This window comes from Panthera uncia, chromosome E1 (assembly GCF_023721935.1).
Source record: "Panthera uncia isolate 11264 chromosome E1, Puncia_PCG_1.0, whole genome shotgun sequence".
NCBI classification, from domain to species: Eukaryota; Metazoa; Chordata; class Mammalia; order Carnivora; family Felidae; genus Panthera; species Panthera uncia.
The window spans coordinates 9896590-9961414 of NC_064814.1; the positions used below are offsets into that span (position 1 = coordinate 9896590).

Below are 64825 nucleotides of genomic sequence, written 5' to 3' on the forward strand. Positions count from 1 at the left end.
GCCCCGCCCCCGTGGGCACCAGCTGGCACCCTGGCAGAGCAGTCTTGAGCTTGAGTGGGCCCCCGGGATCTGCTTTATTTCCAGGAGGTAGTCAGGACCTGGGCACAGGGAGGGGTCTGGCTGCTTTGCAGGACCATTGACTCAGGGAGACAGCGGGTTGTGCCTCCGGATTGTGCCCAAGCCAGAGGATGCCAGAAGAGGGAACACTAAAGTAGAGACTGCAGGCCTGCCCTGAACTGGGGTCCCCAGGACCAGGGTCTCCAGTCTGGTACTGTGCACCTTCCAACCTGCCATCAGCAAGCCCCTGGGTGGGGCAAAGCCCAAAGGGGATCAGTGCTCTAGTGGGGCCAATAATAATAGCAACTAACAATGCTATTTATTGCTATTAATTAATTCATCCAACATTTATTGAGATGGAGAACTTTCTGAGAGCTCTAGAGGTCTCACAACCACCTAGTGACATAGGCTCTTTTACAGTGCCCATTTTATGGATGGAGAAATAGGGGCACAGGAAGGTTAAATGACCTGTCCAACGTCACTCAGTGGTGAGTAGTGGAGTGGGATTTGAATCCAGACAGTCCAACTCTGGCATCTGGGTTCTTTCCACCATACTCTGCCTTCTCTCTCTCTCTCTCTCTCTACTGCCATGTCCTCGGCACCTGCTGAGAGCCAGGCCCTGTGCTGAGAACTCCATGTGCAATGTCATATCTAACTCTCACAACCACCTAGGAGGTAGGTTCTGGGATGTTCCCCATTCTACAGCTGGGGAATCGTGGCTCAGAGAGGTTGACTAAGTTGCTCTGGCCACACAGGGAGGTTGTAGCAAGGCCAGGCTCACACCCAGCTTGTGTGACAGCAGTTGAGCAGGCTCTCTGGGCCTCCCCACTCTGCTGCTGGGAGTGAGGCCAGAAAGGGTCCTGGCAGCCCCTGCTGAGTAGAGAACATGAGAAGTAATGGAAGGGATTTCAGTTAGGCCTTGGGAAGGACTTTCTTCTGAGAGGTGGGGGCTCCAGAGCTGGATGGAGGCTGTTCCTTCTTTCCCAAAAAGCAGGTTGGGGAAGGGCCATGGCTACTGCAGGAGTCAGGAGGAAGAGGAGGGTAGAGATGGGAGAAGAATAGAATGAGAAAGTCCAGCCAGAACCATATTACTCAGGAATCCTTGTTGTTTTTTCCTAAATTTGGCCCCAGCACTCCTACCTGCCATTTCCTCTGGGAATCTCCTGGACATCTCCACTCCCAGATTTGCGACGTGAGGGATCCAAGAAATCCAGTCTCTGCTCTTTCCAGCAGGGGGATGAAAAAATAATACTGTCACTCTGTAAACACCTACTATGTGCCAGGCACTTTATGTGCATCAACTGGTTTAATTTTCACAATTCTATAATTAGTATTCCTATTTTACTGGTGGAGACAGGGAAGAAGAAAAGAGAGGTTGAGTTATTTGCTCAAGGTCACACAGCTAGTAAGCAGGAGAGTGGGATTTGAACTCCTGACCTCGTGTGCTTTACCGCCCTGCTCCGCCCTTCCCTACTGAGCTCCACACTCCTTGTGGCTACAGGGGCATAGCCAGATTGACCCCCTTGCCCAGTGGAGTCAGGTCTCACAGTAGCAGCAGGCCTTTGGGTGGATGACTCTGCAACTGGCAGAGGCGAAGAAAACATGGCCTCACCCCTGTCATCCACATGGCCCCCACCCCACGTGTATTTTCGTGATGCCCTTTACATGCTAGTGGAAGTTGGGTAAAATGAGTGTTTGGGAGGCCCCAATCCCTCCTCTCATTATCCTGGGGATGGGCATTCCCCCCCTCCCCCAGAGTGGGATGCTATCCCAGCCCACACTTGATGGTACCGCAGGGTCAGGGAGTCAGCTGCTGTCAGTGGGACCACCCTGATACAGGGAATTGAGATTCCAGTGCTCTTAGGGATGAGCCTAGGGTCATTTTACCTCCCAGTGTCTCAGGGGAACTCCTCTAGGGAATTTGGACACCCTCACTCCCCAGCCCTAAGAAGACCTTTGACACCTGCCTTCTGAGCCCTGAGGATCCTGGGGGAGGGGGTGTGCAGGGCACTGGGAGGGATAGCCTTTAGGCTGAAGCCCACTAGGAAAGAAAATCCATCCTTACCTCTCTACTCCACCAAAGCCCAGAGAAGATGGGCTCATCAGGGTTTCCCCCACACACACTCAGTTCCTAGGAGAATGGGGGGCAAGTTGGGGAGTTGAGGGAAGGAGGCAGGAGGGGCAGGCTGGCGGCTCCGAGCTTCTCCATGCAGCCCTCAGGGCCGGGTGCCTGGGCAGGAGGAGGGGGCAGAGCAGCTGCTGGCGATTTATTAAGCAGTCACGGAAAAATTGGTTTATAAATTAACAGCTGTTTTAACTTTAGGGCCTCTTCTTCAGGGAATGGAAGCAGCCGACTGGACCGGGATCGGAGTATGTGTGAGGGCTGGTGGAGGGGGTAGGAGGCGGCCGGCTCCGGCAGCTGGCATTCTTCGGGGGCAGCCTCAGCTGGCACCTGGGGGGGCACCAGGCAGTGGCCAGAGCAGGGGGTCTCCAGGTGCCCGGGGCTGAGGCTGCCCCCACTGTGGGCTGCCTGCTTGCTCACTCTTCTCAGCAGCATCCTACCTGGGGGCGCCAGAGGGCAGAGACTCCGCTGTACTCATATCTGCCACCAGAGGGCAGCCTCCACACATTGATCTCAGCTCCCCCACCCTCGCCCGCCTCTCCTGCGTGCCTCCCAAACTGGGCTGGAGAGAAACCCGGTCCAATGCTGAGCAAGAGAGAAGCCGGGGCCAGTGCATGCAAACAATCTTCTACTCGCCCATCCTGAATGTATTAAAGGCAGCAGTAAAGAGTGAGAGCTCTGGAGTCACACTGCCTCTGTGGAACCCAGGCTCTGGGTAAAAGTTCTAGGCCTCATTTGCCTCATCTGTAAAATGGAATGGCATTAATGAGGATTAAATAAGATAATACATATAAAAGGCCTAGCTCAGTGACCGATGCAGAGTAAGTGCTCCATATATGTCAGCCGTTGACGATTTCTATGACTTGTGTATTCATCCGTTCATTTGTTCCTCAGTCGTCCCCTCTACAGCATGCAGTGCCTCCTATATTCTGGGCACTATGGCAGGCAGGGGACCATGCAAAGAGATGGTGGGAAGGGCACTTCTCAAAATACTGTGTTAAGAGTTATGATAGGGGCGCCTGGGTAGCTCAGTTGGTTAAGCCTCCCTCTCTTGGTTCAGGCTTAGATCATGATCTCACAGTTCGTGAGTTCAAGCCTGCATTGGACTCTGTGCTGACAATGTAGAACCTGCTTGGGATTCTCTCTCTCTCCTCTCTCTCTGCCCTTCCCCTACTCGTGCTCTCTCTCTCCCTCTCCCTAAGTAAATTAAAAAAATTTTTTTTTTAATTTTTAAAAAAACAAAGAGTTATGATACACCCAGTGAAAAAGGAGGGAAGGTTGCCTTGGATGCGCAAAATAAAACATTTTGGGGTGATGAAAATGTCCTAAATCTGTGTTGTGATAGTGGTCATATGTCGTTTAAAATTCTCAAAAACAATCGTTTCTTGGCCTTTTGGCTAAGATCAAGTGTAAAATTCTCAAAAACGCATAGAAGTGTATACTTTAGGATTTAAAAAAAAGTTTATTTATTTTTGAAAGAGATCACATGAGGGAGGGGCAGAGAGAGAAAGAGAGGGAGACAGAGAATCCAAAGTGGGCTCTGAGCTGACAGCAGACAGCCAGATGTGGGGCTCAAACCCACATGAGATCATGACCTGAGCCAAAGCTGGCTGCTTAACCGACTGAGCCACCCAGGCACCCCAGAAATACAAACTCAAATTCAATAAAGTTGATCTTTTATAAAGCACTCAGTGTGAATTTATTCAGTGGGCAAAGGGATGGGTGATGGATGAATGGATGAATAAATGAATGTGTGAATGAATGTCTCAGATGATTGCCCATCTGTCCTGATACCACTATTGTCCTGGCTGAGAGTGCTCTTGCCCTCTCCTCTTGGTGACCACAGGCCTCTCCAGAGGTGTGTTTCCCCTTCCCTCCTCCCTCTCCCGCTTCCCCACCACCAGTCTCCTCAGGGAAAGTTGTCTCAGTATGCCCAGCTCGCGTTCCCCGGCTTCTCTAAGGTTGCCTCCCAGGGCTTCCGGGGCCTCCCTTCCAGCTGCCATATGCCATCCCGGCCAGCTCTGCTCAGCTTCGTGGTGCCAAGGTCACGGGTGTGATGCCCAACTACAGACCCGCAGTGCCAGCAGCTTAGCCGCCCAAACCCTGGCCGACTCCGCCACCTGCTGGCCCTTTTGGGAACTGCACCTCTGAACTCCAGGGAAGCTGGAATGGACTGAAGACCTACCGGGAGCGCTGCCCTGGGCTGTGGGCTTTACTCGTATCTTATTGAAACGTCAGGGCTACCATGTGAAGTGGGCTTTGAAACACGAGGAGACTGAGGCTCAGAGGGGCTAAGAATTTCATCTAAGGTAACACAGCAAGTCATAGATCTAAGATTCCTACCCAGGTCTGTGCAAGTGCCCAGTGTATGTTCTGTCCACCTGACTATATCTTGCTTGGGGGAAGGGGGGGAATATCCACGATTGTCCACTCTCCCCAACTCCCAAAAGGAAGGCAAAGGCCTTATACCTCTCTTGCAAATTCATCTTCCAGAGAAGGTGAATGTAATGCCTCCTGTCTGCCAGGCACTGTGGCAGCACTAGGCAATGATGTGAAGAGAGAGTGTGAGGAGGACATGGCTCAAAATAGTGTGTTCAGACCCATGACACATTAATAGACACACTACGCTACACTTATTTTTGTCTGTCCAAGCGGAAAGACCCATAGTTCAATCAGAGTTAAGTCAAACAAGGTCTTGATTTTGTTTCTTGGACCCAACCGCCTGTGCTTCTAACTCAAGAATAATAACCGAGGAGTGGCACATTATTTTTACATCTCATTTGCATATGATTAATTCTAAGTCAAAGAGAATGGAAATGGAGGTCACCCTGGCCCCTTGCTTCTCAGCTGCCCACCATGTGCCTGACCCTGGCTATGTCTCCCATTCCCCGCTGTGGTCCCCCATCCTTCCTAGTCCTACCCCACTCCTTGCCCCTGACCACATCCCCCCAGCTCCCAGAAGTCCTGTTCCTTTCCTCCTCTGTCACCCACACAGCCCCCGCCACCTGGCCGCCCACCTGAAAAACTTTTCCCCAAGTTCTTGAGAAGTCGCGTAGGATCCAGGAGAGAAGAATCAAAGTAATAAAACCTCATTTAATTCCTAACGGAGGGCAGAGCTGTGAGCTGCAATTATCTTAATGCTGAGCTATTTTTACTCTCTTTCCTTCTCTGTCTCCTGCCTCTCTCCATGGTGAGGCTTTCTTTCTCCCTTTGTCTCTCCATCTCTCACATGTGTTTTCTCTGTCTCTTTTCACTTTTTCCTGACTCCCCACCTTCTCTCACCTTCTGTCTCTGTCATCTTTCTTTCTGTCTGTCCCTTGTGCCTGTTCCTCTGTCAGCCAGCCTTCCCCACCCCTCTTGGCCCAGGTTCAAGAGCTGCAGGGGCCTGGGCAAAGGCTGGGGGAAAAGGGTAAAGACCCTCCCCTCCACCGCAAAGACCCCATCTTCCAAGCCTAGCCGAGAGGGAGAGGGGAGTCTACCTTCCCAGCTGCCCCAGCCTGGGTCAGGGGAATATTTCCCTCGTGGCCTTCCAGAGTGCCAGTCTTGTTTGCAGAACCTCCATAAATGAGTCCTCCCTCCATCAAAGGAGCCTCAGCCACTGTGCTCCCCAAGGCCTTCTCACTCTGATGGGCTCTGAGGTGTGACTGGTGGTGATGTCTCCCTGACCCTGTCCTCCTGTCACCCACCCAGCGCTCCTCTGTCCCCTTCATCCTGCTCCAGGATTTTCCCACATTTTTAGCACTGGAAGCCACAGGCCCCTCACCTTCACCTTGGCCCAGTGACCATTCAAGTAAACTGCCTGGGCCGTGCCTTTCCTGTGCCCCTTCTGACTTTCAGAACCTCCTTATTCACCCTCTTAAGGAATTGCCAAACTGGTCTTTGCCACTCCCCAGCACATCCCACCTGGAAGAGGGCCCTAGGCCAAACCATGGGCTGCCAGAGATGCCCACACCCCTGGCCCACAACCTGGCATCTGATTGTTTCCCCGACAAGCATGTAAGCCAACAAACATAGCAGGATTTGAACCAGGCCTGAGGTTGCGGGGGTGGAGCTGAATGGCCAGGACCTCCAGCTCCCATAAGCAAAACTCTGCTCTCCTGCCACCTTCTGGGTGACTCTGGGGTACAGACCCCCTTTCATAAGACTCCTCTGGTCTCTTGCACCCTTCTGCCAAGGACCCAGCATGCTGGGGCTGGGAGTGGAAAAGTTGCTGGAGGAGGCGGGGCGTGGGGGGTTGGGGAGTGCTCCTGACTGTTCCAGGTCTGAGTGTGACCAGGAGAGAAGACAGCCAACACAAACAGAGCCCGAAGGAAGACACACTCTTATGTACACATCTACACATGCACCCTCTCAGTGCTACAGAGAAGCTTTCAGACCCTCACCCATAGACCTGTAGAGATACCCAGGGCCTGGACAGATAAACAGGGACACTCCAACCCAGTGGGCCCGCCCCTCCCTTTTCCCCTCCAGAGACGCACACAAACACCTCTGCAAAGAGAGAGGCTCACACCTCAGAAATGAGCACACACACCTCTCCCCCCAGCTCTGTTCCTGAATGCACCGAGCTCACACACGTGATGGCACGTGTACTGGTACAGGCAGCCCCCCAACTCTGTCCCCCTGGGCTGGCTCAGTCTCCCCCGCTTCAGATCTGGGGAGAAAGGAGGAGACACGTGAACCCAGGGTGCATCAGGGCAGGGACACATCCCCCCGCCCCCCATCACAACTTCATCTCCTTCTTCTGCACGGGCTAGAGCTGTGGATACAGTCCCCCCACCCTCTGCAAGCTGCCACACGCCAGCCCATCACCTTGACAGTCTCTGACATCCTCCCCCACACCCACACCCTCCCCCAGCACACAGTCTTCCCACACCCTGCCACTCACACCCGCATCTTTGACACTCTGACACACTTACTCACACAGACTCACACACACTCATGCACACCGACCCCCCCCCCCCCCCCACACCCCCCCCCCCCCTACAGGCCCAACAGGGCCCCTGGCACTCACACACACTCCCTGCCATGATGACTGACACGTGTCCTCCCACGCACACCAGCTCTTTCACACTCGCTGGCTCTCTAGGACACCCCCATTCACAGCGTGACATGCTGGTGGTAGTTTCTCCAGGACCTCGCAGTCCTCCCCGTGAAACTCCAAGGACCCAGGCCACGAAGGGGTTAAAGTCAGAGTCCCGTCTCCCTGCTGCCCCTCTCCCTGCTCCCCCCCCCCCCAGCCCCGCCGGCCTCCCCCCATTATGCTCCCTGCTGGACTCCATCAATAATGCAGCTTCAAGTTCTCGGGAGACGGCAGGGGGCCCCCAGCCCGCTCCCCGGTCCTGGCTCACACTCCGCACCCTCCTCCCGCCCCGGGGAGAACACAGTTCTCGGTGCTCATTGGCCACTTCCCCCTGAGCCCTCCCACCAAGCCCCCGGGCGCCAGTCCCAGGCCGAGGGGACGGGCCGGGGACCCCGAGGCTGGGGCCAGAGGGTGAGACCTGGAGGGACGGGGAAAGGCACAGACAGACAGAGGCGCGAGGAGAGGAAGGGAGGGAGAGAGAGGGAGGCGGAGACACCCACAGAGACCCTCCGAGAGAGCGAGGAAAGGAGGGAGACGCGAGACTCAGGGAAAGACACCGATCCCGAGCCGGCGAGCCCGAAGCCGAGGCCGCAAGCGCCGGAGGACCCGCGCAGCGGGCGCGGCGGGCGAGCGCGAGAGCCGGGAGCCGAGAGCCGGGGGCGCTCCGAGCCAGCGCGACCCCCTCCCGCTCGCGCGCCCTCCCGTCTCCGCGCGCGGTATTTTTATCTGAGCGTGAGCCGCTCGCCTCCCCCTCGCCGCGCACAGCCAGCGGTCGCCGCCGCGCCCCGAGCAGCGCCGGGAAGCCGAGCCGGGACCGCAGCCCGGGACCCCGAGACGCGCGCCACCCACCCCCCCCCCCCGGCCCCGCCGGCCACCCCGCCCGCCATGGACCCCAAGGACCGCAAGAAGATCCAGTTCTCGGTGCCCGCGCCCCCCAGCCAGCTCGACCCCCGCCAGGTGGAGATGGTAAGGGGGCCGCGCACCACCCCCGGCAGCTCCTCCCGCGGCGGGGCGCTGCCGGGGCCGGACCGGCCCGGGGCGGGGGTGGGTGGGGGGGGCGACCTAGAGTCTCGGGCCGCCTCGGACACGCGGGGGCGCGGGGCAGCGCGTGAAGTTCGCTGCAGACTCGGGCAACTTTTTTCCCGTTCAGGCGGCGAGCGTCCGGGGCAGGACCGTTGGGAGCGGCCGCGGGCGGGGAGACTGTGCTCTGGACCCTGCTCGGTGTCCTCCTTCTCTAGGCTCCCGCCCGGACCGCTGCGCCCTGGCCCCAGCCGGAGCCGGTCGGAAGTGAGAAACGCGGGGCACTGACCCATTGTACAGAACAGGCCTCCGCCTCGCGGCCCCAGGCTCTGCCCCTCTCTGGTGCCACCGTGTATGCCTGGGCCCGGCCACCAGAGCCTTGTGCTGACCTCCTTCCCTGCCAGGCCCTACACAGAGCCACAACATGGGGGTGGGGGGCGACGGGTGGTCCCAGAAGTCAGACCTCTTCACAGAGTACTGAGTCCTTTGGAGAGCCTTGGCGGGGGGCCGGGGGGGGGGGGGGGGGGGGGGGGGGGGGTCCAGAGGTCTCCAAAGGTGGTAGAGGTGGACGGAGGGAGAGGAGAAGAGGGCTCCGCCCCCCACAAAGTAGCGTGTTCACTTGTTGCTGAGCTGCAGCTGGCACCCAGCAGAGCAGTGAGAGTGGGCCAAGACTTTTTGGGGGGAGGTAGGGGAGGCATGGGGGGAGGGGGAGGTCCTGGGCCTAAGCAGCTTTGGGTCTGGAGGGCAGTTTGGAGAGCTTGGCAGGGGGAGGTGGCAGTTTCAGCTTAATTCACCTGGTTCTCTTTGTGCATTTCCCTGGAGCTCAGAGGGGACCTAATTAACTGACAGTTGGTCTGATTGAGAGCTGGGGGGGGGGGGGGGGGGGAGCAGTGACTGGGAGTGCCCAGTGCCCGCCCCCCCCCTCACTGTTTAGCTTGGCTCACATACCAAGGAGGACAACTTTTTGTTTTTTTATGAGCACTGGGCCAAGAGTTACAGCCTGAGAGAGACTGCTAGAGGGACCCAGGCACAGGCCTCCAGGGACACCTCCAGGACCCTGTGGGTCTGGGGCTCAGGCCCACCCCTGAGTCTCAGTGTGGGGTTGCAGGTGTCTGCAGTGCCCTGGCTCAGCCTCCCTCTGCAGCTAGATCCAGTTTCTTTGAAGCCCTTGAGCTGACCTTAAGTGGGCAGGGCCACGTGGGTGCCGTGGCCCATGGGGCATCTTCCAGAGCCAGCTTCGGCTCTGGAGGTCTGGTATCTGCAAAAGCTGGAGAGGATGGGCTTCCTGGATAAGGAAAGGTGGAAAGGGAGATGCCCATTCTGGAGGAGCCACGGAGTGGGGTGGGCGTGGGCTAGAAGTCAGTGGTGGGATTTTCTCCTCCTTTCTCTGCCATGGTGAGCTGTAGCCTTGAGCTCTGTGCTGAACTTCCTTGAGCCCTGGGTTTTCACCTCAGTAAAATGAGGGGGTTGGATGAGCTATAGAGTTCCTTTCAGCTCTGACAGTCTTTGATTCAAAGGTTCCCTGGGGATTTCAAAGCACTGTTTGTTCTCTGCTGCCTTGGGGGGGGGGGCAGGGGTCTATCCCGCAAAACCCCCCCCCCCCCCACTTCTTTCTCCATCTCCTTAGATCCGGCGCAGGAGACCAACCCCTGCCATGCTGTTCCGGCTCTCAGAGCACTCCTCGCCAGGTGGGCCCCTTCCCTGCTGCCCCAGCCCTGTCCCCACCCTAACTCTGATGCCTTCTTGTGGCCCTTCCTTAAGTCCCATGAGTAGGAAACTGAGCAGAAAATGGGGCAGAGTGGGTAAGGTCTGGGAGTCAAACTCTTTTGGGTTTATCTGTTGACCAGGCACTTCCAAATACCCGGAAGGAAAGGGCACACATTCCCTTTCCCCAGAGATTGAGCCTTTGGGGAAAGTAATTCTCTCTTTCTCTCTTCTCTTTTCTCCCCCTCTTCTCTCTCCTTCCCTCCATTTCCCTTGGTTCATTGGTGGACACCCTCAGAGGAGGAGGCCTCCCCTCACCAGGTGAGTTTCTAGGGGCAGCTGGAAGGAGGAATGCGGGGGGGCCCCTTTGCAGTGGGCTGGACAGGATCATTCCTGACTAATACAGGATGCCACTTGAAGGACACATGAGCGTATCAATTGGCACCTAGGTAAGAGTGCCCGGTGCCAGGGTTCTACCAGCACATACTCCTCTGCCCTTGTCTTTCCTCTGCTCAGACTTGGGCTGGGGTTCTACCTTGAGCCAGGCTATGGCGTATGGAGACCCTTCCAAAGCCTAAGTCCTAGCAGGACCCAGAGGGGCAGCGGCACCTGGACCCATCCGCAGAGGCTAGGGCAGTTGGCCTGGGTTGCCAAGGGTGGGGTGGAATGGGGGAAGGGTGGAGGGAAGGGGCCTCGGTGAGTCTATTTAACCTGGTGCTTACCCTGGCAGAGAGCCTCAGGAGAGGGGCATCACCTCAAATCGAAGAGACCCAACCCATGTGCCTACACACCCCCCTCGCTGAAAGGTACTGTTCCACCTCACCGCTCCCCACCCCCCCCCCCCCACGTGTTAGTCTGGCTGTCCCCTCGGCCCCTGGAGCAGGGCTGACACTGGGGGAGGGAGGTGAAATGTTGAGCTTTTGTCAAAGGGGAGGGATTGTCTTGTGTACCCCAACCACTACTTAGGGACCAGATCTTTCTTAATTTGGCCTTGTAATGAAGGGGCCCAGGGGCTGAAAGAGGTGGCTGTGGGCCTTAAAATAAGGTGGTGGGATTGGAAGAAAAGAGATAGCTGGCCTAAAATGACAAGTATCATCAACATAAAGTGATTCAGTACTGTACCCCCTCTTTGCAAGTGTGTCCCAGGCCACCTTTTGGTCCCCTGCTCTCCAACGAGCACCTTTTTCAGGTGCAGCCTTTACTCCCCTCTCCCAGTGGCATAACATTTGCAGAGGTCAGCAAACTGGATGCTTCTTGGTCCTGCTTCTCCTTTCTGTATTAAAACACAAATCACTCTTTTTTTTAAATTTGTTTATTAAAAATTTTTAATGTCTATTTTTTAATTTTTAAAAATGTTTTATTATTTATTTTTGAGAGAGAGAGAGAGAGAGCATGGGAGGGACAGAGAGAGGGAGACACAAAATCTGAAGCAGGCTCCAGGCTCTGAGCTGTCGGCACAGAGCCTGACACGGGGCTTGAACTCCTGAACAGTGAGATCAAGACCAGAGCCAAAGTCGAATGCTTAACCTACAGAGCCACCCAAGTGCTCCAAACACAAGTCATTCTTATAGTACACACTTATAGAGCACCTAATGTATGCCAGGCCTCACTGGTGGCATTGGGCAAAATCAGGGGAGTAAGATTTGGCTCCTGCCCTCTTGGGGCCTTTGGCCTCAAAGGGTCATGGGCGAGCTACCGAGGAGAGGATGGTTAAGCCTGGATTTGAAGGATAAGTAGGAATTCAACAGGCACACAAGGCATGGAAGGGCATTCTAGGATGAGGAAAGGAAATGTACATGGGGGAGGTGTGAAATCAGAGAGAGCCTCTAGAGTCAGCCTGGAGACTTGGCTATCTGCAGGGAAGCTGGGGGAGATACACCTGGAGGAGAAGGTGTGGAGATGGGGAGGGACTCTTCCTAACTGAGCTAAAGAATGCCTTCCCACCCCCCACTGCAGCTCCAGGCCTGAGGCTCTTCCTGCCTGGCCAGCCCCCTCCTCCCGTGGAGGGAGGACCGGATGGCTGGATGGGTGTGCTGAGAGCTCCCTCTGGGGTGGGTTTAATGAGTTCCCAGCACTGGCCAAGGTCAACAGGCACACCTGTCACCTACCTGTCAGCCTGCCTGCCAGGGTTGGGAGCAGAGAGGAGAGGCTGGGAAGAGAGGAGAGAAGGGCAAGGGCATTTTCTCCCCCCCCCACCCCAGGATAGAAAGAGGAAGGGATAGCATGTGGGCAGTGGGTTCAGCACCTGGAAGGACTTCCCACCTGTAGGGATATGGAGGAAGGCCAAGCCCCTGCAGTAGAAATGGGGGGGGGGGGGTGGCATCTTCTCAAGAGAGAACACGGGACCTCTCTCCTTCCTACTCTGGGCTGGGGAGGGCTGAATGGACGTGAGGGACAAGAACCGTCCCTTGGATTCTTGGTTATGAGCATGGGGAAGAAGGCAGGGGTGAGGAGAATAGGGCCCAAGTGCTTCCGGGCATCCTGCAATGGCTAGAAATGTGGTCCCACCGCCACTGTCCCTTTGGGCTGCACCTTAGGAGGGTCTAAGTTGGGAGAGGCAGGGCAGTCTGGGGGCTGTGCTGGGGACCTTTCAAAAGGGAGACTTGGGTTGGGGGGGGGTGGTCCAGGGTCCCAGACATGAGGACAGATAGAGAAGAAGACAGCTGAGAGGGCTGGTGGGGGGAACCTCAGGGAGCCCCGAGAGGCACAAGGGGAGGCGCGTGCGCAGGAGGCTCCCGGGGCGCCGGCACAGGCACTGCACACCTATCGGCACTTCAGCTCAGGAGCTGAACTGTACTCCCCCGACTAGGGGAGAGGGTGGTTGCTCAAGCAGCCACCTCCTTCCTCTCCTCCCTTCCCCCTAACCCTCAGAGGACCCTTCTGTACCTGGAGGGCACTGTGTCGCAGGCTTCAGCCCCTTTCTGGCCAAGGGAGCGCACCTGGCGGGGTCGGGGGTTTGTAGGGGGAGAAGCCAGGGACCTCCGGGGGAGGGTGGACAACACTGAGTTTTGGCTTGAAGCGGACTCCCCAAGGCCAAGCTCTCACACTTGGCTCAAGGTGAAGTGCTGCTGCGTCCCCAAGGCCAGGGCAGGGCGATTTATTGCATTTTTATTGTCTGAGTAGCTTGCCCAGAGCCAGCAGGAGGCACCGGGCTGGGAACTCGGGGCAGGGCGGGGTAGTGGGCACACACAATGCACCCTCTGTGCCAGTCCCGAGTTGGCAGGAGCGTGGTGCCCTGTTCACTGCACCGGAGGTTTCCAGCCTGGATCTACCCCTCTGGGCTTTCTAAGGGGAGGGGCTGCCTGCCACGGAGAAGGAGCTGGAGAACCCCAGCACCTAGCTTGTCAGCATCTTCTCTGTGAGCTGTGAGTTCAGTGACTCCAGTGCTCTAAACTTCCACCAGCTCCTGGTCTCCCTGCTGCCTCTGCCCCAGCCACACCTCACAGCCTCCCCTCAACCCCTGCCACTGCCCCAGAATCCCCCAGCCCTGGCCCCTTTCTCCTAACCCCCAGTTCTTTCCATCTTTTGGAAACTTCTCCTCAGCTGCCCACACTGTTCCTTTCCTAGGCCCTATCCCAGCAGGCCTTGGTGGTGTTGGGGGGGTGGGTGGTGTTTGCTGCTTTCTAGGTCACCACAGAGGGAGCTGGAAGCTTGGGGATGTGGGTCAAGATTGTGGGGGCTGCGTCTGAGCACTCCACATCCCCAGGCACAGGCTTCACTGGCTGTAGACTATTATATCCTCAGTCTCCAAACTGTTCCTACCCCAGGACCCGGAGCAGAGATGTGTGGAGTGGCATTTATGACGTGGGCAGTGCCAGGGAGTGGGGACCAAGCCCAGAATTGGAGGGGGTGTGTGCAGGATTGGGGTAAGCAATGGGCCCTAGGCAGTCTGGGCACTCTGAGAGAAACTAAAAGGGACAGATCCCCCAGGCCCTGGCCCATGGGTCCTATGCCTTCTGTCCAGGGCTATAACTGGTGGACACTGTCTCCAGTACTGGGTCCTTGGAGAAACAAGTTCCCTAGCCACGGAATGTTAAGCTGCTGCTGTACCTGCCTGGTCTTGTCTAGCTTGACACCCTATAGTTTGGGGGAGCTGCCCAGTGCCAGCCTTGGTGGGGGGCTGCATCTTTGGACAGCTTAGGAGTCACACATGATCAAGGATCTAATGCCTGCTGCTTTTGCCCTTGTCTGGCCCCCCAGCAAACTGATCTGGGACCTTTAGCTTTTGAACTATACCCCTGAGGGGGTTAGCCACGGGAAGGAGACTGGAGGCTGGGCCACATGCCTCTCCAGCTTCTTGGGCTGCTTCTTGGTCTGGCTGACCCTTGCCTTCCTGCCTCCCTGCCTCCCCCATGCCAGCTGTGCAGCGCATTGCCGAGTCGCATCTCCAGTCCATCAGCAACCTGAGCGAGAACCAGGCCTCAGAGGAGGAGGATGAGCTGGGGGAGCTGCGGGAGCTGGGCTACCCTAGAGAGGAAGACGAGGAAGACGAGGAGGAAGAGGAAGAGGAAGAGGAGGAGGAGGACAGCCAGGCTGAAGTTCTGAAGGGCAGGAGGGGGCCTGGTAAGCTGACGGGGCCAAGATGCCTGGGTTCCACGAGTATGGGTTAGGTGGGTTCCTCCCTGAGAGTCCTGGGATTTTTTTGACACACATAAGCTGCGGTCATACAGCGAGGGCTTGCCCGTCCTCCCACCCGTATGTGCCTTGCTGGGCTTACTGGGGCTGCTCTCATCCTGACCCTGTCCCTCTCCCAATCAGGTTGTCCCTGATAATTCCTCTCTTCCACTTGAGGTTTGAGGCTAGACCCAAGAAAAGACTTCCTCGCCATGGCAGTGAAGGGGTACAAGGAAACACAGGGATAGACAACTAAGAGGGCCCAATGCCCCCTTTACCTGCATTTCTGAACATAGGTTGTGGTCTTCAGCTAGGAGGCTGAGAGCTGGTTTCTAAGTCCTCCCCAGGACCCTGTGGCTGTGTCTCCCCTTTTTTTGTTTCCTGGGCTGGAGGTGAGAGGGTGCCCTCTAGTGTCTAAATGGAGAATCTAGGATTCAAGAACCAACCTTGTCCTCAGCACCTCCAACCCCAACTGCCTGGGAAGAGACCTGCCAAGGAGGGGCCTAAGACCGACACAGAAGGCCTCAGAGCTAGAGACCCCAGATCTAGAAATCTCCACAAAAGGACCCAAGGCCCAGAGAATTCCTAGGCAGAAAGATCTCTGTCCCTCCCATGGCTGTTTTTTCCATGCTTAGCTATAGTAGATTGTGCCATATCTATCCCTCCCAGTGCACATTAAACTTTCTGGTCCTTCATTTTATGGGGATGAAAAACAGTTGACCACCCCTGCTTGTAGCGTCCATCCCTCAGATCCAAACAAAATGCCTTGGACCTCTTCTCTGCATCTCTGGAGCAAAAGCTCCTGTTGGAAATTGAGTCCACTCTCACTGAGACCCTTAGGACAGGTAAAGAGGAGGTGAGAGGAGAATGTTTTCTCAGGAGAAGCAGTAGGGCAGAGGGGCAAATGACAAGACTACCAAGGACCAATATCAGTTGCCACCGCTCCTGGAGTGCTGGTGCTGGGCTGGTCAGGGTAGTAACTGTTGTCTTATTTAAGGCAATCTACACAATTTCCCTCTTACTATCCCCTTCAGAGAGGTAATAACTGACTCATCTAAGTCATATAACTATTCACCGGAAGAGCTGTCTTGGGCCAGTGTTCTGTCTATTATACCAGGATGCCCTCAGAAAGCTTAGCCTTAGCTATTACAGAAACTCAGCTCATGCTCCAGGACCACTGAATGGATACCTAAGAGCCTGAGTTTTTATCCCTTCTACCCCATCCCCAGCTGGGGAGAAGATAACTTGTGGCCAGGGTCTGGAGGGACCCTGGGAGCGCCCACCCCCTCTGGATGAGCCCCAGAGAGATGGAAGCTCCAAGGACCAAGTGGAAGATCTGGCACTAAATGGTGAGGCTTGGTGGTGGGGAATGGGGAGGTGGGGAGGTGGGTTGGGATTTCTCATGAGCGTGGCCAAGCCCTGAGTCCCTCTGCTTGCCTTGCAGAGTCTGGGGAGGAGCCACAGCGCCCTGCCCACCCTGAGCCTGGCACATAAGCATCCGGCCTTGCATCTCTCAGAAGGAAGTGGAGGGGGCATTGCTGTTCCCCAGAAACCCACTCTGTCCCCACCCTATTTTGTACCCTTCCCCCTCACTCGCTAGGGCTGTGGCTTCTGACTTCTAGAAGACTTAAGGCTGGTCTGTGTTTGCTTGTTTGCCCACCTTTGGCTGATGCCCAGAGTTCCTGGGTACTTGCTGCCTGATGCCTACCCCTGCCAGTCATTCCCCCATTTACCCAGAGGGAGGCGGGATGTGAGAGACTTTGCATCAGATAATCCAGTAAGGGTGTGTGTGTGGGGGCAAAGGTTTATCCTTCACAATTCCACTCCCCAGACCCTCTCCCCTGGGCACAGGAAACCCACAGGGCAGGACCCTAAGATCTGGGGAAAGAGGGTACTGAGAAATTGTTAGGTACCCTTAGATCCTTCTCCATCCCCTCTCCTATGGGGGATTTCAAGTTACCACCCCTCTCTCTGGCTTCTCCCAGGGCCCAGGATTCAGGCATCCTTCTCCTCAGCTTCAACATTTTGGAAATCTTCCCCTTATCACTCCTGCTCCCCAGCCTGGGTGCCTGGAAGATGGACTAGCAGAGGCTGCTTTGTTGCGTTTTGTTTATGCTTTGATGCCAGGAATGCCGCCTAGTATACGTCCTTGGGGGGGCACACGGTGGGGAAGCCAGGTTCTCCTTGTCCTCCAGCTGCTCTGCCCCCTTCCCCTCTTCCCTGACTCCAGGCCTGAACCACTCCTGTGCCGTAATAAATCTTTGTAAATAACTGTGCTGAGACTCCTCTTTCAGGGGAAAGGAGAGGGAGGAGGGGATAACGGGTTCCCGTATGTGGAAGACCTGGTTGGTGGCCATCTCGATCCTAGTGTCCAGTCCTCTAGTCTGGAAGTCTTTCCTGCAGACAAGCTAGGAGCATTCTTACGAAGGACCACAGAAGTACTAGATCCTGCTAGGGATCGCTGAAAGAGGCAGGGAGAGAAAGAACTTTCAAGAGTAAGTGGATTCCTCCAAAGGACCTGTCCCCTAGCCCCAAAGACCTCCCCTCAGGAAGTTCCCCTTTTTTCCCCACAGCACCAGGCCTCTGGGGCCCAACAATGATGATGCCCCTGGGCTTCTTTCCTATTTCCCCAACCGTTAAGACCTCTTAAGCAGTCCCCGCTTCCGGCTCTCGGGACGAGGCCCAAGGGCTTGGGGGCGGAGACTGAGGCGAAGGGGCGGGGCTGCACGTCTACGCACGTCCCTGTTCGCTCTGTGGGGCGGGCTCAGCGGCGGAAGCGGCGCCGCCGCCGGGAGATCCTGTTCCGCTCGGAGGTCCGGCCCGGGCTGCGGGGTTGGCTGCGGCTGGGGCTGGAGGAGGACGGTCGGTGGCTGACATGGAGCAGGTGGGTCCGGGGGAGGTCACAGGGGTCGGGTGGTACGAGGGCTGTGTCTTGCCAGCGGATTCCACCTCTCTGCCTAGTGTCCGTTGTTGGTTCCGTCCGACCCTTCCCACACCCTCGGCGTCCCAGGTTCCGCCCCCTTCCTCTGCTCGGCCTCGCTCCGCCCCACGCGGGGTTCTGGGGGCTCCGACGCAGACCCTCCTCGGCCCCGCCCACCCGAGAGCGCCCGGGGAGGGCGTCCGCGATTGTCCTCCCGAGCCTCGCTCTCCACTGTGAAGGGAGGGGCGAGGGACGAAATCTGGGTTTTAGGGGGCAGGAGTTGGATGTGGGCAGGGGTCAGGGTCTTTGAAAGAGGAAGAATATATACATTCCAGCAGGTATGCGTCTCGCTGTCATCCGGTCTACCCCAACTTCCTTTGAAAACGGCAGTGTATGACTTCCTGACATCAAAAGGGCCCTTTAAAGAATCTTTCTTGAGTTCTTAGAGGTGCATAACACCAGTGACACTCGTTCCTAATTGATATAATTGACACCCCGCCCCCTTTGGCGTCCTCCGCGTCAGCATCTCCTTATTTTCTTCCTACTGTTCTGACAGTAGAAGTACCGTTTCACATTCTCTTCTCCTGCCCAGCCCCCACTATACACTGAATTTTGATGGTCTAATCCACTCTCATGGCTTCAGCTTTACACCACCTAAAGGCCCAACAGGCGCTCAGATCGACTTCTTTCTTCAGCGCAGCCCCTCCTTGGCGCCCCAGACTTGGCCATCCAGCTACCAGTTGGACAGCTCCACTTCGGCTGGAGCTCACTTCAACTGGTCTCCTTCCCTGCAAGCGCGTTCTTCCTCTGCCATCCCATCCCAGCGAGAAACGGGAAATTATCTTACAGTTCCTCTTCTCCCTCAATTCCCACATCAGTGGGGTGACCCAGTCCGGCCAACTTCCTGAGCATGCTTCAAACCTGATCCTGTGCCTCCATCTCTTCTGTGACCACCTTGATGTGTTTGTCACCAGGATAACCGCAGTGGCTTGCTAGCAACCTCCAGTCGTGGCTGCCTGCAACCCAGACTCCAAACTAACTCTTGTGATCCTTTTAAAACACAAGTCTCATAGTGTTACTTCCTTGCTTAAAACCCTTTGTTGGCTTCTCATTGCTGTGGGGAAAAGGCTGATTCCCTAGCACTATTTACAGAGCTCTCTGGGTTCTGACCTCTTTCCTGCCAGTCTCCTATGTGCACCCTAAAGTCCAATAACATGCAGCTGCCTGCCCACACCTTGCAATTTTGTGTCTCCTTGCCTTTGCATACCAGCCCCTCTGTCTGGGAAGCCCCTTCTCTTCTCTGCCAGGCTACCTTCTACTTGTCCTTCTCAGTGCTGAGCTCAGACAGTGCCACCCCTGGGTAGACTTCCTTCCATCTACCCTGTCCAAGACTTAACACCAACCCCCTGTGTCCCTACAACACCCTGTCCGTAGTAGAACAGTGGTTGAGCAAACAGACTCTCGAATCAGACTTTGTGGGTTCTGACACTATTTTATGACTTAGATGAAGAAAGCGCCCCAGTTTCCTAATTTGTAAAATGGAGATAGCAGTGTGCCTACCTCATAGAGTTACCGTGAGGATTAAATGAAATTATGTGTAGGGCTTAAAATAGCATGTGAATGCTCAATAAATAAACCTTACCCGTTACTGCTTATATAAGAACATTCTAGAGCGGTGGTTATCATTTTTAATTTCTTAAATTGCTTGAGAACAGTTGATGTGGCTTACTTCTCATTCTGTTCCAGAACTCCAAAGCCTGGCTTTTTGTCAATAAATAAAATGCTGGGGTGGAGGGCATTGGGGGCAGGATCTGGATTTATTGAGTGAGGATTCAAGAATGGAAAAAACCCAGACCTGATGTTAGTCTGCTCAGGAAATGACTCGGGAAGTGAATGACTGTTACATGGCAAGCATTAATTCTAGAGAAATGTACACAGAGCTCTGGGAACCCATGGGGAGGAGGGCCAAGAATAGCTTCCCAGACGAGCAGACAATTAGTGAGGGACCTTAGAGCAAGAGGATGAAATTACCAAAGGGAGGTAGAGACCAGGGTGGACTCAGAGAATGGGTACCTGGCTCCCTTTCAGGGGGAGGGCTAAGGTGGGCAAGAGGGCAGAGGCAGCCTCCTCTGCTGAGGCTGGGGATTCCTTTTCTTGCTTGACCACAAGGAAGTGTCTCCTCGATTTAGGACCCCGTGGGGACCATGCCCAGGAGAGGTGTGAAGGCCTGGTGCCTGGTGTTTGGGGCAGGCCCCCTGGGGTAGTCAGCTTGAAAGCCTGTGGGCTGGGCCTATGCTTTAGACCTGAATCTGGGCCTTTGCCTACCTGGAATGCTCATCTTCCTCGCCTGTGGTTGGTAGATGCGGATTCTTCAAGGCCTGGGTCAGATGGCTCCTCTCTTTGTGGCTTTCCCAACCTCACCCACTCCAACCTGGGTCAGATGCTTCTCTGAGAGCCCACAGTCCATTGTTTGTTCCTCACTGAAAGTGCTGATTACAGTATGGCACCGTGTTTTATTTATGTTAGCCTCTCTCACCAGACCCAGAACCCCTAAACATCTCCAGGGACTAGCACAGTATCTGACATGTTATAGGTTCTCAGTTCATATGCTGCATTAGACTGAGCTCTTGCACACCAAACTGGGGAGGAGGTGTGGGTGAGACCAAAAGTCCTGTGTATTTGGCAGCTCATACTTGTTCCATTGAGTGGTAGAGATTGTTGGCTCCATTTAACAGATGAGGAAGCTGAGACTCAGGGGAAGTCACTCAGCAGGAACTTCAAGAACTGTCTCTTGACTCCAGGTCTACAGCTGTCTCTGAGAAGCTGCCTCCAGGTCCCAGCCCCCAAAGGGGCAGCTGCCATGTCTATAGGACAGGGGACAAGCAAGGCATCCCATCTGACCAGTTGTGTATCCCTGTGAACCTTTTCTGGAGAGGGAAAGGCTGACCCTGGCTTTTGTCTGGTCAGAGCTGGTGCTGGGAGGGGTCTGTGCTGAACTCCTTTCTGCCTGTGGGACCTTCCCTTGAGTGGGCTGATAGGACTGAGATCTCTCCTGGAAGATGACTGGCCCTTTCCAGGCTGACCTTGAGAACTTGACCTCATTAGCTCCCAAGTTTTATCCAGTAGCACTAAGGGTGTGGTGGGGCCTGACTCACCAGCCCCTGAGTAGGCCAGGGCATCCCCGACATTCAACAGGGCCTGGCATGTGGACGGGGCAGGACAGCTGAGTAGATCTTAGCCTGCTAAGGTTTTCCAGTAAAGTGTACCATCAGAATGTCCGGGCTGGAGGGGGCACTGTACGGTGATGAATGTAGTTTCTGTTTTGGCTCGACTCTTCCCCTTTCCACTTCCCCAGAAGGAAGGGAGAAATGGAGCCTGGTTTGTGTCCTCCTCTCCTTAAACTCTTCCTTCTCTAGAAGACTTCGCAAACTCTCTAGTGGTGGGACAGAGTGGGGGCCAATAAGCCAACTGTGCCAGGGCTGATGGCACAGGCCACTGAGCCCTGAAGTACAGTAGAGCCTAATATGTGCCATCCTGGGTCAGCTCTCTGCAGCCAGGCTCATCCTTCCGTCCAGCAGCACAGATGGGACCCTCAGTCTGGGCAGAGTGCCGTGTGTACATGCCTGGCCCAGGACACTGCCTCTAACACTGTCTCATGGTTCCTAATAGTAGTAATAGCTGCTGTTAATTAAGCATAGACACTTTGCGTGTGTTATTTCTAATCCTTTCAGTAGCTCTGTGAAGTGGTCTCTATACTATCCCCATTTTATAGATGAGGAAACTGAGGTTTAGAGAGACTGATTTACTCAAGGGCTCACAGCCTAATGAAGAATGGCTTTGGGCTTTTTTTTTTTTTTTTTTTTCCTTGAGAGCATGAGCAAGCAGGGGAGAGGCGCAGAGGAGGTGAGAGAGAGAATCTTTTTTTTTTTCATTTTTAAAAGTTTAATGTTTATTTATTTTTGAGACAGAGAGAGACAGAGCATGAGTGGGGGAGGGGCAGAGAAAGAGGGAGACGCAGAATCCAAAGCAGGCTCCAGGCTCCCAGCTGTCAGCACAGAGCCCAACGCGGGGCTCGAACCTGTCAACTGTAAGATCTTGAGCCGAAGCCAGACGCTCAACTGACTGAGCCACTCAGACGCCCCGAGAGAGAGAAAGAGAGCGAGAGAGAGGGAGGGAGGGAGGGAGGGAGGGAGGGGGGGAGGGAGAGGGAGAGAGAATCTTAAGCAGGCTCCATGCACAGCACAGAGCCCGAGGCAGGACTTGATCTAATGACCCTGGGATCATGACCTGAGCTGAAATCAAGGGTCAGACGCTCAACTGACTGAGCCACTCAGGTGCCCCAAGAATGGCCTTGGGCTTTTTTTTTTTTTTTTAATTTAAAAAAAAATTTTTTTTTTCAACGTTTTTTATTTATTTTTGGGACAGAGAGAGACAGAGCATGAACAGGGGAGGGGCAGAGAGAGAGGGAGACACAGAATCGGAAACATGCTCCAGGCTCCGAGCCATCAGCCCAGAGCCTGACGCGGGGCTCGAACTCACAGACCACGAGATCGTGACCTGGCTGAAGTCGGACGCTTAACCGACTGCGCCACCCAGGCGCCCCTGGCCTTGGGCTTTTGACTCCAGGTCTGATGCTCAGTCCCCAGACTCATGCCCTTTCACCTGTTCCAGGGTGGGCATTACAGACTCACAGATCAGTTAACTTCTTAGACATGTACCATGGCAAAACACTGTGACCCAGGCCTAAAGCATTCAAGAAAAATGACTTTGAGGCTCAAGTCTAGCTGTTTGATAAGGAAAGTACTGAGCCAGAGTCCTGAGAGCTGGGGTTGGGGAAGCCTGGAGGGTGAGGGAGAGCTGGGGTGGGAAAGCCCGGGGGTGAAGTCATTCCAGAATGAGAAAACACGGAAGGGAGACCTGCCGGCCATGGTGTGTCCTGGGAGCAGCCAGTGGTCAGGAAAGTGTCAGGGGAAGGGGACAGGGATCAACCCCCATAGCAAGAGGAGGACTGGAGTCTTTCTAAGGGAGCACATCCTTTCTTCTTGACCTTTACTATCCAAGGAACTTAGCTCACCTCCAGCCTTTTCCCTGAAAGTTGGTGTCCAGGGTGCCAGTTCCCCTTGCCTGCTGGTGGAGAGGGTGCCTGGACTCTTAAGTGGGCTGAGACACCAGCAGAGGGTGGAGTCCAGCTCCAGGAGAAACAGTCTGGACCAGAAGGGGCTGCTCCTTCAGGGCTCGGTGTGACTGTGTACCTGTGCACCTGTGCTCACACCCCTGTAGGGAAAGGTGTAAATAGCCGTTCAGCACATTTCCTGAATGTCTTCTGTGAGCCTGGTGCCATTCTGGGTGCTGGGCACACAGCATTGAGCAAAGTATGGAGTTTCTGCCCTTGTGCAGTTTGTATTCTGGTGGGAGGAGACAGGCAGTGAACCCAGACCAGTAAACCTATAATATGTCTAGGGTGATAAGCGCTGTGAAGAAGAGTAAATTAGGGTAAGAGGATGAAGGGTGGGGGCTGTAGGGGAGGAGCTGCAGACAGGACAGCAGGTGCAAGGATTCTGGGGTGTGAGCATGCTTGAGGTATCCAAGGAACAGAGAGGGGCCAGTGTGGCTGGACCAGAGGGTTCAGGGGAATAGACCAGGGGAAGAGGGAACTTGTAGGCCAGGATGGAGACTTTGGCCTTTACTCAGGGTGAACTGGAAGCCATCGAAGGTTTGGGGCATTGGGGAGGTCTGGTCTGACTTTTACCACGATCCCTCTGGCTGCTGTGTTGAGAACAGACCTGGGATGAGGACAAGGAAGTGGTCAGGAAGCTGTGGCAGATGAGGGGTGATGGTTAGGACAGGGTGACAGTAGTGATAGTGGTGAACAGTGGGCAGATACTGGATGGATTTTGAAGGAAGAGCCAATAGGATTTGCTGATGGTTTGGATGTGGAGGGGAGGGTGCCGGGTTCTCCACAAGCCCTCACTGGTTGGCCATAAAGTTCTTCGGGGTCTTTTGACACCTGGCTTCCCGGCCAGCAGAGACCCCGGGGTCAGCTCTACCCCATCCTGGCTGGGGGACTGTGGGCAGGCCTCTGCAACCTTCTGCCTCCTCCAACTCCTCATCTTTACAGCTCCTGGTGGGGAGTGTGACGAGTAAAGGAGGGGTGGCTGCAGGGTGCCATCACAGGCCAGTGCTAGGCCAGATTTATTTCTTATGTGCTGGCTCATCAGAATGGTCTGCAGTCCTGTTTGATCTGCTATCCTGGCCTCCCTGAACCAGCTCCCTCCCAGGCTGGCCAGTGGCAGGACACAGGCTAGGGCAACTCTCTTCCACACCCAGAGCCTTGGCCTCCTGCCTGTCTATGGATTCTCCACTAACCTGGGCATTACATGGGGAACTTGACCCAGAACAGCCCCAGTTCCGGCTTAAAGCCATCTCATGGAGGCTGTCAGAGCTCAAGACTGTGTCTTCCTCTAAAGAAGAGGCAGGGATGTCATACTAGTTAATCCTTATGCAGTGATCTTTCTGTGTCAGGCACTGTCCTAGGCCATTGCATTGAACAAGTCACGTAATCCTTTTAATGCCTGTAAGAAGTAGGTGCTGTTGTTATCCCCACTTCACATAGGAGAAAACTAAGGCGCAGAGACGTCCGGGGATAGTAAAGCAGGAATCCAGGGTTTGAAACTTCTCTAAGCTTGGAGTCCAGTCCTTTCTCAGCCTTACTGATTCCTCCTGATTTGTATGGAGAAAGGGACTCCACTGGGAAGCCTCCATGGCCAGTGGGGGCTAGTGCTCATATTTCCTGAGGAATATGGGGTGAGGGAGGTGTTGAGAGCCTGTGTCCACTGTCCCATTGGCCTCAAGAGAAGGTTTGGAGAAGCCACACTGCCCAGAAATGTGGGTCATTTCTGGATAGAGATGAGACTTGGTCTTCCTTCCCCGGGGCCACAGAGCATAGCTTTGTGGAATAAGCTCTCACTGGGCCTGGTACAGCTTGGCCAGGCCACTGTTGGAGGTCAGGGCTTGGGAAAGGGCAAGGAAACTCAGATGGCAGTGGTGGCAGTGGCTAACGTCTAATGAGCATTTACTCTGTGGAGCCAGACACCGTTCTGGGCACTTCGTGTGCATCACTGTGTCCTTTGATGCCCCCGATAGCCCAGGGTCAAGACCATTGTCCCCAGTTTCCAGATGTAGCCTCTGAGGCTTGTACAGTGAATAAGTGGCATTGCTCAAATTGAAGACTTGCCTTGGCCAGGAAACGCCAGCCAGGAACTGCAGGCACTCCGGGTTTCGAGCTGCAGAGAGGTGGCTGGAGCTTGTGGTTTGGGCTGTGACTGAGAGCTGGCAAGGACCTCATCTGTGCCTCTGTCCCCTAAGAGCTATGGAAATGGGGATCTGGGGATGACTGAAGGGACGGAGCTTGGAACTGCAGGGGGGACTGGGCACCACTGGCACTTCCTCAGAGAGCCTGTGCAGGGAGCAAGGACAGTCCCCCGCTTCCTGCCCCCGCCCCCAGCCTGGGAGTTCACCTTTGTCTGGAGCTGGAATGACTTGGCCCATTCTATGCACAGGTAGGGGACCCAGACTTTAGGCTTAAGAGAGCTTGCTCTGGGTCACCTTTGAGAGGACTTGTAGAGCTCACATTTGAACCCAGGCCTTTTGGGTGATTTCATTACATGTCGCTGTAGTATATAAGCACCCTCCCCTCCCCCCCGCCCCCTGACTTTTCCTCTTACCCGAATGACCTTGCCAGCTACTTGTTCCGTCTCAGCCACCACTGACCAAGCACCTACCATACTTCTGACACTTCTAGAAATGCCAGCCCTAGGACTAGGGGGTAATTATCGTTGCTTTTTTTTATTGTGGTAAAATATACATAACATAAAATCTACCATTTGAATCATTTTAGGATATAGTTCTAAGGCATTAAATATATTAACATTGCCTTTATTTAACGCAGCTGAAGAAACGGAGTGTCAGGACGGTTACGTTTGCTCCAGGTTGCACAGCTTCTAAAGGCAGACTGAGATTTGAACCCTGACCTCAGGGTCCAGCTTTCTTTCCATGATGTCAGCTGCCTGCCGTTGTCTGTCCTGAGTCTGGGACCCTACCCAAAAGCTCCTCGTTCAGTCTGGCCAATACTGGCATTTCCTAGGGTAAGAGAAGGCCTGGCAGGCCCTGGGGGCCGTGCCTGCCCCTCCCCTTTGCCTCAGGAGCTGCAAGAACTGGAGTAATCCACTGTGCCCAGTGGCCTGCCTCTTCCCCTCACCCCCCCTTCCCTTACCGGGGATAATAAAGCCTCCCATTTCCTTGCCCCGGTGCCCAAGCCTTAGCAGCTCCGCTTCCCCTAAAACACACAATGGGTGAGTGTCAAGTCTGCTCTGTCCGTCCCGGACGGACTTCTTCACGCCATAACGTGCCACTCCACTCCAGACACCTTTGCAGGCACGTGGGCGGGGCGGGGAGCAAGGACAGCAGAGGTGACCGCGGAGGCTGGGCTCGGCAGGGGCTGCTGCTCCCATGGGCCTGGGCGGCAGCCGTGCTGTCTCTGGCCCACGGCACTCATTCCTGCCTCCCCCTCACCAGGACGGTGGGCACGGCGGTGTGGGGGAGGCCAGGCCTCACCGTTCCGCTCGCAGCTGCCACCTTCCACCCGCAGGGCCAGGGGGGCAGAGAACAGTGCTTTGGGGACCGTTAAGGGCAGTTCCAGGCCAAGATGGTTTTCACCTCTTGGACTGGCAGGCAGTCTGACGGAGCTCAAAGATCTTTTGAAGTCATCTGAGTGGGCGGTTTTCAAACTGCGCCCAAGGAGGTGCCTCCAGGGTGACCCAGGAAAGGCTGCCAAGTGAGGCTCTCTGTGGCACCTTCTGTGGCAGGACCTGTAACAGTCTGTTTTTATCTTTCTTGTTTATTAAGGTTCCAAGTAGGGTTTTCTTTTCTTTTTTCTTTTTTTCTTAAGTTTCTCTTACTTGAAGAAGGGGGTTTAAAAAAATCACTGACTTTTTCCCTCAGGTAACGCAGCAGGGGCTTGTGAGGACTTGCTCAGTTACTCGGGGTCAATGGCTGTCCCAAGAGTGGGGCTCAGGTCTTCATTCCCGACTGGTGCTCCTTCTACTCTACTTTGGACTCTGAGCAGCTTTCATAGGGGAGGGTGACGTAGAAGCCCCCTGTCTCTGCCTCTTGGCCGGCTGCCCCCAGCCCTGCTTCAGAGGCCCCGTGCTTGGCTCCCACACTCCCCTGTGTCTGCAGCTCTCCCGGCCTCCCCCAACACCTGTGCTCTCAGCCCCCATCTGTGTCTCTTGCTTCAACAAGGATGTCTGCGTGTGTGAGTGTCGGTGCTGTTGCCGCTCCAGTGGCATCTCACACCACACTGCCACCACCCGAGTCCTGTCCCCAAGGAGGGAGGGAGAGAGCCGGGGGGGGATGCCAGACAGACTCGGGAGCAGCTGGGAATAGGGAAGCCACAGCACCCTGCAGTGACTCAAGAAGAGGGAGAAGAGCAGATAGGGAAGACGAGACACACACACACACACACACACACAGGCGGAAAGGGAGACTTTCAAGGGAGACTGAGGTGATGGTGGTGGAGAGAGACAGACGGGAGAGACTTAGGAAGACCCAGAAAGATAGACATGAAGTGGGAGATGGGGGCTGGCACAGAGACACAAAGACAGAAAAGTAGTTTATGAGAGAGACAGGAAGGAAGGAGGAAGAGAGATGGAGACAGGTCTGGCAGCAGACAAGAGGGCTATTAGACACCAGGAAATGTCACCTGCCCTGGAGCTGCGGCCCTGTCATGGTGAGAGATGCGCTGAGCATTCAGTCTGGCACCAGGTCCGGTGGATGGATGTTGGGGATAGGTGTCATTGCCGGCGGCCTGTCACATCCCTCTCTTACTGCGTCCTGCCAGAGCTAGGCCCAGCTTTCCTTCAGTACCAGATGAGCTGGGCACGGCAACCCCAGTAGTGTGGTATCAGGGGTGGCCTTGGGCCGGGTGCCTCTGCTGAGAACAGTCAGCTCCTGTCCATTGGGGCTTGCACAGAGGCAGAGGGATGGACAAAGTGTTTTGGTCAGAGTCTCCTCCCTGTCGCAAATGGGGAGCTTGTTTGGGACCTGATAGATTGAGGGCCCCGGCCAGTAGTAGACATAACAGAGGTATGAAATGATAACAGATTAGGGGGGAGACTGGTTAGATCTTGCCGTCCCAGGATCAGAGACCAATATCTAGGGTTCCCCTGTCGCTGGCCCCCAAACCTGCCCCCTGGTGCTGGCATGAGAGAAGATTCAGGGAGACTCTGATGGAGCAGCAGAAGTGTAAGGCACCGACCATGCTGTGCGCCCTGCCCAGGCAACAGGACCTCTTCAGGCTCCTTGCCAGCACGTTGGTGGAGTAGAGACCTTGGGTCTGGGGGCCGTGTGGCAGGGAGGGAGTGCTCCGAGGCCCTCTGCCTCTAGCATTCGTAAGGATTTCAGCTCCATGGTCACACAGACAGGTAAGGGGTGGGTCCATTCACCCTTCAGTCTTGGCTGCCTTACCTGTAATGTGGAAGGACCCATCCTGCCCCGTGTGGGCATGAAACACAACCGAGGGCACGGTGTTCTGTAGGCAGTGGAGTTCTGGCCTAGCCTTGGGCAGTGGCTGGTTCTTCCCCTTTTCAGGATTTGCCCCATTTCTCTGCTGCGTAGCATGGAGCTGAGGACCAGGAGACCCCCTGGAGCCCCCATTTGTTCAGCAGCCAGTCTAGCATCCACTAGCGTCCTAGCGATATGACGGTGGAATGTGACTCAGTTTATAAGTGCCAACTGTGCCTAAGTCCCCACCCCATCTTTAAAATTCCCACCCTCCCTTGCAGTATTTAGAGGAATACATTAAATGGATAAACACTTTGGAAAGCATGACTTTATTTTCTTAGTGGGTGTCTTGGGATGGAGGTAGGCGCTTGGATTTGAAGGAACCATAATCCTCTGACAATTTTGACTTAGAAGTGATGGTAGAATGTGTCTATAGATTTTAGGTTTTATTTGCTGTCCCTATATCCAGCATCCACCCAAACTTTCCATTTTTAGTTTGTGCAAATTGAGATTTGATCAGTTTTGTGGTCAAATAATAAAAATACATTTCCAAAAAAAAAAAAAAAAAAAAAAAAGCCTAGCACCTGCCTGGTGCCAGGCATCGTGCTAGGCGCCAGGAGACAGCAATTACCAGTCAGGTGAAAGCCCCGTACCTGTAGGGTTTGTAAAACAATAAGACCATTTTGGGTAGTGAAGCCAAGTTCACGGAGGGAAGAATGTGAAGCCCCGTAACAGGACAAGACACTGTGACTGGGGGCAGGAGGGTGCGGGCTCTGAGGAGAGGTCTTTTGAGCTGCTTCTTGGAAGGACTGGGGAAGGGAGAACTAGGTCCAAGGCCCCAGGCAGGACCAGGCTGCCACATTGAGGGACCTAAAAGAAGGCCAGGGTGGCGCTGGGGGTGAGCCCTGCCTGCCTTGTGCGAGGAGCCATTGGAAGAGCTGGCAGGGCCTGGACTGGAGGGCTCGGGGAATGGCAGGGTGTGATCAGTGTTTGGAAAGCCTTTCTCTGGCTGTGCAAAAAGTGTTGTTACAGGGTGAGAGAGGCAGCCTGGAGACTCGCCCGCTAGGCTAGTTGTAATGGCCAGGCCAGAGGATGGTGGTTGGGCCTGACATGGGGGTGGTGGGGTGGAGCTAGAGAGAAGGGACCAAGATGTCCTTTCTCCATACCCGCTGTCCCAGTGCAGAGCACTCGGAGAGGGAGACACTGCTCTAGGAAGTCCCTCCCAGTTGCCATGGATTAGGGGGTGGGAGGGTAGGGCTGGCTGCTGGGAGGGAATGTGGCTTTGTGCTTGGCAAACAAAGAACAGAGCTTGGGGCCCTCTTCTCCTGGGGGTGGGGGCAGGCCGAGAGGCTGTTGACAGGACCGGAGGCTGAACCACAGGGCTGGGCTTGGCAGGAGCAGGCTGTGCCCTCAAGCAGCGGGGAGGACCCCAGAGCCCTCCAAGGGTGAACCGTGTGGCCGCTGGGCTTTACTGGGGGTTGGTGAGGAGGGCCGAGAGAGAGGGATGCTCAAATCCCTCCAGCCCAGAAGTGGGGCTGCAGGAGAGAATTTGGGCTGGGAGGGCCCCGGGCTGCCAGGGGGTTGAGATGTGAAAGGGGGCAGATGTGTTTGGGAGCAGACGGGGTCCCTGGGGCTGTGCGTGAAGGGATGAAGGAGGTTAATGGGACCTCCACGCCCCTGACACGAGACACGCGTGACCTGACCCAGCTGCCCTGCTTCTCCCCAGCCTTGCAGCTGAGGCCCCGCCTTCCCCACCTTGAGGTGGGGGCCCACCAGGATGAACAGACTGTCTGGGGAGCTGGCCCGTGACTTGGAGCGCAGCCTGCCGGCCGTGGCCTCCCTCAGCTCATCACTGTCCCACTCCCAGGGCCTCTCCTCCCACTTCCTCCCCCCACCTCCAGAGAAGCGCCGAGCCATCTCTGATGTCCGCCGCACCTTCTGTCTCTTTGTCACCTTCGACCTGCTCTTCATCTCCCTGCTCTGGATCATTGAGCTGAACGTGAGTGGGGCCAAGGCTGGGGCGGGGGTCATCCGGGCCGTAGCTGCTGCACCAGCTGTCTGGGAGGGTTGCCTCTCTGGCAGGACAGATTTCCAGGTAAGATGAAGAACAGGAAGATCAGAATAGCTGGGAGCTCAGAGGGCTTGAGTCATTTGTCTAGGCTCTCTCGGCAAGTATGCGAAGGAGGGCAGCATTTGAACCGAGACCCTCAGGCTGCAGAGTTCACACTCTCCTCCTCCGTGCCAACCTGCCCTCTAGTGGAGACTCTTGAGAAAGGAGGAAACAGCCCAGTGGACTCTGGTTGGACTATTGAAACCTTTGTCTTTTTTTTGCCCTATGTTGCTCTCTGGCTCCATTCATTCATTCATTCATTCAACAAACATTTTTCAAAGCCCTGTTGTATCCTAGGCACTGTGCTGAAGGCAGGGGGTACGGTGGGGGAGCAAACCAGTAAAAACTCCCAGTTCTCAATGGTTCCTAGCTCTCCATTTTGGACACTCCTCCGGTGCCCCCCAGTTTGGCCTCTCCAGGCTGGTGAGATGCCACTTAGCAGCCTGGAGATGGAGCTGCCTCTCAGTGCCGGGTCCTTACCCTCCTCCCCCTGGGCAGTGCTTGGCCAGCTTTGTGGGACCTGATCTCCAGGCACCAACAGGGTAGAGCAGGCCCCAACCACAGAGGCAGGAGCTGTGGGAGCAAAGCATCCCAGGCTCAGTCAGTCCTGGCTCCCCCTCTGTATCACTGTGGGACCTCAGCAGGGGACTCCGCCTCTCTGAGCCTTCCCTTGTTTTCCTTCTGCAGAATGGGTCAGAGTTCAGGATGGCAGGTGCCCTTTCTCCAGGTCTCAGGCTCAGTGATAGAAAAAGGATGACTTTGTTGATAGAAGTGAGGAGTTTGGGGAAGGGGCTGGTTTAGAGGTGGAGAGGACAAATTTGATTCTGGGTGTGTGGAGCTGGAGGGCTCTGAGGGTGACTGTCCTTTGTGCACAGAGATGAACTGGCACCTTCAACAAGATTGAGCCCTGGGGGATGTTAAGGACCATCCTGCCAATGAAAAAGCAGAGGCCAGCAAGGTCCAGAGCCATTTGAAGAGCTTCTGAGGTCTTAGGCATTCTTCTTTTTGAAGGTCCCATCCAGCATCAAAGCAAGCACTAAAATTCACCCACAGCCTTCATTCAAAATGTATTTTTTTTCCGGAAACAGCCAAAAAATTTTTTGTAATTTTACTTTTGAAATCACCTAGATGTACTGGCTATAATAGCTCAGCAGTCATTATACATACTTGGGAATTCTTGCAGAACAAGAAAAAAATCTAATCTCAAAATTGTTTTCAAACATAATGAAAAGTTCAGAATGCTGGACTGTAACCATTAGTGGAGTTAGCCATAATGTTTCACTTGGTAGACACTTATTTAAAAATTGGATAATTTTCGGTTTTGTAGTTTTATTTTCCTGGTTTAGAGCATATATATTTTTAGTTTTCTAACAGACTGGGTGTTGCGCGTTGGATGTAAGGACCCCAGGAGGGTTGCAACACCCATGCGAGGTCTCGTAGCCAGAGACTGGCAGGGGCTGGAACTCAGGTCCCCCGAGTCAGGATGCCCTCAGCTTCTGTGCATGCCCAGGCAGAGGGAGAGCTGTGAGGGACGGTGACTGTTAGGGGTCAGAGGGGCTATGGGGCCCAAGAGGGAGCAGTCTGAGGAGGAAGAGGAAGAGGAAGACCAAGCTGTGGTGGGGTTGGGTGGGATGTCTGGTGTGAGGGGTGGTGTGTGAGACTCCATGAGGCTCAGGGTGGTCTTGAGATAGAGGCACATGGTGGAGATGTGCAGGGGCCTTCAAGTGTTATTGAGGCGGCTGCCCAGACTACTGGCTCCTGCTCTAAGCATCAGAGTCACCTGGGAACTGTATGAAAATTCCAGATGCTCAGCTAAGTCTGAGATTCAGTGGCCTGAACATCTGTATCTTTAATAAGCCTCCCTACTTCAATTTGGATCATCTGCCAGAGATTAGGAACTCCAGTCTAGGTGGTCATGAAGGGTCTTCACCTTCCAGGCTCTTGGGTTCCACTCCCCGGAGTCCCCTTCTGTCCTCCGTCCTCCAGGGGGCTGGCACTCCATTCCTCCTGAGAAGTCGGGCTGTGGTCTGGCTCTCAGTGTCCATCCACATCCTCTCCCTCCCCAGCCAAAGTATCAGGATTCCCCTTGAAAATGTGTGGGTGACTAAGGCAGGGACAGGGGTGAGGACCAGTCTGCTCACTCCCGTCTCCGTTGCTGGGCATCCTCTCCAGCACCATGATGGATTTTGCCCATTAAGCACAAACCGAATCAGTTGATTTGCCACCTGGGGCTCCGTCTGACACCGCTGCTCACCCCCGGTCCCCACCGCCCCAGATGGATGGTTGCCTGGGAAGATGGAGCCCCATAGTGGTGAGAGGGAGATGAGATTCTGTGAGAGGCAGGCTCCCAGCGCCCAGTCTACCAGCCCTACCTGCCTGCACAGGGCCTGTAGCCTCCCCTACACAGCCCTGGAGCCTCCAAGACTCCCCCTCCCTGCACACCGTGCCCTCGAATGTCATTGCTGGAGCCAGGCCCTGCCTGTCTAGGTTGCCTGGCGCTTGGAGGAATGAATGATGTTAGTTTGGCTGAGCTCCCTTGGTGTTTCGGGGCCCTCCTTGGGCAGTGGCTCAGCATCTCCAGGTTCCACACTCCCCCGTCTCCTCCCCATCCTCAGAGGTGAGGGCACCCCTGGGGACTTGTTTCTGCCTGTAGAGCTGTTCATATCTCCCTCTTCCAGACCAACACAGGCATCCAGAAGAACCTGGAGCAGGAGATCATCCACTACAACTTTAAAACTTCCTTCTTTGACATCTTTGTGAGTGGACTTAGGGGGTCCTGGGGGCAGAGATGACACAGGGACAGGACTCCCTGGCTGGCTTCTCTTCTCTCTGCAACACACACTCTAATCTGAGCAAGGAGACTTGGCTCCCATCCTCAGGGAGCTCTCAATATTCAGAAAGTTCCCAAACAAGGCTCTCCCTTCAGAGAGCCCCAGCGTAAAGGGGAAGAGTAGACCCCTGTCTAAGAAGGTCACATCCAAGTCGTCCCCAGAGAAACACTGACTCAACCATTCTCTGCCAAGGCATGCATGCCCATGTAGAGGGAACCTGGGGGAGGTCAGCCTTGGGCAGGGGGAAGGGCAGTGGCTTGCCGGTGATGGCTTGTGTCCTGCCCCCCCCCCCCCCCCCCCCCAGGTTCTGGCCTTCTTCCGCTTCTCGGGACTGCTCCTGGGCTATGCTGTGCTGCGGCTCCGGCACTGGTGGGTGATTGCGGTAAGACGCCACTTTCCCCGCAGCTTTCAGGCTCTGGTGGGGCTGTTGCAAGGGATGGTATGGAGGAGGACTCACCCCCCAGCCTGTTTGCCCTCTCTCCCTCCTTCCTCCCCTGGGCAGGTCACCACACTGGTGTCCAGTGCATTCCTCATTGTCAAGGTCATCCTCTCTGAGGTTAGTAGCTCAGGGTCTGGCTGGTCTGGTGGGTTTCTAGCCTGGGGGATGGGCTTCTCCTAAGAAGGGACCCTTTCTCTGATTTTGGGTGTCTGTCTCTGTTGTCAGGGTGGGGTGAGGGGGAATCCTGTCCTTTGGTAGTTCCAAGGAATCCTCATCACTGGCTTCTTCCACCTGCCCCTCTACAACCCCAAGAACAAAAAGTCCTTCTGCCAGCCTAACCTCAGTTTATCCTGCTGCAGAATTCATTAATCTGTCTCAGAGGTGTGTGCCGCAGAGGTCCCCAAGCAGCTGGTCCAGGAATGGGGTGTATGCCAGAGTTACTAGCCCCAAGAGGGGACTCTGGGCTTTGGGCGACCCCCCTACCGTGGAGCTCAGCCCCGTCCTTCCACAGCTGCTCAGCAAAGGGGCATTCGGCTACCTGCTCCCTATCGTCTCCTTTGTCCTTGCCTGGTTGGAGACCTGGTTCCTTGACTTCAAAGTCCTACCACAGGAGGCTGAGGAGGAGCGATGTGAGTGCTGGGGGAAAGGGTGCAGTGAGGGTCATCATAGCCCTAAGAGAGGAGACTTTCAGGCATGAGAGCCAGTTCTGAGCTATCTTGCCAGCTCTGAACAGCCTCCAAGAGCCTAAAGATGAGCTTGGAGCTGGGGGGACCCCAGGCTGCTAAGGCATGACTGCCCTTGTTTTGGGACAATGGCTGCCCATGTCTGCTCCCCCAGGGTATCTTGCTGCCCAGGCTGCTGTCGCCCGAGGACCCCTGCTCTTCTCTGGCGCTCTATCCGAGGGCCAGTTCTATTCACCCCCAGAATCCTTTGCAGGTGAGGGCTGGTGGATGGGGAACTGCTTTCAGGGAGGGTCTTTATGAGGAGTGGGTTGGCTAGGTTCCTTCTGTTCCCTTCTATTGGCTCTCTGGGGAAAGTGAGCAACCTTCTTCTACACGTACTTCTGTCCTTCCCGCAACGCAACGTTGCACTTATGCCCGAACCCCACTATGTCCCCACAGTCTGTCCCCACACCTTCTTAATGTCTCTGTGCTTGTTTTCTGCAGGGTCTGACAACGAGTCAGATGAAGACCTTGGGAAGAAAATCTTCTCTGCCCAGGTATTTGGCTGCCCACCTCGCCTGACCTTTGGAGTGGGCACCTCGGAGAAGGGCCAGTGCTGGGCTCAGCCAGGGTGGGCAGGGCCTTCCCAGCAGAGCATGGACCTCAGGCAGCCCAAATGCCAGTCGTCGTGCACCTGCGTGTCTGGCTCACCGTCAGTCAGGCCCACCGGTCTGCCTCATACCTGGGGCCCGGAGGCGAGCAGCCACAGCACCTGGGGGACCCCACAGGGCCCGAGAGACCACCCAGACTCCATGTGTGTGGAGTATCTAGAGAAAGAACTGGCCACGAACAAGGTAGGGTATGGGCCTCAGGCTGACCCCTCCATGCCTTTCATCCCTGGCCAGGAACGGGAGTACATCCATCAGGGCAAGGAGGCCATGGCGGTGGTGGACCAGATCTTGGCCCAGGAGGAGAACTGGAAGTTTGAGAAGAACAATGTAAGAAACTTCTCTCCCACCTAACCTGCTCATGTGTGTTGAGAGTTTTGCTTGCTTTTCTGAGGCCTGAGAAGCCCTCAGAATTGCACAGTTTGGAACCGTATTCCTGCATCAGGAGTGGGGGCTGGGCCCTGGGGTCACCACCTGGCAGGAGGTTGGGCTGGGTTGGATGTTTCCACTGCCCCCTCCCCCTGCTCGTGGCCCCACGCCCATCCTCAGCTCCCTGCTGCTCTCCTCACTCAGCTCTGGCTTTGAAGGGGAAGCCAGGCTTCTGCCCTATGTCTGGTGTTTTGTTTCATGATCAAAACAACATTATCTAAAGAGATGGCAGGGAGCTTGGAAAAAGGGGGACACGTCCCCGTCCCTCTCTCTGGCCAGTCCCTCTCAACAGCCCTGGCCAGCCTGGAGACACGGCTGTAGCTCTGCTTCTGTCCTTTAACTTGATATCAAAAGCCTTACTCCGCTCGTTGCTGGACATTTGTCAGAACCACTGTTTTTTAGTGGCTACTTGAATATCCCCAAACTCCCGGAGTTTTCTACCCTAAGCTGTTAAAAACCTGCCCTGTGGCCCATTCTTTTGCCGGTAGCCCACCCCCCCCCCCGTGCCCTCCCCCATGCCCTCCACCCACCTCCCTGTCATGCTTCTGTCACTCCCACAGGAATATGGGGACACTGTGTATACCATTGAGGTTCCCTTTCATGGGAAGACATTCATCCTGAAGGTGAGTGAGGGAAGCAGGTGTGCTGGAGTGTCCTGGAGCCTCCTGCTCTAAGACTTCAGGAAGGGGCTTCCTGCCTTCTGGCAGGTTTCTCCCCACCGAGAGGGAGGGGCTGATGTGTCCAAGCACATCTGGCGCCACCCAGCCCTCTGCCCGCCCTGCCCCAGACCTTCCTGCCCTGCCCCGCGGAGCTGGTGTACCAGGAGGTGATCCTGCAGCCCGAGAGGATGGTGCTGTGGAACAAGACGGTGACTGCCTGCCAGGTGAGCCGAAGAACCGGGGGGGCCTGGCCTGGCTACCTCTCAGGGCAGAGGCAGAGCAACACGGCAGATTAGGGTGCAGTCATACCCCAGCACGACCAGTTACCCCTGGGGACCTGGGTCATGTCATGAACTGCTCTGTGCCTCAGCTTCCCGGTCTTTAAAATGGGTATGATGGTAACGGTGCCTCCTGGTGAGGGTCAGGAAGATGGAGAGGGAGCATGCAGAGAAAGCCCAGCCCAGGGCCTGGAAGTGGCTCTCCGTAAAGGGCCTGGGCAGAGAGGAGGCTGGTGTGGGGGTTCCCTGAGGTACTGGGATTTTCCTGGGCTGGGCCGTGCTTCACATCTCCCCTCACGGCCTTTAGATCCTGCAGCGAGTAGAGGACAACACCCTCATCTCCTACGATGTCTCTTCGGGGGCCGCGGGCGGGGTGGTCTCCCCGAGGTGAGCACCACCAAGCCCCTCCTCTAAGGCAGACCTCTTGCCCTTGGATCTTGGGCTTGGCTCCCTGCTTCCAGTCTAACACTCCTGCTCCCCAGGGACTTCGTGAACGTGCGGCGCATCGAGCGGCGCAGAGACCGATACCTGTCGTCGGGCATCGCCACTACCCACTGCGCCAAGCCCCCTACACACAAATATGTCAGGTGAGCCTTGCCTTGGCCAGGGTCACCCCAGCTGGCCCCTCCCCTGGTGACTGTGAGGACAGGGGAGGGTACAGTGTGTACAGCTGGGTGCTTTCTCCTGCTGAGGCCGCCTTCCTGTCCCCTGTCCTGCTGGGCTTTGCCCCACTCAGCCCCTAGTCCTGCTAATCTGCTCTGCCTCCTGGAGACGGGGGAGGATTAATGGCTGGAAGTACACCACCCAGGCCGGAGGGCAGCTCCGGGGATAGGGACCAGTCCGGGGGAAGGGAGCTGGGAGCCATGAGGTCGCGCCGGTCCAGGTGACCTGAGCAGAAGGTTCTGTGTTCTGGAGCTTGACCTTCCTACCTGAGTAGAGTTGGTCCCCGCTGCCTTGCCGGTCCCCAGAGTGCCCAGAAGTGCCCCCAGAGGAAGAGGAGTTTCAGTCTTCCTGCTGCCTGTTCCAAGGCATCCTCCAGTTCTCCTGCTGTCTATCCTTAGACCCCAGTGCTGCAGGTGGCCTCCTCCCCGATTCTCCGCTCTCCCCATCCTTCCTGGGCTTCCACAGAGAGCACTGTTGGTGGAGTATGAGGTTTGGCACACCAGACTCCTGGGTGATGAACAGGCTTATTTCCTCTCTGGGTGCTGACTTCCTTGTACGCGGAGTGAGCTTGGGAGTTCTCAGTGGAGCTGTGAGGGAAGTGACTGGTGACAGGACATGCCCTGCCCACTGCCAGGGAGGGCACCCCCTCCCAGAGCGCCCCCTCCTGACACCACCGCATTGCTCCCTGAGTGGGGCAGGGGTGAGAAATGCGAGCACAGCCCACCCCTCACAGCCGGAGCTGACCGAGAATCCCTGGACAGAGAAAATGACCACTGCCACTCGGGGTGCACAACATCGGCGTGCTGCAGGAGGATTCGAGTGTCCCCTGGTGGGGTAGAGGGCTGTATTCTGTAGCCTCTGGGACACCTGTTCTGGGCCCTGCTCAGGCAGAGTGGCAGTTGCTAGACCAGTAGCCGCCTTCCCTCTTTCACCCCAGTCCAGGATGGGCCAGGAATGGAGTGTGGAGTGGGGTCAGAGGCCTTGCCTGGCTCCAAGGTTCCCCCGCAATGGTGCTTTTCTCTTAGGGGAGAGAATGGTCCTGGGGGCTTCATCGTGCTCAAGTCGGCCAGTAACCCCCGAGTCTGCACCTTCATCTGGATCCTTAATACAGATCTCAAGGTGGGGTTGCTGAGGCCGCAAGGCTGGCTAGGGTACAGTAGAGGGGACTTTGGTGGGGGACGTTGGGGTCTCCCATCCTGCTCAAGGCCTCACCTACACTGCCTCCTTAAGCTAAAATTTGGGGCAGGATCAAGATGGTCTCGTCCTGAGTCGCTGGAGGGCCTGTACCTCCCCTTACCTCTGACTCCAGAGGCCCCAAGGAGCAGTGGCTGCCTGCCAGGCCAGCCCCTCCTAGGTCTGTTTGTGTGGTTGGTGCCAGGACCCCGCACAGCGTGTTCTTCCTGCCGGGGGTGAGGGGTAGAGGGTGGCTTAGGCTGTGTTCCAGAGCTGCACCTGCACCTGCTGCTCTGGCCCAGGGTACCCCCCCCCCCCCCCCCCCCCCCGCCCCGCACTGGCGCATGTTGTTGAGAGGGGAGCCCCTGCTGCGGACAGGCCATCCTGGAACTTCTTCCCACCTCCCCCCAGGGCCGCCTGCCCCGGTACCTCATCCACCAGAGCCTCGCAGCCACCATGTTTGAGTTTGCCTTTCACCTGCGGCAGCGCATCGGAGAGCTGGGCGCCCGGGCGTAACCGTGCCCCTCGCCACCCTGCAGGCCAGGGTCCTGTCACCACAGCCTTCAGAGCCAGAGAGGGGGCCAGTGGAGCTTCCCGCTGCCCACAGAAGACCTGACCTCAAGCAGCGGGAAGAGGTTTCCTCCTGTGGCAGCACCTTGGCCCCAAGCTACCACCCTCCACCGTGCTTCACTGGACCTGGGAGCCATGGCTGTGAGCAGGTTGTGAGGTCAAGCATCTGGACTCCAGGGCCCTGCTGCTGAGGCGAGTGGGGTCTGTCCCGCTGATGTTTACACAGTGACTGTCCCTGCCTCCTGGAGGAAGATACCTGCGCTCCCCTACCTAGCCAGGGGCAGGATCTGGAATGGGAGCCTCAGACTTGATGGGGGAGGGCCACGGCCCTGAGCAGGACAGAGGCCGGGGCGGGCCTTGGCGCCAGTGTTAAGGTGCAGGAGCCCCTTCATCTGCCTGCTTTCTCACCACGGTTTTTTAGGATTATTTAAAGGGTCTGGGACCTTTTTCCATATGCACTTGTTGGGGAGCGGGTGGCAGGTAGGGGGGTGGGTGCTGGCAGTGAACTTCTGCCACTCCCGGTTTCTCTCCCTCCCCCAGGGTTCCTTGGGGACCTTTGTAATTTGAGCCAATTATTAAAAACAAACTCAAAAAAAAAAAAAAGAAAAAGCAGCCCCTCCTGCCTGGCCTCTGGAAGGAAGAGAAGTGCAGCACTGTGGACAACACCCTCTCACACCCTTGCAGAGCCAGAGGGAGGGTGGAGCCACTGGGGACTCAGTTCCTGAACACCCCACTTTCCTGACCGGTCCAGCTGGACAGATAATTGGTCAGAGAAAAATGCTCCCCCCCCCCCCCAGCCAGGCCTCCTCTGAGGGAAAGTCAGGGGAAAATCTCCTGCCCAGGATCTGGGGGGAGGTAGGAGAGACCCCAGCAGCAAGCATGGCAGGCCTTGACTGTCCTTGGGGTCCCACAGCCGGCCTGGGGTGGGGCCCGGGCTCGTGGGTCACTGAGGCATCTCAGGTCTCCCTGGGTCTCTCTTGCTGCACTCACCTACCCTCTCCGCCCCCAGCACACTCACTAGGGGCAGCATAGAGTCAGCTCCCGGGGCGGAGGGGGGGGGGGGGGCGCTAACAGGGACCACTGCCACACCTGCCCTCCTTCCTCCCTCCCTGCCCACAGGCTTCCCATGGGGCAACTAGCATACGGCCAGAAGGGTACTATCTTGGGCCTTGTTAGGTGTGTGACCCTGGGTAAATCTACCTCTCTGAGCCTCCATTTCCTGCTTTGTAAAAATGAGACTCGTTAGATCATGGGGCTGTCGTTAGAAGAAAATGAGAATCAGGCCTGCTGCTTTGGTAATCAGGAGTGCGCAGTTCTGCCCCGGGTGGGTGCCCATGGGCCTCTCCAGCTGCTGGGCGCTGTGCTGTTCCGGCAAGGCCTTCTGCTCCTGTGTGGCCTCTTCCCGTGCCCTTTGCTGTGTCCACCCAGTGATGTCCTCATTCCTCACTCCCACTCCGTGCAACGTGTATTCCTGCACCGTGAGTTGCTTCCCTTGGGTGCTTGGCTTCCCCAGCAGCCATCCAGCTCCCCTTGAAGGAGAGCCAGGCCCCTCCCAGATGGCATAGTAGAACTGGTCAGGCTGTTGAGACCAGAGAACGAGGCCCAGAGAGGGGCAGGGACTGCCCCATGCTCAGCCTGTTTATGGCTGAGTTGGAGTTAGAGCCAGATCTGATTGTACCACCCATCAGAGCCCCTGAATTCCCATCTCACCTGCTTGGGGGTGTTGGTGATAGGGGCGGCCACCCGCATCTGCTCTTTACGACCTGACTGGCCTGACTTGGGAAACCACTTCTCTGACCACTGGCCACGAGAAAGGAAAACCTCTGGCAAAGGTTCATGCCCAGGGTCCCAGGTATGGAATTAACCAAGTAATTTCCTGCCAGTGTCGTGGTGGCAGTTGGGGACCAGGGCTCTGGGTGCAGACACCTGAGGCTGTGGTTGCACTGTCCCTTCCTGTCAAGGGGCATGGCCAGGGGCTATGCCCTTGATCCCAGGCAGAGGAGAGGAGTGGGGGTAGGACCTGATGGCCTGGTACAGAGCCCAGAATGGGCCTCGATTCCTGCCATTTCCTGCTCTGTTTACAGACAGGCTGCTGTCTTCCCTGGGCAAGAGGAAAGGGGTGGGACAGAGGGCAAGTGCCAAGGTGGCACGAGGCTGGGCACGTGCCTGGTCTCAGACAGTGTCAAAGGAGTGTCAGACACCTGGAGGTGTCACTCTGAGGACTCCTGCCCTCCTCTGGAGCATCTTGATCTCTTTGGAAGCTGACTGCTGACCCGGCGGGGGCAGCTGGAATCCAGGTACCCCAGCCCCCACCCTGGGCGCAGAGTCCCCCATCAGTGAGCCTTGGCTCTGCTTATAGCATCTGACGCCAGAGGGGCTGAAAATAGCCCCTGGAGGAGGTGGAGGAGGGGGCTATTTAAAGGGCCTGGGAGGAGCAGAGCTGAGAGGGAGTGAGCACTGATCATGGCGACCGCAGAGCTGAGCTGCCAGGTGTCCGAGGAGGACTGTGAGCGGCGAGAAGCCTTCTGGGCTGAATGGAAGGATCTGACGCTGTCCACACGGCCTGAGGAGGGGTGAGTGCCAGCCAGCTGGGAGTTCCTCCTCTGCCCTACAACACCCCTCCTGAGGCTCAGGAGGCCAGAGCACAAAGCCCTGCAGAAGTTTCTGGGGGTAGGGACAAGGAGAGGGCCCACTGGGGAGAGTGGAGTCACCCCTTCCGCACCCCAGGTCCTGGCAGCCCCAGGGAGCCCCCTACCCAGCTCGTGACTGGAGGGTAGCAGATTTCAGGAGCTGGGTACCCCCCTCCCCTCTCCTCCCCAGTTGCTCTCTGCACGAGGAGGACACCCAGCGGCATGAGACCTACCACCGGCAGGGACAGTGCCAGGCGCTGGTGCAGCGTTCCCCCTGGTTGGTGATGCGTATGGGCATCCTCGGCCGCGGGCTGCAGGAGTACCAGCTGCCCTACCAGCGGGTGCTGCCACTGCCCATCTTCACCCCCGCCAAGATGGGTGCCGCCAAGGAGGAGCGCGAGGACACCCCCCTCCAGCTGCGGGAGCTGCTGGCATTGGAGACAGCCTTGGGGGGCCAGTGTATGGAGCGCCAGGACGTGGCCGAGATCACCAAGCAGCTGCCCCCTGTGGTGCCTGTCAGCAAGCCCGGTGCCCTTCGTCGCTCCCTGTCCCGCTCCATGTCCCAGGAAGCACAGAGAGGCTGAGAGGGACGGTGACTCGGGCTCCACTGTGCCCACTGTGGGCTGGGCCCTTCCTGGCTAGGACCATGGAGGGCAGCTGCTGGCCATGGATGCTTTGTAGTTTGCCCAGAGTTGGGGGCTAGGGGAGGAGGGAGCCAGAGGCCAGGATGCCTGGGTCCCCTGAGTTCCCAAAGGGAGGGGGGCAAAGACAGTGGACACTAAGGGTAGAGAGCTGGGGGCCAGCACAGCCGAGTACCCCCAGCCCCAGGAGAAGGGACAAAAGATGCTGGTGAGGACAAGAGGTCCCTGAGAGGAATGACCCTGGTCCAGGCTTCAGCTTCAGAGAAAGATGAGGAAAAGTGTTAAGGGGATCTGGAATGCTCTGAGAAGAGGCTTGGAGAAGACTGGCGTGAGGGGGACGTGAAGAAGGCAGAGGCAGAGTGGGGCCCCCAGCATCCTCTGTTAGTGCTGCAATAAATGCTCAATTGTGTTCCAGACTTTCCGTCTCTTTCCTTGTGGGGGCCAGCCCGTTGGTGTCCCCCCATGCTCACTTCTGGGAATAGGCCTTGCATCTGAGCTAAATATGGCAGAGCTAGTGGGTATGCTCCATGCTTGGTGGTGGGGGCAGAGGAGACAGGAACAGAGCTGTAAACAGGGTGGCTGTCTGTCCAGGCCCCCTTCCATGCCCTGGCTCTGGTGTGCAGTTCCTGGACTCTGTGTCCAGTCCCCTGGCACTGGGCAGTGCCCAGCAGGCCAGCTGGCATCCAGGGTGTGTTTAAATGATCTCATGGAGAGTAGGGAGGGGGCTGGCACCAGGATTGTCCTTGGCTGTACCTAAGGGTGTGGATGGGGTCACTGACCCCGAGGCTGACCTACCTCTCAGTTCTGAATCCAGACAGGATCAGTCCTTGGCTCCGGTCAGCCGCTCTACCCACCCTGCCCAGGGAGCCCAGGGTGGGTTGTGGGGAGTGGAGGGTCGGGTTCTTGTCTGTGACCCCTGCAGCTGTTGTGACTCATGTCCCAACCTGATTGCCTGGCCCAACAAGGAGACATGTTCCTCTTGGGACGAGGTGGGGACCGGTGAGGGCACAGAGGTGAGGACACAGAGGAGGCTAGGGGCCCATCTGGACAGGGGCTCGTAGCCTACCTAGAGCAGAGGTGCACTGGACTGGCCCAAAGGGGTCCACTCCAGGAAGACCATGGAGATAGCTCCATGGAATCCACTTCCCATTTGGGGGAGAAAGGAGGGGAGACCCTGGCATCTTGACCTGGAGTGCCAAGCAGGACCTACAGGCCTGGCCTGACCCCCTCCCCAAGAAAGGGGAATGCGTGTGGGCTGGGGAAGGAGAGGGGTCAGAGACCCCAGACTGGTGCAACCCCAAATCCCTTGGCACCTAAGGCCCAGCCCGCGCCCCCTGGCGACCGCGGCAGTCCGGGGAACACCTGCGTTCTTCCGCCCTCACCAGGGACCCGCGTGCCCGACATGGCTAGAATGTCCCGACCTTCTGCCTTCAGAAGCCCCCAGATAAGCGGCTCAGAGCCTGCGGGGCCGGCAGGGAGGCCCCGCTGTTCGGAAGGCTAAGTGCATTAGCCCCGCTCACATCCCCTATCGCTGCTGCCATCGGACGGGCGGGGCCGGAGCTCCGCTCTAGGGCCCCGGGGCGACCGCGACGGTGGCGGAGGCCAGAACGGACTGTCTTTTCCGGAGTGGGTGTGGGGGGCGCTGGGGAACGAGGGTTGGGAGGAAAGGACGAAAGAGGGCTGGAGGAGGGAAGGGGGAGCTGGGGTGACCAAACCAAGGAAAGGGGTGGATGTGGGACGGGGTGTCTAGGAGGAAGGAGAGCCCGCAGGGGGTCGGGCCCGGGGTTGGGACGAGAGCGCTGGGAGGTGGGCAGTGGGACAGCGCCGACTGGACCCTGGGCCAAAGAGAAGGAATGGGGTGCTGGGCGAAGGGGGTGAATGGCCGGGGAGCTGGAGGAGAGCGACGCGAAGAGCTGGGGGCTGGCAGGGCGGGGATCTAAGGGTCTTGGGGGCACGAAGCTGGCTGCCTGGGGCCAGGCCCGGTGAGGCAGAGTGGCGGGGCGCGGGCGCAGCGGAGGCGCGGGGTGGGGGTGGGGGTCACACGTGCCCGGGCCGCCCCACACGCGCCCCGAGTGTCTGCCGCTCGGACACTAAGGGAGATGGATGGGGTGGGGGAAATGCAACGCGGGGCCCCGGGCGGTTCCTGGCTCAGCCGCCGCCCCCGCAGCGGAGGGTCGGGCCTGGACTTGGGCGGCACATAAAGGGGCCGCGAAGCGCGAGGACCGGGCGGGCGGCGGCGGCAGCATGAGCGCAGCAGACCCGAATCCCGCTGCGGGCGCAGTCCCCGACTCGGACCCGGATCCGGGCCGGGCGGCGGTCGCCTCCGCCTACCAGCGCTTCGAGCCCCGCGCCTACCTCCGCAACAACTACGCGCCCCCTCGGGGCGACCTGAGCAGCCCGGACGGCGTCGGGCCTTGGAAACTGAGCTGCTTGGCACAGACCTTCGCCACCGGTGAGCGCGGGGGAAACTGAGGCCGAGAGGACAAGAAGTCATCAGGGAACTAAAGGGGCATACGCCAGAGCCCGAGGAGGGGCCAAGGAGCACAGATAGGTAGTTAGGAGTGAAAATAGAAGAGGAAGAGAAGCAATATCCCTTTGCGGGGGCGGGAGGGCATAGAGAGACCTGTGAGGAGGGCATGGGGGGAGGGGCAGATCGTTCACAATTGAGAGGTGAAGTGGGGGATGCAGGAAAGGGCCCCAGATGAAGAGAGACGCCAAGAAAAGAGACGGAAGCAGAGATTGGGGAGGGAAGAGGCAACTGGCGGGGACTGTCTTCCAGATGGAGATACACTTTACAGAGGAGGAAGGGAATGAGGGAGGGAGAAGCAGGTAAGGGAGAGAGTGACCGAGGCAGGGGATGCTTGGACAGGGTTGGCACCAGGACCCTCTTCCCTGCGCCCTCCCAGGTGAGGTGTCTGGACACACCCTCATCGACATCGGTTCAGGCCCCACCATATACCAGCTGCTCAGCGCCTGCACCCACTTTGAGGACATCACCATGACAGATTTTCTGGAGGTGAACCGCCGGGAGCTGGGGCTCTGGCTTCGGGAGGAGCCCGGGGCCTTCGACTGGAGCATGTACAGCCAGCACGTCTGCCTCATTGAGGGCAAGGGGTAAGGGAGCTTCCCGTGGAGCGGCTGGCAGGGGGGTAACAGAGGACTGAACGTGGGGCGGCCCTGAGCCCTGGTCCTGACCCTGCCTTCTGCCCCTGCACAGCGAGCCCTGGCAGGAAAAGGAGCGCCAGCTGCGAGCCAGGGTGAAGCGGGTCTTGCACATCGATGTGCACCAGCCCCAGCCCCTGGGTGCTGGGAGCCTGGCGCCCCTGCCTGCCGATGCCCTGGTCTCTGCCTTCTGCCTGGAGGCTGTAAGCCCAGACCTTGCCAGCTTCCAGAGGGCCCTGGATCACATCACCACTCTGCTGAGGCCTGGGGGGCACCTCCTCCTCATCGGGGCCCTAGAGGAGTCATGGTACCTGGCTGGGGAGGCCCGGCTGGTGGTGGTACCCATGTGTAAGGAGAAGGTGGTGGAGGCCTTGGTTCGTAGCGGCTATGAGGTGCGGGACCTGCGCACTTACGTCATGCCTGCCTGCCTTCAGACAGGTGTAGACGATGTCAAGGGCATCTTCTTCGCCTGGGCCCAGAAGAAGGTGGGGGTGTGATGGCCCCGTGCACCCTGTGCTGATGGCTCTCATATACCCAGATTCCCTGTCATCTGTGGTGGCACCTAATAAAGAAATCAGTTCCTCCTGCTGAGTGTCAGCTGTGTGTGGCTCTTCTGGGAAACAAGGGCCCAGAGCTCTCTCTAGGATTGTGGGGGTGTGAAAGCTACCAACCCTAGCCTTTTTTTTTTTTTCCAGAAGCTTCCATGAAGGTAGGTTTCTTTACCACTCATTCTTCCCAAACTAAGGAAAGCCAAGGTCAGCGGGTATTCATTCAGCATCTGCTATGTGCCAGGCACCTATTAGGTCCGTTCAGTCCTCACATTCAGCAGGTCCGGTTGTCCTGTTTGCAGGTGAAACTCAGGAAGGTTAAGTAACAAACAGTAGTAGAGCCTAGTTCAGGCCAGAAGGGGAGGAGTGGGGAGATAATCAGGAGACTGAAGTGGACAGTGCAGGGGGAAGGAGTTACAATGCAGGCACCAGTTCCCTCTCCCAGAGCCCACTCCCCCTGGACTGGAGCTCCGCCCAGCTCTGCTGCTGCTCTGCCTCTGGTCCCTGCCATCCCCACCCCCAGTGCCTAGGTAGAGACCCCACCTGCCTATTGCCTCCAGCCAGGTGTCTTCTCCTTCCCTCCAAGCCCACACTACTCACACAAATGAGCTGAACAAGGGTAGGTGAGGCTGAGAATTCGTTTATTAAGAATGTTCCTTGCTACCCTCTCTCTCACCTTAAAATAGTTCTCAATAAAAAAAAAAAAAAAAAAAAAACAAAACACAGGTCACCCGAGTCTGAGGTTGGAGTCATAGTACAGTGCCCCAACTCCAGGGAGGGCAAGAGGGCAGGGAAAGAACAAGAATCCAGACTCCCTGCTCCAATCACACAGACTGCCTTTGGATGGAAAGTTTCTGGAGCTTCACGTTGTGTCCTTGCGGAGCACGAATGTGCCAGGGCTGCTGGCAACTAGCAGGGGTCACCTTTACTGGGGTGCAGGTACAGCGTGGCCCCTGCCTGTCTCTGGGAAGGCCAGAAACCAGACCCAGCCACAATCCTCCTCCCCTACTCCCTCAGATCGCCCCCCTTCCCAAGGTCCAGGTTGTGACAAAGGGGCTTAGCAGGTAGGTTACTCCGGGAAGGGAAGGCCACCCAAGCCTAGGCAAGGAGACAGAAGGCTGGAGAGGCGCAGAGGATCTCCATTTCCCCACCTCCCTCTGACTCCCAAGAGGCTGGTTCTGGAGGGTGATCTTGAGTTGTGTGTGGGCCCTCCGAGATTTAGAGGGCTGTAAAGTGGGGGCAATGGACAGAAACACACACATGCAGCCTGGACACTCGTACCCCCAGCCAGACTTTGAGGATATCCTGGCTCTCTGCCTGGCCTGGGGCCTTGTGCAGAGCTAGTGCTCAATAGGTACTTGGTGGTGGTAACTCGATACCCCATATTTCTCCAACCTGCCCCCACTGTGTGGTACACTCATGGCACTCACACTCCCCCACCTGTCCTGCAGCACACACTTTAAAACCACTCACACCCCACCCCACTCTCCACCCACGCTCATACACACTGCCCCACCCAGCATCCCACACACCTCAGGCCCGTGCCCACCACTCTGTCACCTATGCACTCAGTCTGGTTCACACTCCCGTACACATTCACGTGCAGGCTCTCAACCAGAACAGCAGCAGAGGAGCCAGAGGGATTCCCGTCCTGGGCTCTGTGGGGTTCTGGCCTTGAAGGGGGAAGGAACACAGTGAGGCCTCTTGGGGGTCTGGCTGAAGCAACAGTCAGGGTAAGACCACTCCCCAGTTCCAGGGGCTTAGTCCCTCAAGATCCCATGGGGAGAATGAGACCAACCTTGGAACTTGGGTAGCCAAAGAGCAAGAGTCTAGTGCCACCTAGTGGTGCCCTGGAGGAGGGCAGGGGGGTAACAGGAGGGGACCCCACTGTCCCCAAAGGTCTGTGGTACCTGGTTTCCCAGATAGACAAACAGCTGTGGGAACCACCCAGGCACTGAGGGGATGTGGGGAAGAGGCTGATGGGGAGGCAGAGGCAGCTCTCCTCTTGGTGGAGCTAAGAACACAGTTCTACTCCAGTTCTGCTCCAGGGACCGGAGAGGCTGCCCATTCTCTAACCCCAGATGCTGAGAGGCCAAGCCTGAACAGACTCCAAGGCCTGGGAGGGCCATGTGGGGGCAAGCAAGGGGATGGGCAGTTACATGATTCTGGGCCCACACCCTTCATGTCCAAGTTCAAGATGCTAAAAGGAAAAAAAAAAAAATTAATCATCTCAAGGATTATGAGGAGAAGGGGAGCAGCGGGGAGAGGGCAGGACCCCCAGTGGGGCAGACACGCTCCCAGGGCCTTCAGTCCAGCTTGAACTTGGCTTCTGATTCCTTCAGCAGATACAGGCTGTCATCTTCCAGAAAGCTGTGGGCAGAGGGAGGAGCCCACTGAGGTATGGCTTTGAGAGCACCCCGTGGGGGTGAGTATAGGCAGGGGGGCCAGTGTGCACAGAGGCCTCAGTCTCCTCAAAGGAGCGGGTGAGGATGGGCACAAAGAAGGTGCACGCTGGGCAGGGAGCAGCACCCACCTGAAGAACAGGATGTGGACCGGGATGGTGCTGATGTGCCAGATGGCGTGGGCGTCCAGGACCCAGAAGAAAGGTGGGAAGTCGAGCAGCTCCAGCAGGGACAGCCCCTGTAGCAGCAGGACCACCACCATGCACTTGCGCACGTGAGGCAGCCGCCGCTGGTTCCGCAGGCACCAGGCCAGCCACCACACCACGTTCACCAGGCCTGGGTGCGGGCGGGGGGTGGGGAGAGGCTCACTCCCTGGACCTCCTTCTCCCCCAACAAAACCTCCACCATCCTCATGCTCTTTGACCCCAGGACCACCTTCAGACTCTCCTGCCAGCCTCCCCTCTCTCCCACCCCAAATTCTTTCCCCTTCCCCCACCCTAAGGGGCTCTCTAGAACCTTCTCCAGGAACAGCACCAAATCTGTACCTCCACCCCAGGCCAGCAGTTCTACAGATGGGCTGGGTCCCCCACTCCCCCATAACCCCAGGAGCCTCGGGTCCCTCCCCGTGCCTCACCAATAGCCACATTGGCCGCCAGGTTGTAGCCATAGTCGAAATGGACGAGGCTCAGGTAGGAGACATGCGCGGTCAGCATTAGCAGCAGGAGGGCCCGAAAGGCACTGGCCACAGCCGGGTGCTGCAGCCCCACGGTCCTGCCCCACCATCCAGAGCTGCTCAGGTGGAGGGCGGCCCGTGCCCAGGGCAGCATTTCCTAAACATCCCCTCACCCCGACATCCGTATGTGGAAGCCACTGCCCTCCTCCCCCCACCGAAACAAGCCAGCTGGGCAGGCCTCCAATCCACCTCCAGGGGCCTGGGATCAAGTGCCTCCGTTCCTTGGAAAGAGCCAATTCTACCCCCCGAGTCCCCATTCAGAACAGCCTGGAGGGTGTGCATGTGTGTTGGGGTGCAAGATCCTGGGGACAGCACCCCCCAAGGGTGGGTAAGGTGACCCCTTTCTGCCCCCAGTGCCTGATTTTGCCCCCACAGAGGCCAAGATGGGCTCACCTGACGCAGCACAGATAGACAGAGTGTAGGATGACGGTGGACGCACAGAAGTAATCCATTTTCTGAGGACGGGGAGAGCTGGGTGAGGGGCCAGTGTGAGGAGAGGGGAGGCGGAAAAGGTTTTGTATGGGCAGGGCCCCCAGAGGACCCACCAGGGGTGGGGGCAAAGGGCGGGGGCAGAGGCGCAGCCGTACTCTAACATGGGGGTCTATGTCTCGTGCCCCTTCTGCCTGTTGCTGGTTCACTCCTGAATTTAACAGTCGGACCCTTGTATTCATATTCTACAACTTTTTAAAATGCATTCAGCAGCGAGGCTTTGGAGGCATCGGTGGAGGTGCCTGCCAAGACTCCAAAATACATGAGCACACCACAGAACCTGGAGCGCAGCCTCGAGTCCCACAGCCCTGCGCCCAAGAACCGGCTGCACCCTTGGGGGGGTGAGTAGTTCTGCCTTTCCAAGGTTCAGCTGCCTCATCAGTTAAGAAGAGCCAATAATCACACCTACCTCACCAGGGTCAAGTGACGCTCAAGGGCACGAATAGGTTAAAAATGCCCAGCACATAGCGAGTGCTCTGTAAATGGAGTCCCTATGAAACCGAAGAGCTGACCCCCACCTTTTCTGGGCTCCTGTGGGACTGTCCCAAGCAGGAGAGGGGCCGAAGGGGTGCTCACCTCTGTGAGGTCGGTGTCCTTGGTGTGGAAGACTGTGGACCAGAACCAAGCATTGAGGGAGACCTGTAGGGAGGGGCTGGTAAGCATGGTGTCTCAACGTGGGGAGGACCCCTAGAGCATTCACAGGAGTCTCTCTTTGGGGAAGGGGCTCTTTGCAGCAGAGAAACATGCTTTCCCTTGCCCCTGAAGCCCACAGAACAAACCCGAGCCCTCAGCTTCCCAGAACCCTGAACCCCCTGGGCCATGGGGGCTGCAGCCTCCACAGGTTCCGGCCTGGCCTGGGAACCAGTTCCCAGTTCCGGCACAGCCAAGTTCCCTGCTTACTCAATCGCTAAGACAACAGCCCCTGGGGGGACCTTGCCTCCTCCCCCAACTGGCAGGTGATGACAGCCCCACCCTGGCCAGGGGAGCCAGTGACCTCAGCCTCTGGGGGCGGGAATGAAGTGGGTGGGGTGGAGGGGCTCGAGCCAGCTTGGGGTGTGTCCCGAGGAAAGCAAGCAAGGGAGGGAGATCAAGCAGATCCCACTGGGGCCAAGTCTCTATGGAGGAGGCTGGCCCACTGAGCCCAGCTTCCTCCTGGGTGGCCCAGCCCAACCTGCCAGACCAGTGGCTGCTGCTCTGAGGCTCTGGGAGGAACAGAAGGTTGAAGGGGCTGTGGTGGGCAAGGGCCCAGGAGACCATTCGAGGCCTTTTCCCTGGAAATTAACTGCAAGGAGACAGTACAAAACATCTTGCAAATGAGTCCTAGACCTTGTGGGAGTCAGCGCTGTATCCACGGTAGAGGCCCAAATCACTGAAAGAAGGGCGGGCTAAGGTGGAGGTTCCCTACACTGGGCTGGGAAACTAGTGACAACTGGTCAGAGGAAAAAAACCGGCAGGCTGAGGTCCGGCCTAGAATGCCCTAGAGATAGAGAGGGATGCCCTAGGGTGGGACAGGCCTGCTCAAGACAGGTAAAGGCCAGGAGCTGCTCACTTGGGTCCAGGACAGCAGGAAGACTGGCCAGGCACAGGACAGAAGAAGCAGGGAAGAGGCCTCTCTATCCAGTCCTGCAGCAGGGTCAGACAGTGGGATGGGTTCCCTATCGCAGGCCTGAAGGGGCTTATGAGAGAACGGGAAGAGCAAAGGGGTGGAGGCAGGCAAGACTCTGTGCAAAGCCAGTCAGCACTAGAGGTCTCTGGAAGCTCAGGTAGCCCCATGCAAGCCTGTCTGGCCTGGGTCCTAGGCTGAGTCTCTCGGCTTAGGTTCCTCATGACCTGGACAAAGGCCCTGCCCTCTGGGCCTGAGCTTTCCCCTGTGACTAGTCAGGAGCTAGCCTAAGTGATCCTTTGTCCCTTTCCAGCCCTGACATCAGGTGATTATTCTAAGTCTGGTTGCTTGCTCTTTTAAAGATGGCCATCCAGTCCCATCCCTGGGTCTTCCCCAGAGATGGTATATGAGGCATGGTCTGGAGGCTGGAAAATGGGACAGAACAGGGTGGCTTCTCAGACACTGCTCCCACGAGGTCTGTGACGCTCAGGGTCAGCATGGAGAGAGGAGCAGACTTGGGGCTGGAGACAGAGCCCAGGAAATCACATGGGCCAGGTCTCCAGGGAAGGCCAGGAACAGGGACACTCTTGGGGAGGAGAATGGCCCCAGAGCCAGTATGAGAGGGAGGTGGAGGGGAAGGCAGCAGGGACTGGCAGCCAACCAGTCCTCCTTGTCACCCACAGCAGGAAGGGAGAGGTGACAAGAGGACTGAGCTAAGTGGTGGCTGGAACACTGGAAGCGGGGGAGAGGGAGCACAGGGTCAGGGCTTAGCTCTACAGGATGGAATGGGAACTGCTTGGTCCCCTGTCCAACTGCCTCCCCAGGGTGCCTCCCACTTATAGAGACCCACCTGAAGCCTGGACTCTGCACCCCTGAAATGTCCCCTCTCCCCTGGGAAGTGTCCCATTATGAGGGACTCCTCTTCTGGCCCTCTCCTCAGACTTGGGAGATAGTGTCATTAAGAATGCAGGGCCAAGGGTCAGGCTACCAGGGTTCAAATCCTAGCTCTGCATTTCCCGTGTGTCCTTGGGCAAGTTATTTAGCCTTGCTGTGCCTTGGTTTTCTCCTCTGTAAAATGGGAATAATCATAGTATTGACAAGGATTTAATGAGCGATACAAACACAATGTATAGCACAGTGCCCAGGACGGGGTAAACCATTAGGTGTTATTTGTTCCCAGTTTGTTGAGCAGAATGGGACTCTCACATCTCTCCACAGACCTGAAGCTAAAGAGGCCAAGTCTGCCTCCCACTCTCCCTGAAGGCCAAAGGAGTCCAGGGGGAGAAGAGGTGGTCTCCCCACGGCTGCCTTGGCCCACCCCACTGTTCGTGCTAGAGGCAGAATTTCCAGAGCCTCCATAATAAGACGGACCCTGGATTCAAGTTCTGCCTCAGCCCCTAAATAGCTGTGTGATCTTGAACCAATAACATCTCTGAGTCTCAGTTGTCTCATCTAGCAAATGGGGTTAATAATAACACCCACTGCATAAGAGGGTCCTGAAGATGATGTCTGTAGAATGTCTGGCACAAAGAAGCCACTCAATAAACAGCTGCTGTTACGGCTGCCTGGCACATAGTAGGTATTCCCATAAATGTCAGTCTCCCCCCAGGAGTCACAGAAGAGATACTGTTTCTCTTCACTCAGAGTTTGTAATCAAGACTCAAGCAAAGGGGACAGACAGACGGGGAAGGAAGGGAAAGGTTCCAAGCCTCAAGTGTATGGCTGCTCCCAGACTCCTCAGCCAAGCTTGAGCAGAATGGGGGGAGGTAGATGGTAGCTGGCCAATCAGACAGGCCAGGAGGGTGCTGGGCTGCCCAGCAGGGCCCCAGGAGCTTTGTGTAAACACTGAGGAAAGGGGGAGGCCAGGGGCAGGGTGCCAACAGGGTGGAAATGGAAGGGGACAGGGAAGGCTGGGTGAGGGAGAGCGGGAGGCCGTTTCAGTCTGTTGGAAAATAAGAAAATTGAGACAAAAATATCACAGCCGTGAAACTGGTTGGATGCCAAATGAGCCAGATCTGTCAGGAATTCGACCCCAGTGCTAAGCCCCAGTGCTCGGGGCTGTCATTGACACCGTGGTGGTGGGGACATGTGGGTCTTTAAATAGCTCAGTGTCTCAGAAGTGGGGGAGGCAGAATGTTAAATATGACGCCTGCTGCCACCCTGCCCCCCTCCCAGAGGCCACAGTGTCTCATCCCCTGCCTCAGTCAGGGCAACCCTGCTCCGCTTCACTCCTGAGAGAGAAGAGGGGAAGAGGCAGATGGAGTTGGGGGAAAGATGGCTTCTTCCACCATCAAAAAAGATTCCTTGATTTCCTGCCATTCTCTGACCCATGGGAAGTTCTTCCTGAAGTCTAACCATCCTTCTGCTGCAGACTCAACCTGTCTCTTCTTGTAGTTTCCTCAGCAGAGGTAGAGCACAGTCAGTCCCCACCTCCATCAAGCATCCTGCAGAGATGGTTTGGGCTTTGCTGGCACTCTCATCCTCTCACCTCTACTTCTCAGGACCTTTCTTCACTGGGCAAAGGGGAGGGGAACTGGTTTGGCCTCCTGGCTCTACAGACAGCAGGGGCCCCCAGCTCCCTGAAGTCAAAGGTCTGTGATGTGCAGAGCTTTGGCAGCTTCCCAGCCCAAGCCCAGATCCAAATGGCAAGGCGGAGGCTCCCTTCTGGTGCCAGCTTCATCAGCCCTGCTGGGGCAGGGTCTCCTCGTTTCCCAGGAAAAAAGACTGAGAGAACCCCCTGCCCACCCCACTGCCCAAGACTGAACCTGGAAAAGGCCTTCCCGTCCTATCCCAACAGAAATCAGGAGCCCCACTCGCTCCAGAAGACCCAGCCCAAGACAAAGTCCACTGCCACACCCTCCATTCAGCTCAGGATCCCTCCCTCCTATAAACACAGGTGCACCGGACTAAAGATCAAGTGTACAATCCAGACTGGGTCATCAGAGGGAGTGTGGACACTGAGACTCTGTCCCTCAAGGACCTAGTGATAGCATGAGGAGGTTCTATGTCCCAGAGCCCCATATTCCATAGGATGTCCTAAGACACAGGCCCCAGGTATCTCTCCTCTCTCAATCTAACATCTCCTGCTCTGTCCCTCAGGGTCCTCGGTCACACTGGACTACAAGGGTACTGGGAGGTGTGACCCTCACCAAGAAGGAAGCTGAGTGGCACATGCCAGTGAAATGAAAGACCCAAGAATCAGGGAGATCAAGACGAGCGTTGTGACGTGACCACTGGCAAAGGCTGGGACCCTCTGAGGTCCCTCAGACCTGTGCATCTCTCCAAAGAGGCTCTAAGCTTTGTTCAGGGAGTTCAGGCAGGCAGGGCTGTCCAGTGCTCTCAGGCAGTGCTGGGGCCGGGGGGTACAGGCTGTGGGCTCAGAAAGCAGCGACCCCTGGAAGAACCCCAAGGGACAGGTGTACTCTCCTCAGCTTCTCTGCCCTTCCTGCTTTCTTGGCCAGGACCAAATTCTTTCCTCCGAGAGAGGCCTAAACAGGAAGTGGTGGTTCTATCCCTCCTGGGCCGGTGACAGGGCATGCGGATGCCAGCCCCCTGCCTATGCGAGAGCTCCTGCCCCTCAGCACTCAGGGCCCTCTCTGTGCCACCTCACCTCCCTCCGCTGCCTTGCACTCAGCCACACCGCAGCCAGGCTGACCTTTCCAAGGCTGCCTATCCCGGTCCCACATCCTCCAGCTTCCATCCCATTGCTGCTGCTGGGCCACCAGCCTGGAATGCAGAAATCCAACCTCTTCTCCCCTCATCTGTATGAGTCTAGGCCTTATCAGGCCTGTGAGTCCCCGATGGAGGCTCTCTCCCTCTCTGGGCTTCCCTGGAAGACTTCTCCACTTAGAGGACACGTCTCCCCACCTTACTACTTCGAGGGCTCTCTACCTGAGCCCTCCTCGGCTCTGCCTGCATTCTGCCTCCCGGGACAGCTGGACCAGCGCTTCCCACCAGGCTTAGCTTCTTGAGGCAGGTGCCTCAGTTCCCACAAGTGCTAACTCCCGCCTCTACCCACAGCAAATGCTCAACAGACATTTATCATGGACACAGCCCAAGAGAGGGGCTAAGTGCTCTGACAGCCCTGGAGTCAGTCCTGTCTCCACCAGTCACCAACTTGTGAGCTGGTGACTTTGACAAGGTTTTCCCTCTCTGAGCCTTACTCAGAGCTCACGGTGGTATTATGAGGATTGAATGAGAAAAATATATGTAAAGTACTTAGGACAATGCCTGTTACGCAATTCATATAACACTTATTATTAATATTTGTTAAATAGAAAAGATTACAAAGGATCAACATTTCCCAGAGGCTTAACAGCCTCCCCGCCCCTGCCCTCCTTCCGATCCCCAGCTCCTAAGTCTGAGGCTTGGCCTGGACTTCTTAGCACCCCCACACTACCAGTTTTCCTAAGGTCCTCAGAGACCTCAGGGTGGCCAGATCCAGGGTGTCCTTCAGTTCTCTTGATTGTCCAGCAGAATTCAAGAGGACGGCCTACCCTCTCCTCCCTGTTCTTGTCCCAGGGCTTCCCAACCACACGGCATCCTAGTTTTCCACCTACCCCTCCAGCCACTCCTGACTCTTGTCGCTGGCCCATCCTTCTTGATCTAATCATTATGTTTGGGGCTCCTCAGGGCTCCATCCTAGATCCCTTCTCTTCTTGCTAAGCTCCCCTTGGTGACCTCATGCACACTCATGGCTTCTGTCACTCTCTCATAAGTGGGAACACTGGGTTATTCCTGATTCCTCTTTCCTCATCTAACCTACGACTGAGGCTTGTCAACACAGCTAAGATAGTAAGAGTGCAGACTCTGGGGGCACCTGGCTGGCTCAGTCAGTAGAGCATGTGACCCTTGATCTCAGGGATATGAGTGAGTCCAAGCCCCACGCTGGGCATGGTGTCTACTTAAAAAAAAAAAAAAAAAAAAGTGCAGACTCTGGAACCAGATGCCTGGGTTCAAACTCTGGCTCCTAGGGCAGGTTACTTAACCTTTTCAGCCCTTGGTTTCCATCTGTAAACTTGGGATAATAATACTACCTATCTCATAAGCTATTTATGCGATTAACGAGGTTAATATTTATAAAATGCTTAGAATGGTGCCTGACATACAGTAAGAGCTATGCATGGGTTTGTCAAATAAATAAAATAAATTAAAAATTTTAAAGTCAACTCAAAACATAGCTCAAACATAGTTCTCTTCAATAACCCCGCACCAGTCTAGCTACTGTGCCCTATGCTAAAACTAACTAGCTGCCTGCATCCACTCTTACCCCTCTAATCTGTTTGCTACACAGTAGCCAGAATGAGTTTTCCAAGCAAATCTATTCATGAAACCTCTTCTCTCCGACCCTCATTGCTTCCTGATGCTTTGAAAGTCCAGATCTAAAGTGTTAACGTGCCCCCCAGGCTCTCCACGGGCTAGCCCCATTCACTGCCTACCTGCTTACATGTGGTACCTACTCCCTGGCTTCCTGTATGGCCGACCCCCTAGCCTTTCAGGTTCTCACTCTCTTCTGCCTGTCCACATTCTATGTCTTCTATGTGGATGACTCCTCCTACTCTCCCTGAATTCACCTAGCTAACATTCATTCATCATTCCAATCTTACCTCAGAGGCCCCTTCCTCAGGGAAGCCTTCCCTGATTGCCCTGTACTGGTCTAGTACCCCATCACACACCCCTACAACACATCTCCACTGCACTTTCCCCAGAACTGTACTTTTACGTTCAATTGTGTGCTTGTGTGTTTACTACCGGAGGAACCTGATTTTTTGTTTTTGTTTTTGTCTTTGTTTTGTTTTGTTTTGTTCAAGTAAGCTCCACCTCCAATGTAGAACTTGAACTCACGACCCTGATATCAAGAGTTGCATGTTCTATAGGGTGCCTGGTAGCTCAGTTGGTTAAGCATCTGACTCTTGATTTCAGCTCAGGTCTTGATCTCAGGGTTGTGAGTTCAAGCCCCTCACTGGATTCCATGCTGGGTGTCAAGCCTATTAAAAAAAAAAAAAGAGGGGCACCTGGGTGGCTCAGTTGGTTAAGCATCTGACTCTTGGTTTCGGCTCAGGTCATGATCTCATGGTTCATGAGTTCAAGCCCCACACCGGGGTCTGTGCTGACAGTACGGAGCCTGCCTGGGATTCTGTCTCTCCCTCTCTCTCTGCCCCTCCTCTGCTCTGTGTGTCTCTCAAAATAAATAAACTTAAATTAAAAAAAAAAAAAAAAAGAGTTACACACTCTATGACTGAGCCAGCCAGATGCCCCCTGTCTGTTTTTATATACTTTTGGATCTCCAGCACCCAGCAAAGTGCCGGGCACATAGTACGCTCAATACATGAATTAATGGCTCCTTTGGTGGCAGGAAGGTGAATGAGCAGACTGTTTCCCTAAGGCTTACAGTGGGGTCTCTGATTGCAACCTCTTACTCTCACCCCCCCCCCAAGGTTGTCACAGTTCATATGTGTACCCTAGTCCATGTTTCTCACACAATTCCAGGCTTCTCTGACCAGTCACCTGTAAAGCTCAGAGCCCTCTCTGGATACTCACATGGAACATATTTCGACTTCTCAGGGATGGTCTAAGACCAGGCTGGGCTCTACATAGAGTACTGTGGCTGCTGTACCTCCAGACCTGGACTAGGATTGAGATTGCTTTGAGTCTTCAGGGCAGGGGGTGGGGGGGTGGGGGGGGGGTCCCTGGAAAGACCTGTGGTCCCAGCATGCTCCCTAGCACCCATCTCCCTTCTGTGCTTGTAAATTGCCCTATGGAGTCTCTTAGTGGCCTCCTCCCTCCCTTCCAAATATCCTGGCCTAGGACTCTGCTAGAAAGGTAAAGTCTGACTCAGCACCTTCCCTGTGTTCTCCCTAGGCCTGACCACCCCACAGCTGCAATTTTAGACCTGGAAATCAGAGGGGAAGGTAGGTGAAGGGAAGCTCCTGTTGGATGAGAATGGGGATCTAAGAGTTCCTCCTTCCTAGATGATGGCGTACAGCAGGAATACTGCCAAGTTACCTACCCAGGCGAAGGCCACGCAGGTGGGATACATGGGGGAGGAGGCTGGCACGGAGGTATGGTAGCGGCAGAGCATCACCAGGCTGGCCAAGCCGTTGAGGAAAGAGGCCATGGCAGAAGCTGGCTCTTGGAAGAACAGGAACCGGGAGAAGGGCCACTGAAAAGGGAGCACATGGAGGGGGCCTGAGCAGCAAGCAACCCCCAGCTAGCCCAACATGCTTTTCCTTGACATGCCACATCAACAGGTCCTCAGTTGGATCCTTAGCTCTCGTCCTCGGCCAAAGCCTCACGTATAGTCCCTCTTTGGGTCAATGAGCTCTCCTCCAGTCCTTAGCTGAAGGCCATCCCTCTATCTCGGCCAGCACTCACAGCACTATAAGCCTGGTTTCTGGGAAGAACAGATGGGCCAGTGTAGACGGCTCAGTATGGTCTGGTAGAAACAGCCTAGACTTGCCATCAGGAAGACAGAGATCCTAATATACTCCTTCTCTACCACTGACCACAGGCCTCTGAGCCTCAGCTTACTCTGACAAATTGGGGAAAATAATTCTTGCCAACCTCAATAGTCCAGAACAAAATCATAGTGGATGAAAAAGCACCAGCAAACCATGACTCACTGGGCAATCTGAGGGGGTATTACTATTTTAATCTGAACTTCTACTGGAAAAGCAAAAGACAGCATGCTGTGGAGGGTCAGAAAATTTGTCCTCATAGCAAGGACATTCAACCACCCTAAGAACTCCAGCATGGCTGAGACCACAAAGCTTCCCAGATCTTGTTATTCCAAATCTAGAGCCAGGATACATTGGTTCCATCTGATTATATGAAAACCAGCAGATTTTGAGAACAGGTACCTGCCCCAAACACACGCCCATCACCCCACAGCTCAGACTGCTTGGATGGTGTGGTCTAACTGGGGGGTGTCTTACCCCTACCACACTGCCACCATACACTTATCCTGACCCTCCAACTCACCTTGCCATGGAACTGAGGCACTCTGTGACCTTCCTTGAGGTAGAGGCCAACAGTGACCCACATACACTCATACTTACAGTCGTCCTGACAGGTCCAGCCTGAAACAGAGAAATGTGACCTGGTGAACTCCTTATCATGGGAGGCACAGAGAGGGCAGATGGGACTCAAGCTCAAATGCAGGCTAAGAGGGCCTGCAGGGTGGAGAGGACCAGAAGAAATCTCAAAATGCTGGCTTCCCGCTAGGATGTATGAGAGATGGTAGAACATATACATAAGGGAAAAGTATGTGTTTGTGTGCATGTGTTTTAGGGGATGGGGATGTGCAATGAGCAAACAGAGATGTTTTTCTCTTCTCCTTTCACCAAGATGGGAACTTCGGCATCTGGTGGACTCATTAGTGGATAGGTGGGTTTATGTTTGCTCTTCCTGAATTTAGGCTTTGCTCTCACTTGCCAGGTAAGAACTCTTGCCATCTTACCCCCGTCCTATGAAAATGAAGCCCAAATTCTTCACTCGGACTTTTGAGTCCCCAAACTCCTTTTCCAGCTTTATTTTCTATACTCCTTTTCAGGCACCCCGCACCCTGCTCCCTGAGTAAACCAAGCTACTGGATATGCCCTCATCTGCCCAGGGCCTCTACTCTCTCCGTTCGCTCTGGAACGCAAAGGGATAGTAAAGAGAACAAACTTGTAGTCGGACAGGCTACAACTGGAAATTCCACTTTACCACTTACTGGCTGTGTGACTTTGGGCAGGGCACTTAACCTCTCCGAATTTCCCCATTGTAAAACTGGGTTAAGAGAAACTACCTTATAGGGCTGTGAAAATTAACTGACCTATTGTGACACCTGTCACACGACAGGTGACCACTATGGCCACAGGTCCAAATTTAATGTATCCATCTTGAAGCCCTTCCATCACAGAACGTTCCAAGATGATCACGGTCCCTACCCTCTCAAAGCAAGAAACGATTCCTTCCTGCCATATGCTCCTACTGCTTGCCCTAGGGTCCTCTAGTGCTCAAATCATCCTTTACCTTGCCCTGGAGAAGGCTAATGTCCCTGTGCAGACTGTGACCCCGAACGGCAGGATGCTGGTCTGATTTCAGTGTCATTCTAGGGCCTGTACCCAGGAGTATTAAATAACTTGCCATTTGACTGAATAAATAAAGTGAAACATGAAAGCTTCTGGGAAAGTAAGACCGTCTGATGACGCTCTAACCACCCTGGGGCTCCATTCACACACACAAAAACGGACCCCGGGGGAAGAAGGTAAGACTCAAAGGTTGTTTGGGGGCGCAAGGGGCGGAGCCAAGGCGAGGGGCGGGGCTTGATGCGGGGAGGGGCTTACCTGCTAGACTCATGTAGATTGGCTGGCGGGAGCGGAAGTGCCTCAGTGCGCCCCCTGAGCAGTTCCGCTCCTCGCACCTGTGCACGCAGTCGCGGTACACCGGCTCGCGGTCGCCCTGGGAGCCGCTTGCTAGTGCGGCTGCCCCAGCCAGCAGCATCAGCCGCGCGGTCCGCCCGGCCATTCCTTCAATCTGGCCCTCCGCCGGCGGAGCAGCTTAAGAGCCTTCACTTCCGGAGCAACAGGAAGTGCCTTGTGTTCCTTATTCTGCTCTCCGGTGACGTCCACCCACTTTAAATAAAAGTTCCCGGATTTCTGTGGGCGCCTGCCCCGCCCCTCGTCTTACTGTCATCTGCATATATCGAGGCGGCAGGGTTAAGGGAAGGGGGTCGCCAGGTGGCTTAAGGAGCAAAATAAATTGTTGGGTTTTTTTTTTTTTCTTTTTTCTATCAATATACGTCTTGTTTCTTCTCCATGGTCTCTTTATTTGAAGTACGGTTATTATTCTTTCACCAGCCCCCCCGTCGGGTTTCGCTTCCTAGTGCACCTGGAACTGCCCATGTCTTTCCCCATCTCCCCTGGCACCACCCTGGTTAAAGACATCACCATCATCTGTCGCCGGGACTGCCGCAGTAGTCCCTTTCCGAGTCTCCCGGAAGGGAGACTTTTGTCTCCTCCTACCTTTGTCCTCTGCCAGTCCGCGTTCCGTTTCCAAATTCAAATTTGACCCTGTCACTTTTGTTCTTAAAATTCTTTACTGGCTTCCAAGTACCTCAGGATAAAATCATGACTCCACAAACCCTGTACGATCTGGCCCCTGCGCCAGAGCCAAGGGGCCATGTTTCTCAACCCTCCTGGCCTTGCCTTATCTGTATCATTTGTAGTCTCAGGCGTGCTTATTCTTCTAGGCTCAGTTGAAAAAAAAAATTTTTTTAACGTTTTATTTATTTTTGAGACAGGGAGAGACAGAGCATGAACAGGGGAGGGGCAGAGAGAGGGAGACACAGAATCGGAAACAGGCTCCAGGCTCTGAGCCGGCAGCACAGAGCCCGACACAGGGCTCGAACTCACAGGGCCACGAGATCGTGACCTGATCCGAAGTCGGACGCTTAACCGACTGAGCCACCCAGGCACCCCTTCTAGGCTCAGTTTAAACACCACTTCCGAGGGCGGTAACACCCGGAGGATGATATAAAATACAGCGGTATGTTTTCCCTAGGCAAGGTGGGGACCTCTGCTGTCTTGTTTACCACTCTACTTCCAGCACTAGTACACAATTTGTATCATGTTAGGCGCTAAGAACGCATTTCTTCTTTCTTCCCTCCCTCCCTCCCTCCCTCCCTCCCTTCCTTTTTAAATGAACGAACAATATAATTCAACGTTAAAAAATTGGGTGCTAAATCCATCAGCGTGATTTAGACGAGGCCGAGATCCAAGAGGTGTAACATTTCAAGGAAAATCAAGAGAAGGACTTTTGGGAATAGGATACTTGCTTTAACATCCACTCCTCCTGCCTACACCACCACAGCACACACAAATATGCCCATCTCATTGAAGCATGGAAGCCTTGTAGCCTAGATGCATAATTAGTGTGTGTAGATTAATGACAGCCTTTCCTCCTCTCCCACTCTCCACCCCGGGTCAACTTTTCCTTTTTATATTGATTGAGAAGTGAAATGAACATGAAGTAAAATTGTATTCCATTCACTTATTCATTTAGTAAACATTTCCTGAGTTCTTAGCTCTAGCACCAGGCTAGGCAAGGCACAACTCCAGGAGGCACCATTCACATTGTATTTACTGTGAATGGCGCTCAGGGGTGCACCATTCACATTGTATTTTCTGTGATTAGTGCCTCTTCAAGTTAAGTACAACATGAATAGTGCCCCCTGGAGTTGAGCACCCAGTTGATAGGGATTGGGAAGCTGAAAAGAACAAAACAACTACTCAGCCCTCCAGGAGCTGACAGGGAAACAATCTAGTACTAATACCACTTTGCGTCTGATAGACCAGTCCTTTCCTACTACATTATTTCATTTTGTCCTTAATATGATTCTGGGATGAATCTTTTAATGAGCACGTCCATTTAAAGATGAGGAAATTTTAAGTTGCGTGGCTGGCTCAGTTGGTGGCGCATGCGACTCTTTTTTCTTTTTTTTAAGATTTTATTTTATTTTTTTAAGTCTTAATTTTTTTTAAGGTTTATTTTTGAGAGAGAGAGAGAGAGAGAGAGCAGGGGAGGGGCAGAGAGAGGCAGACATAGAATCCCTAGCAGGCTCTGCACAATCAGCACGGAGCCTGACAAGGGACTCAAACTCAACAAAACCGTGAGATCATAACCTGAGCTGAAACCAAGTCGGACGCTTAACTGACTGAGCCACCCAGGTGCCCCTAAGATTTTATTTTTAAGTAATCTCTACACCCAACGTTGGGCTAGGGTTCGAACTCACAACTCCTAGATCAAGAGTGGTACACTGTAACGACTGAGCCAACCAGGCGCCCCGCAACTCTTGATATCGGGGTTGTAAGTTTGAGCCCCTGTTGGGTGTAGCGATTACTTAAAAATAAAGTCTTAAAAAAAAATAAGATAGGAAATTTAGAAAAGAGGATGAAATCCTAACAAAGCAGGATTCTCCCTTTGAGAGTAGTCCGAGCTAGACATAGGGCTCTTTTAAAACCTTTACACTTCTGATTTTGGAAGCCTCATCCTATATTACATGAACCGTTAAAAACAAAGGGAAAATGTTAACAAAACAAAACAAACAGCTTCATGTAGTGACATGTGTGGAGTTATAGAATTGGATAATGTAAATCGGGAAAAGTTGTAAGGGAATGGGGAGGGAGGAGAAAGCTACTTTGGACTGGGTGATCAGAGAAGGCCTTTTTGAAAATGTGACGTTTGAGCTGAAACCTAGGTGACCAGAAGGAGCCAGCCCTGTTAACACCTGGGGGCAGATTGTTCTAAGCTGAGGGAATAGTCAGTGCAAAGGCCCTAAGGCAGGAACTAATTTTGGCATCTTTGAAAAACAGAAAGGAAGCCTATGTGGCTGGAAGGCCAGAGACCAGATTCTGTCAGGTCTTGGGTCACAGTGAAGAGCTTAGGCAATGGAAAGCCATTGGGAGATGTTTTAGCGCTAGAACAACGCTATGTTGAAAACATTTACTTTAGGGGTGCCTGGAGGGCTCAGTTGGTAGAGCATGCAGCTCTTGATCTTGGGGTTGTGAGTTTGAGCCCCATGTTGGGTGTAGAGGTTACTTAAAATAAAAAAAAAAAATTAAGTTAAAAAGTAAAACATTTATTCTGTGAAAAGGGCAGGGGGTAGGATTAAAAGAGGGCAAGAGCAGCATTCAGGGAGATCAAAGGCTAGTGCTTTCACCCGATAGAGGCTTAGTCTAGCTGGTGGTGGAGGTGGGAAAAGCACAGAGGAATCGGTAGATCTCAAAGAGCTACTGGACGTAAAGGGCAAAAAAAACCCCAAAAACATAACAAAAACAAAAACAGAAAAATAACAACAAAAGAAGAATCAACAACGTGGGTCCAATGAATGAAATCATCAGAAACTGAAACTGCCTCACCAAATCAGGACTTCATGATTGCCACAGTTTTGTGCTTCTGGAAGCTTCCTAGCCTCCTCTTCCCCAAACCAAAAGCCAGAGGCAAAAATGTCCTCATTCACATCCCAGTAGTCTGGATCTCTAGCAGCAAGCCAGGTGAGCTCCGAGTTCTGAAGGGTTGAGTAGAGCAGGAAAACTCAGTGTTTGTAAAACAAAGAATCTGGAACCTGGAATCTGGCAGAGGGGCGGCTCAGTGGGGCTTTCAGGGAATAAGCATGCAGTTGAAGGAGTCGCTGCCCCCACACGAGGTCTAAAACACTGCAACCAGGAACTCTTCAGTCCAACTCTCATATTTCACACAGCAAAATGAAAGCCTTATTCAAGCCCACACAGCCCAGCTACTATCTGAGAAAGGATCCCTAGATAAACTGAGACGCATGTTAGACAGCCAGCACAAACACACAGCACAGGATACGGGAGCACAATCCATGGGCCAAGATGGAAACCACGTGTACTTCTCCTATAGGCATTAAAGCCAGGGAAGGCTGAGGGCGCAAGAATGCATTCTGTCTTAGCAAAGCAACCTAGAGAGAGAGAAAGGCAGATTCCTCAGGCCTTGGGCCTGCATTCCTGACATGGGGTGACAAGGGTTGAGGGAGGTGATCAGCAGGCCCAGGGGTAGCGTGTCTGGTATGTCAATTTAGGCTCTGCTCTTTGCTACCTAGAGCCTAGGCCTAACCCTGGGCTCCCAGTGGCTAGGTAGCAAGTGTTCTTAAAGGGCCACTTTAGAAGGGAAGATTTTCCCATCAGAAGCTTTCAAATTACTTTCCTATGGCCCCAGGGAGGCTTTGTGCCCACTCTTGGGGGACTCCTTCCAAATAACTAATTCATAGACACTTCCCCAGCAACTCATGCCCCAGACTCAAGGCCCTATGGGGTAGGCACCAGTTTGTGGCCTGAACCTCGGACTGTGGACCGTCTCCTCCCTTTTTCTGTTTATTTTCAGTCCTCTGACCCCAGGCTGGCTGGTGAGGTAGGCAGAAGGGAGGAGACTCTGGTGCCAACAAACAGACACACACACACACACACACACACATACACACACACACACACACACACACACACACGCACACGGCCTCCTGTGTTCCCTAGTCTCAGTGGCTGGTCAATGATTGAC

General features: G+C 55.5%; 5 protein-coding genes across 13 annotated transcripts; 4 read left to right on the forward strand and 1 right to left on the reverse strand.

The window, feature by feature from the left end:
* Window positions 1–8116: 8116 nt before the first annotated feature.
* PPP1R1B (protein phosphatase 1 regulatory inhibitor subunit 1B) lies at window positions 8117–16868 on the forward strand. Of its 7 annotated transcripts, none has more exons than XM_049635943.1 (7): window positions 8117–8225; window positions 9907–9967; window positions 10282–10304; window positions 10714–10789; window positions 14343–14546; window positions 15827–15946; window positions 16583–16868. In XM_049635943.1, exons 1-7 carry the CDS (start codon window positions 8145–8147, stop codon window positions 16735–16737), a joined length of 720 nt encoding a protein of 239 aa, XP_049491900.1. In that variant the 5' UTR covers window positions 8117–8144; the 3' UTR covers window positions 16738–16868. The 7 variants fall into 7 exon arrangements, with proteins under 7 accessions (XP_049491900.1, XP_049491903.1, XP_049491907.1 ...); XM_049635946.1 differs by having other exon boundaries at window positions 16042–16674; XM_049635945.1 differs by having other exon boundaries at window positions 8124–8216.
* Window positions 16869–17355: 487 nt separating this feature from the next.
* STARD3 (StAR related lipid transfer domain containing 3) lies at window positions 17356–39330 on the forward strand. 2 transcript variants are annotated; one of them, XM_049635940.1, is made up of 15 exons: window positions 17357–17481; window positions 29804–30076; window positions 32866–32943; window positions 33323–33400; window positions 33521–33574; window positions 33969–34086; window positions 34295–34393; window positions 34624–34676; window positions 35025–35117; window positions 35777–35839; window positions 36004–36099; window positions 36461–36540; window positions 36636–36740; window positions 37842–37935; window positions 38401–39330. In XM_049635940.1, the coding sequence occupies exons 2-15, from the start codon at window positions 29855–29857 to the stop codon at window positions 38503–38505; spliced, it is 1338 nt and encodes a 445-aa protein (XP_049491897.1). In that variant the 5' UTR covers window positions 17357–17481; window positions 29804–29854; the 3' UTR covers window positions 38506–39330. The 2 variants fall into 2 exon arrangements, with proteins under 2 accessions (XP_049491898.1, XP_049491897.1); XM_049635941.1 differs by lacking the exon at window positions 32866–32943 and having other exon boundaries at window positions 17356–17481.
* A 51-nt stretch (window positions 39331–39381) lies between these two features.
* Window positions 39382–42246, forward strand: TCAP (titin-cap). The gene is made up of 2 exons (XM_049635951.1): window positions 39382–41132; window positions 41380–42246. The coding sequence occupies exons 1-2, from the start codon at window positions 41023–41025 to the stop codon at window positions 41771–41773; spliced, it is 504 nt and encodes a 167-aa protein (XP_049491908.1). The 5' UTR covers window positions 39382–41022; the 3' UTR covers window positions 41774–42246.
* Window positions 42247–42829: 583 nt separating this feature from the next.
* Window positions 42830–45599, forward strand: PNMT (phenylethanolamine N-methyltransferase). Its single transcript, XM_049635942.1, has 3 exons — window positions 42830–44282; window positions 44737–44944; window positions 45048–45599. Exons 1-3 carry the CDS (start codon window positions 43934–43936, stop codon window positions 45487–45489), a joined length of 999 nt encoding a protein of 332 aa, XP_049491899.1. The 5' UTR covers window positions 42830–43933; the 3' UTR covers window positions 45490–45599.
* Window positions 45600–46164: 565 nt separating this feature from the next.
* On the reverse strand, window positions 46165–60362 carry PGAP3 (post-GPI attachment to proteins phospholipase 3). Of its 2 annotated transcripts, XM_049635953.1 has the most exons (8): window positions 60097–60362; window positions 58748–58845; window positions 57777–57929; window positions 49741–49803; window positions 49069–49130; window positions 48577–48713; window positions 48074–48278; window positions 46165–47910 (listed from the first exon to the last, which is right to left on the reverse strand). In XM_049635953.1, exons 1-8 carry the CDS (start codon window positions 60275–60277, stop codon window positions 47847–47849), a joined length of 963 nt encoding a protein of 320 aa, XP_049491910.1. In that variant the 5' UTR covers window positions 60278–60362; the 3' UTR covers window positions 46165–47846. The 2 variants fall into 2 exon arrangements, with proteins under 2 accessions (XP_049491910.1, XP_049491909.1); XM_049635952.1 differs by lacking the exon at window positions 60097–60362 and having other exon boundaries at window positions 58748–60085.
* Between the last annotated feature and the right edge of the window lie 4463 nt (window positions 60363–64825).

Bases quoted from the DNA above. Each gene is read 5' to 3' on its own strand.
- STARD3 (XM_049635940.1), top strand. From the start codon at position 29,855: ATGAACAGACTGTCTGGGGAGCTGGCCCGTGACTTGGAGCGCAGCCTG. The intron at 32,944-33,322 runs GTGAGTGGACTT...CCCCCCCCCCAG, and splicing joins CTTCCTTCTTTGACATCTTT to GTTCTGGCCTTCTTCCGCTT. The intron at 35,840-36,003 runs GTGAGTGAGGGA...GCCCTGCCCCAG, and splicing joins GGAAGACATTCATCCTGAAG to ACCTTCCTGCCCTGCCCCGC.
- PNMT (XM_049635942.1), top strand. From the start codon at position 43,934: ATGGGGTGGGGGAAATGCAACGCGGGGCCCCGGGCGGTTCCTGGCTCA. The intron at 44,283-44,736 runs GTGAGCGCGGGG...GCGCCCTCCCAG, and splicing joins GGCACAGACCTTCGCCACCG to GTGAGGTGTCTGGACACACC. The intron at 44,945-45,047 runs GTAAGGGAGCTT...GCCCCTGCACAG, and splicing joins TGCCTCATTGAGGGCAAGGG to CGAGCCCTGGCAGGAAAAGG.
- PGAP3 (XM_049635952.1), bottom strand. From the start codon at position 59,047: ATGCACACAAACACATACTTTTCCCTTATGTATATGTTCTACCATCTC. The intron at 57,930-58,747 runs GTGAGTTGGAGG...CTCCCTTTTCAG, and splicing joins TGCCTCAGTTCCATGGCAAG to TGGCCCTTCTCCCGGTTCCT. The intron at 49,131-49,740 runs GTGAGCACCCCT...CCCCGTCCTCAG, and splicing joins AGGACACCGACCTCACAGAG to AAAATGGATTACTTCTGTGC.
- PPP1R1B (XM_049635943.1), top strand. From the start codon at position 8,145: ATGGACCCCAAGGACCGCAAGAAGATCCAGTTCTCGGTGCCCGCGCCC. The intron at 10,305-10,713 runs GTGAGTTTCTAG...TTACCCTGGCAG, and splicing joins AGGAGGCCTCCCCTCACCAG to AGAGCCTCAGGAGAGGGGCA. The intron at 15,947-16,582 runs GTGAGGCTTGGT...GGCTTCTCCCAG, and splicing joins GGAAGATCTGGCACTAAATG to GGCCCAGGATTCAGGCATCC.
- TCAP (XM_049635951.1), top strand. From the start codon at position 41,023: ATGGCGACCGCAGAGCTGAGCTGCCAGGTGTCCGAGGAGGACTGTGAG. The intron at 41,133-41,379 runs GTGAGTGCCAGC...TCTCCTCCCCAG, and splicing joins TCCACACGGCCTGAGGAGGG to TTGCTCTCTGCACGAGGAGG.